This window comes from Psammomys obesus, unplaced genomic scaffold (assembly GCF_907164565.1).
Source record: "Psammomys obesus unplaced genomic scaffold, mPsaObe1.curated_primary_1811, whole genome shotgun sequence".
Lineage (NCBI taxonomy): Eukaryota > Metazoa > Chordata > Mammalia > Rodentia > Muridae > Psammomys > Psammomys obesus.
This window is the reverse complement of record NW_026596069.1, coordinates 25,336,618-25,406,876: the sequence shown is the minus strand read 5'-3', so window position 1 is coordinate 25,406,876 and position 70,259 is coordinate 25,336,618. Positions and strand designations below refer to the sequence as shown.

General features: G+C 51.3%; 1 protein-coding gene across 9 annotated transcripts; it reads right to left on the bottom strand.

Moving 5' to 3' along the window:
• Positions 1 to 29,419: 29,419 nt before the first annotated feature.
• On the bottom strand, positions 29,420 to 56,719 carry Mef2d (myocyte enhancer factor 2D). Of its 9 annotated transcripts, XM_055625671.1 has the most exons (15): positions 56,584 to 56,719; positions 55,972 to 56,275; positions 53,676 to 53,748; positions 45,974 to 46,198; positions 43,277 to 43,456; positions 42,557 to 42,760; positions 40,955 to 41,092; positions 39,825 to 40,035; positions 39,577 to 39,633; positions 37,554 to 37,744; positions 37,070 to 37,090; positions 35,799 to 35,928; positions 31,643 to 31,862; positions 31,020 to 31,326; positions 29,420 to 30,744 (listed from the first exon to the last, which is right to left on the bottom strand). In XM_055625671.1, the coding sequence occupies exons 5-15, from the start codon at positions 43,328 to 43,330 to the stop codon at positions 30,733 to 30,735; spliced, it is 1,545 nt and encodes a 514-aa protein (XP_055481646.1). In that variant the 5' UTR covers positions 43,331 to 43,456; positions 45,974 to 46,198; positions 53,676 to 53,748; positions 55,972 to 56,275; positions 56,584 to 56,719; the 3' UTR covers positions 29,420 to 30,732. The 9 variants fall into 9 exon arrangements, with proteins under 9 accessions (XP_055481646.1, XP_055481648.1, XP_055481653.1 ...); XM_055625673.1 differs by lacking the exon at positions 55,972 to 56,275; XM_055625678.1 differs by lacking the exon at positions 56,584 to 56,719 and having other exon boundaries at positions 43,277 to 43,343; positions 55,972 to 56,313.
• Between the last annotated feature and the right edge of the window lie 13,540 nt (positions 56,720 to 70,259).

Here is a 70,259-nt window from a genome sequence, read left to right as displayed (position 1 = left end):
ATTATGAGAGGAGGAGGCTGAGGTAGTGAAGACGGGGGGTGGGGGGGGAGCAAAAATTGTAAAAAGCCAGCAAGAAGGTTTTGCTCACTTTTTCAGGAAGAGTAGGAAGAGAATCAGAATGGAGATTGAATGAACAAAGGGGATGAGGTTTGAGGGAGAGATGGGGCCTCAAGACAGGGACAGTCTTGAGGCAAAGGTGGAGACAGAGTAGTTCATAGGGAGTGAGGAACCAGGCAGAGAGAATCCTGCCTTGGGGAGAACACAAAGATCTATGAATGTGGGCTCCAGAGCCATCCCTGATCAAAGTTCTCCCCTTCCACACCTGGTAAGTGGCCACCATCCCCAGCCAGCAGCTTCTGAGGGATGTATTCCATTTGTTGTCATTGACACATCATACAAACCGGAATCAAGGCTGATCTTAGAGCCTTTCTTACCAGTGCTGGGGTGGACAGCTCTTTTTGCCTGGACTCTCTGCAATCAGCCCACAGTCCTTCAGTCTCTGAGGAGGTGCTCCCCAACCCCCCCTTCATATTCTATTCCCCTGTTGCTCAGACTTCACACCACCCAGAATGAGAGACTAGAGAGTTCCAGTTTTTATTGGCTTCCTTCTCTGCTGTTTCTAGTCCGGCTAGGCTGGACTAGACTTGTCTCCCTTTGCCTGGTGGGCAGGATGCTGCTGGCCCTGAGAAGCTGTGGGCATCCAGAGTGACACACCCCACTCCCGTGCTGCTCAGAGGCAGCCTCCAGCTCCTAAGGGAGTGTTTCTCTGTGATGGACCCTAAAGCTCTTTAAATGTCCATCTATCATGTTCATTTTTTATTGTGGAATTGCTGCTGTGCACACAGGTTCAGGGGACAGGTGAGGGGAGCAGGTTCTCTGCTTCCTTCCCCTTGGCTCTCAGGGACTGAACTTCGGTTGGTCGATAGGTCATCAGGCTTGAGAAGCAAGTTCTTTAACTACAAGCCCTCTCCACTCTTTTCTTTTGCCCTAGAGGTATCTCTGTCAAGTCCCCCTCCCTCTCCCTCTCCCTGTCCATCCATCTGGCATCTATGAAGCCTTTGCACTCTACAAAGGCAACAGTGGGAAGGGGTCCCTGAAATTAGGGCATGGTCTAAAATGTTCCTGAGAGAAATGCACATAAATATTTGAAGAAGCAGGAGCCAGAAAATAAAATAAAAGAAAGGAAAGAGCCTTAGGGCTTTCCTCAGAGGTTTGTGCGGAAACGAACCTGTGTTTTGTACAGGGTTTACCACTCAAGACTTCACCGCTACCCTGAGTGTCTTTACCGGCCTTCACACCTGCTCCAGCCACTTTCTTTGTGGCCACATTGAGTGAAAGAGCTGAAGAGGCAGAAGCCGGAGGATGGGAAAACAGAATGAGGAGAAACAAACACAAAAATGGGGAGCTCTTCCTGTGGAATGAGGGAAGGGTGCTGGAGGCACTGGAGCCTGGCTGAGGACAGAGCAGCTGCGGAGACTGTCGGCCAGCCCCAGGGGCTGAGCTTTCGGTTCCTACCCCACAGGAAAGAGCTGGGACAGGGCCTTTTCCTCTGCTCTGCCCTTCCGTTCAGTGCAGGAACCGGAAAGCAGTGTCACCAAGCACACTTGGCGCTTTTACCAATCTGGAGTCACTCAGATGGCAGGAGGAGGCTGTCCCGCACAGGCTCCACACACACAGGCGGGACAGCTAGCGTAGGGCGTAGACTCTCTTGCCTCTGTAGTCCTTCCATGTGATGACTAACCCCCGAGCCCCCAGAGCTGTGTACATAGGCTGTGCCCTCGACATCTCTCCCGCTGCACCCCCCAGCAGTTAGACTGGACGCCAGCAACTGTGCACGGCTGGTCTTCTGCAGGGCCTCTGTGGGGCAGGTGCTCCTGTACCTGTGGCCAGATCTGTTTTTTCCACCCGATAGAGTCTGTATACATCAGCCAGGCATGTCTAGCTACCACTTTCACTGATGTTTGGAACCTGAGATCTGGAGGTACAGCTCAGACTACCCTTCACCACCACCCCCAGTCTCTCCCTGAAGCAGCCCTCAGTTATGAGGTATTATTTCTACGTGAAGCAGTGATAAGCCATCATAAGCATCCACACAGCAAGGCAGCAGTCTCCTCCACCCTGTGTGGAGAGGCAAAGCTAGCATGCCAGCTTGGTATCAGTGCCCAGAAGCTGCAGAATGCCCCACTCTGCCTCCCTCCCTGCGTCAGGACCCACACATCTCTACGGATTATTCCTAGAGCCGTATGCAGCTCTGGTTTTCACGTAAGAGTTCTCCACGTGCGGACCCTGGTTAAACGCCAGCTCTGTGTTTGATACGGGCAGGACGGCATTCCTCTCGCAGGCAAATGGAATGGCTCTGTCTTGGTGCAGAATGGGTGGTCGGAATTGTCTAGGTCTGATAGTCACTCTGAGAGTTGGGTAGTCCTCTGGGTTTTGGTCACGCTGCTGAGCAGCTCCTCCAACCTCAATCCCAGGTTTGGCAGAGGAAATGAGTCTGGGTGGGTGTATGTGGTGCTCTGTCCCTTTCCCTACCAAGTTCTGCTCCCAGTGTCACCACTACCACTAAGTCAACGCTGACACGGAAACGCGCCCCCTTCCTGGGTGGGTTCACCTGTCTGCGCCCCACTTACAGTCTCAGTGCGTAGCCTCTGTGTGCTGATTGGTACAGACCCATCATGACCAAGTGTACGGCCAAGTTTGGTGTGTGCACTTTGGGGCTTCATGAAACATTCTGATTTGGGGGATCGGGTGCGCAGAAGTTCGCTTGAGTTGGCCTGGAGCTCCCAGGTAACTAGAGGCTTGTGGGTCCCTGCAGACACCGCACCTCCACCCTGAGGAGCTCTGAGCAGACAGCCCCAGCTGTGGTGCAGCCAAGTGCGTGTAATGGAGCAGTGTGCGGGGCGGCCCAGCCGGGACGGGCCCAGGCGCCCTGCGAGGAAGAGCGAAGTGCGGGAGTGCGAGGAACAGGTCCTGGCGGGAGGTGGTCCCTGCGGCCTGCTCTCCCCTGCCGCTCACAGAGGACGCTGCAGTGCGTGGGTCTCCTGGCCCTGAAGTGGGGAGGAGAGAAAATCAAAACCCCTGAGAAGGAGCAAGGGAATGGGGGGGAGAGGTTTGGGGGAGGGGGCGACACCCGGAAACAGATTTTTTTTAAAAAGAGACCGACCTGGAAAGAAATGAAATATTAAACCAAGAGAGAGAGAGGGGTGCTAAATGGAGCAGGAAGAGAGACTACCACAGACACGGTGCGGTTAGGACTGCGGGACGCCCGGCCGGGAGGGGCGGAGGGGGCGCACCCGCCCTGGAAGGGCCTCGACGGGGCGAGCGCCGAGCGCGGGCGGCGGGAGAGGGAGCCCGGCTGCTCGCCCGCCGCCCCGACCTCGCTGGGACGAAGAGCGCCCTCGCCGCCGGGCCCAGGCGCGGCGGGAGTCCCGAGGCTGCTCCCCCCCCCCCCGGGGCCCCCGGGCTTCGCCCGGGCCTCCCGGCTCAGGACGGGGAGGACGCTGCTCCGCGGTCCTCAGCGGCCCAGGGCTCCCGCCTGCTGCGACCCTGCAGCGGCTGGCTGGGCGCGCGGCTTGTGTGGCTCGGGGACGGCGGACAGGGCCCAGCGCCCGCGGCCCAGCCTCCTCTCACCGGCTCGGCGTCTCCGCTCGGCGCGGGGCCGGGTGGACCGCTGCCCCTCGCAGCCCTCCTCCCTGGGCCCCGCCGCTTCCCTCCGAGATACACACAGAACAGCCCACAGAACACTGCCACGGCCTCCCGAGTGCCGCGCGAGTGCTCGCAGGCCCCGCCCGAGGCGCCCTAACATCACGCTAGAACGCTGGGATCTCGTGGCTGCTGCCCTTCCTCCGGCCAGGCCCGCGCGCCGCACTCGCCACGTGCCCAGCCCGGGCTGGTGCACCTTCCGCGGAGCTGAACTTGGGCCGCCGCGCGCCAGCGGCAGCATTAGCATTTTGACGCGGAGTTTTGTTTATTGCCCTGGCTAGCCTTGAACCCACAACAGTCCCCTTGGCTTAAATAATTTGTATTTCTTAATAATGTGTAGCCCCTTTCATTGTGCGAGTGTGTTCGGCGTGCGTGTGGGCGCTGTGCGAATTGACCCTTAGGCCTTGTGCACTAGGCAAGCACTGTAACACTGGTTACAGTGTTCCCGCCTTCCTTATATGTGAGTTTATTTTGGGGAAAATTGTGAAGATAGTAACATATTTTAATCGTGCTTTGTTGTTTTTTTTTTTCCCCTTTGTAGTTTTTGCTTTTTTGTTTTCGATAGTGCCCATATAGCCCAGGCTGGCCTGGAACTCCTTATGAAGTCACGGAGAGCCTTGAACTCATGCCCCTCCCTCCACCTTCCAAGTGCTGGGATTACAAGGGCAGGGCGCGATGTTTAGCTCTATGCTTCAGCTTTTAATAGTCAAAGTAAAATCTATTGGTGTATTAAATTCGCTCAGATCCCCGACACTGGGGAGTCTGAACCAGGCAACGTTGTGCCTGGGGACACACACGCAGAGAGATGGTTCATAAATTTGAGGACCGTCTCATCTATGTAGCAAGTTCCAGGCTAGAAGTACACAGGGAGACCACATCTTAAACAAACAAAATAAATAAAGTTGGGGAAATAACATGCTGAAATAAATAAATAAGGTGTTGTTCAGTAAAGGAAAAATGTAGACATGTTTGTCAGCATGAATAGACTTTACAGCATCGTGTGGGATGAAAATGCTAAAACTGAATGAGCTAAATAACACTACCTACCTGTGGGATAGACAGATGTGTGGAGAGTGACAGCATGAAAGGGAAGCAAGGTGGGGGGATGACAGGAGGAAGAAGCAGAAAGGCCTCGGTGTGGAGGTTGTTTCCTCTCACTAGCTTGAGTGAGCTCAGGTAAATCACCCACCCTGCTCCAATCCTCCCATTCACTCCGGGCCAGGTCTGTGCAGAATTCTGTAATCCATGAAGCCATTTGAAGGGGGCTGCCACTAAGTTGTGTGGCTCAACATTCGCCAAAACCCACAGCCCCACCATGCCTGGCGCCTGGTAAGCACCACTTAGAGGGGAGCGCTCCCTGTCTCCTCTAGTTTCCCAGGCCCAGGCCCCAGTAGCTGTTGCTCTCCCCTGGGGGTCCGCTGTACACTGTGAAAGAGGACAAGGTAGGCTTGGGCTACAGCTAGATGCGGGAGAGGTCATGGGTGGAGAGCTTGAGGCAGACAGACCTTGAATTCTAAGAGTTTTCTTTTCTTCCAACGTGAGAGAGGCAGTGATATCATCCCCCTCCTGACCCACAGACTGGGCTGATGGGTGGGCTATGAGGACTGTCCAGCACATGCAGAAGAAGAAAACTGAGGCTACAGGGCCAGGGTCCTTATTTCTGTCTCCAAAAAATAGAGTCTAAGGACCTCCCCCCTCCAAATTCTCCAGCGCAGGATTCCACTGCTCTCAGAGGGGTCCATTCTAACAAGGTGCCCCTCAGCCTGCCCCTCCCTCCCCAGGAGCTGAAGCCGCCAAAGGTTCTGGAATATAATGGATCATTTTCCAATTTACCAGGGTCTCGGAGATTACGCCGCTAATCCCATCAAAGACCATCTGCTTACATTGTCCCTCCTGAGCCAAAATAAATAGATCCTTTACTCCCTCCACTTCAGCTCCTCTGGGGTATTTGTACCAAGAGAATGGAAAAGGCCCACCCCATCCTCCGCACCCCTCCCCATCTGAGCCCTGGACAGAAAGGCAGAAAACAAACTTAGCTTGTCTGAGGTGTGAAAGGTCACTTAGGCTCCTGACCTGCCTTCTTCCCAGAGAGCCTTCCCCAGTGGGAATGGGGAGAGGGGCGGGCCAGGGCTCTAGGGGTCTCTCAGGATCAGCCCCCTGTGGAGGTATGGGACAGGGTTTTCAGTACCCTACTGTCCTGCTGTCTTTGCCTTGAGGCCTCGCCCAGGCCAATTCTCCTCTTTCTAGTCGGTTCACATTTTTCCCACCTGAGACTGCTAGGACATAATTACTGAAATCTGCCTTTCATCCATGCCTTGGTAAAATTATGGGAAAGGGGCATGAAAATCCAATAAACACTAATTTGTTGTCTCCGAGCGTTTACTCTATGGGCTAGCCCCACTTGCTCTCTCACTGGTCACTATTCTTTCTAGAACTTGGTAAGCCAGAGGAAAGGTTAGGGGCAGTTTTCAGTCAGTCTCCTGGGGAGCAGAGTTAGAAGGGTAGATGTGCAAACTGGGCTTTGGAAATTAGACCCTAACAGCATACTCGGACAGACAGTGAGTGGGGCTGGGCGATGGGTAGAGCAGGTGTGTGACAGGTTTTATGCCGATTTGACATAAGCTAGAGCCATCAGAGACAGCACGCCTCAACTGAGAAAACGCCTCTATAAGACTTGGCTGTGAGCAAACCTGTAGGGCATTTTCTTAATTAGTGATTAATTGGGAAGGGTTCAGCCTATGGTAAGTGGTACTACAGAGCCCAGGCTGGTGGCTCTGGGTTCTATAAGCAAGCAAGTCCTCCATGGCCTCTGCATCCGCTCCAGGCTTCAGGGTCCCGCCCTGAGCTCCTGCCCTGACTTCTTTCGACGATTGACTATGGTGTGGAAGGGTGAGCCAAATAAACTCTTTCTCCCCCACTTGCTTTTGTCATGGTGCTTCATCACAGCAATAGCAGCCCTAAGACAGTAGATAAAGTGCTTGCTTCAGGAGCCTCAGGAACTGAGCGTGGATCCCCAGCAGTGAGTAAAAGCTAACAAGACTGGTGCTGGGAATCTGTGATCACCGCAATGAGAGGCTGAGACGGAAGGATCCTAGGGGTTTGTGACCAGCCGGTTGAGAGCAAATGGGTGGGCTTGTGGGCTTTAGGTTCACAGACAGACCTTATTTCAAACACAAAAGGAGAAAAGCAATAGAGGAAGACACCTGCGCACGAGCATGCGCACACACACTCACACAGTAACAGAAAGATTAAAAGAAATTATAAAAAGCTAGTGACTGCGTGGAAAAGAAGTATAAAATCGTACGGGATTGAAAAGGTGTGGCCTCACTGAGGAGGTGGCTCATAAGTGGAGACCAGAGATTCTGAGTCAAGCCAGTAGAGCAGCATGTCCTAGGAGCTACAGTCCTTCGGTGAAGGCTGTTTCTTGCTCATTTTATCATTCAGCCGTTGTTGCTAGCTGCTTTCCTCCCTGTTCAGGGAAGGAGACAATCTGCAGAAGCCGGTCTTCCCAGCTCTGCCAAACAACGACTGATCCCACAAAGGGGAACATACTTCATTTAGAAAAACAGCCAAAATCCGGGAATGATGGTGTATGCCTGTAATCCCAGCACTCCCGGTGGCAGAGGCAGGTCACACAGAGAAATCCTGTCATCTCAAAAAACCAAAACTAAATAAATAAGTAAATAAAATAGAAAACAGACGGGGGAGGGGCAGAGAACAAAGCTAATGGTTTTCTCCTTCCAGCTGTGGGATCTTGGGCACAATGCCCTTTGCCTTCTGATTGCCATCTCCTCCTTTTGAAACAGCCACCAAACCTGCCCCCAGGGCTGCTGTGAAGTTGCCTAAGACCTCACACCATTCCTGGTGTGCTGCAGAGGTAGAGCAGGGAGTGGGCCCAGGCAGGGCAGCGATCCACTCAAGAGATTCAATGGGGAAATCCGAGGCTTCGCTTTGGGAGACAAAAGGCGAACCCCACTTCCTAAGGTGATTCCTTTCATTTAACAAATGTTTGGCTGGGCATTTCCATGTATAAGGCAGTAAGGAACAAAAAGTGGGTTGGGAATGTGTAATAACTGAAGAGTGAGAACAGGGCCACCAATTACTGCTCGGAGATTACAGGTAGAAATCCTGTGGTGAAATTCTAGCACATATCTGTTATTCCAGCACATGAGAGAATATGACAGGAAAATGAAGAGTTTAAGGCCAGCCTGGGCTACAAGGGGAAGGGAGATGGAGAGGAAGAGAGAGAGAGAGAGAGAAGGAGAAAGAGAGAGAGGGAGGGAGGGAGGGAGAGAGAGAGAACAAAAGAGAAAAAGAAAGAAAGAGATCAGTTGGAAGAAAGTAGAATCAGGATGGCGTTGCCACAGGTGTCTGAGCTGGGTTGTCTCTGGAGGATGAGTATGTATGAGGGAGCACGCAGGGTGTGACAGGAAGCAGGTCCCCAGATTTCAGATATCTAGGTACCCACTATGAGCCACCTTTGCCATGTGACTGTTTAATGCTAAGGTGACTCTTGGCTTGGTGACTGACCTTATCCAGACAAAGAAGGTGACAAGGGTCGCTGAGGCTAGCCCCATCTGAAGCAGAAGGCTGACTGATGGGGAAGCCGCAGGAAGAGGACTAATGGCAAGCAGGGCCCTTGACATAAGTAAGAGGGCAGCTTCACTTCACTCGCCTACTGTTTGCATCACAGAATAGGATTTATGGTGAGTGTTAAATGAGACAGTGTGACCTTACAAAGTACCTGGCATATGGGAGGAATACTTCAAATTACTCTTGGAACAGGTGAAGATTTATGAGGAAGTTCTAGACATCTGGTGTCTGTCTTTAGCTGTTAGATGGCTGCCCAGGCAGAAGAGGGCAGACTTGTTAACAGTGCAGAAGACTCTGTGACTAGGAGTGGGAAGGAGGTAGGGCAGGGCAGGGTATGCAGAACAACATGCAAGCCTTGTGGTGCACTTCTGGGGTCCCTGCACTGGACAGTGAGAGCAAGAGGGACACAGGTTCAAAGTTATCCTCTGTGCTGGTTGGGAGTTTTCGTTTGTTTGTTTGTCAGTCAGGTCATCTGGGAGGAGGGAACCTCAATTGAGAAAATGCCTTCATCAGATTGGTCCGGAGATAAGTCTGTGGGGCATTACCTTGACGGATGAGCAATGTGGGGGCTTCTAACCCCCTGTGGGCCATGCCACCCCAGGCAGGTGGTCCTGGGGTGTGTAAGACAGCAAGCTGAGCAAGCCACGGGGAGCAAGCCAGTGAGCAGCATTCCTCTGTGGCCTCTGCTTCAGCTCCTGCCTCCAGATTTCTACTCTGCGTTCCTGTTCTGATTTCTTTCAGTGACAGACTGTGATGGGGATGTGTAAGCCAAATAAACCCTTTTCTCCCCAAGCTGCTTTCAGGCATGGTGTTTAGCAAGGCAGTAGAAAGCAGATTAGGATATTATGGTGGTCTGGATAAAAATGGCCCGTACAGGTTCATACAGGTGTGGCCTTGTGGGAGGAAGGGAGTCATTGAGGGTGGGCTTTGGGTTTTCAGAAGCTCATCCTAGGCCCAGTCTTAATATCTCTCTGCTTGTGAATCAGGATGTAGCTCTCAGCTACTTTTCCAACATCATAGCCGCCTGCCACCATACTCCCTGCCATGATGATAATGGACTAAGCCTCAAAAACGGTAAGCCAGCCCCCAGTTAAATGGCTTCTTTTGTAAGAGCTGCCTCGGTCATGATGTCTCTTCATAGCAATAGAACAGTGACTAAGACAGACATCCTCAAAGGCCAGCCTAGGGCTATATGAGACTCTATCTCAAAAAACAACAAACAAACAAAAGCCATGGAAACCACCAGAAAAGACCATAAATGGCCACTTAAGGTATGAAGAAGGAATTTCTGTTTGGGGTCGGTAACCAAAAACATGATTCTGTATGTAGTGTGCAGACCGGCATCATGCTCCCTCGGTTCATTCCTCTGTGGAGTGGCTAATGCAGGGCTGAGCACAGAGCGGGTGCCTTATAAACATGTGTGTATTGGCTGGCTGGCTGGGGCAGGAAGAGGGTGACTTCGCGCGTTTCCCAAAGCTCATAGACAGTGAAATGGTGGACAGCGCTGTGTGGACAGAGAAGGCAAAGGTAGCTGCAAACTAGAGAGGCCTCAAGGTGCCTGCCCTGAGGACACACTCCCCAGGGAGCCACCGTTTGATTTTTAAAACTCCTGCTGCTCATTCTGCTCCATCAGCATAGATTAGGGGTTTGATTTAAACCGCCTTCTAATTCCCATTTTTCCCTTTCGACAACTGAAGGACTCTAATTTCAAGGATTCTGAGAAGAACTCCTAGGTATTTGGCTCCGCTAGGCTTTTCTCACTCCTGCTGGCCATGGTGTCCTGCCACTGGAGAGGAGTAAGAGACCCCTGTGGGAAGGAACTCAAAGTCGGGAGAGCACAAATGAGGCTCCTCCTCGGCTTCCCGGGACCAGCCCAGGAGAGGCCCTGGTTTCCTCTTCTGCTGCTCCCTGCTGCCACCTAGTGTACGAGGACTGAAATCGCGTTCCCCGGGGAGGGACTCGCGTTTCTATATTGCACTCACTCACTCGCTCCCTCACGCTTAACGTACTAATTTTTGAGAGAACTCTCATATAGATCCTAGAGCTTACTTTTTAGTTAGTGACGCCCATGAATCCCCGACTCTCTGCCTCCTCCTGCTAAGTATTGGGGTTATAGGCATATGCTGTCATGCCCACTTCATTATTTTATTTATTAATTCACTCAGTCGTTCAGAAAAATAAAAAAAAGAAAGCAAATTTTTGTTAGGTGGGGTATTTCATGGCTCCAGATGTTTCTGTATATGCCTGCTGTCTGGCAGCTCTTGATAGCTCTGTGCGTAGAGAGGGTCCAGAGAAGGTCCTGATCCCTCCTGCTGTGGTCCCCGCTCATTTCCTCTTGTTTGCAGAAACACAGAGACAAGCTTCTCTGAGATCCCTTCTGGCCCAAGGCTCAGGCTTCTGGACATCAGTGTCCACTGAGAAGAGAGCAAGCGGGAGGGAGGACGCAGGGCAAGGCCCCACGAGTCTAATGTGTTTGGTACTTCATACTTCACAAAGTGCTTTTCTTTAATTTGGTATCTAGCCATTTCTTTATTGTTGTTTGTTTGCCGGTTTGAGACAGGCTCTCATTCCGCAGTCCAGATTGACCTGGAAGTAATGAGAGAGCCAAACTGCCTTAAGCTCTTGGCAATCCCACCTTAGCTTGCTAAGTGCTGCAGTAGAGGTGTGTCGTGCCCAGAGCACCGGGCTTAATCAGGTCTCTCATTTTATACTGCCTAGCGAAGCCTGACATGGAAGGAACCTTTCATAGGCAAAGCAGGGGAGTCACCACCCCTGGCCTTGTGGGCTAAACCCAGAGCTAGAGCTCTCTGTGCTGGTGGGACCGTAGTGTGTGCAGGTGCAGACAGAACAGAAAGATGCCAGTGGTGTCAGCAGAAGCTGTCCTCTCCGGAAGGACAGGAGGCGTCCAGGAAACAGAGGCCGGCTTTTTCTCATCAGACAGTTGAGAAGCCTTCAGTGACACACATGCTCCTCCTGGTGGCAGAGACTACAGTGATGTCCTCTGGGAAAGGGGGGTGTGTTGCGGGGTGTGAGCCTGGTGAGGCAGAGACTGAGAAGCTGTCCTTTGAATCTGTACCACCATGGGCTTCTAGCAAGGCAGACACACCGGGACTGAGGGGTAAGAAAACAGAACTCACTTCCCGCTACTGCACCTCCTAAGGGTTTTTAAACTCCTTGGCTTACTGGGCTTGCTTCCTCTAACAGCTTTATCTGTTCCACATTTCCTTCTTTCCAATCTTTAAACCCTTGTAGACTCAAGGGTCAAGCATGCTGTGAAGAACTACAGGAGGCCATGGGGAGCTAGGGCTTTTATCCAGGGACTCAGAGGGAAGATGACTGGGTTAAGATAGTCAAGAATGAGAGACCGAGTGATGGCTCAGTGGTTGAGAGCACTGGCTGCTCTCCCAGAGGACCCGGCACGGATTTCCAGCACCCACATGGCACTACCCACAACTGCCTCTAACTCTAACTCCAGTGTATCTGACACCCTTTTCAGGGCTTCACAAGCACTAGGCACACAAGGGAAGCACTAACATATGTGCAGATAAAACATGCATAAAATTTTAAGACATAAATTAGTAGTAACATTTTGTAAATTTTACCTGGTAAAATTAAAATTTAAAAACACAGGCAAGGGCTGGAGAGATGGCGTTAAGAGCACTGACTGCTCTTCCAGAGGTCCTGAGTTCAATTCCCAGCAACCACGTGGTGGCTCACAACCATCTATAATGAGATCTGGCGCCCTCTTCTGGCTCGAAGGTGTTCACAAAGACAGAGCATTGTAAACATGATAAAGAAATAAATCTTAAAATATAGAGAGAGAAAGAGGAAGTGGGGAGAGAGAGAGGAGTGATTAACATCAGGGTCCGGGAGGGGGAGGAAGATCACCTCTTTTTTCAGGAGTGTCTCTGAGATATTCCACCCCCTCCATCCGGGTTATTTCCTTTAGAGGCATCGCGCCACAGCTCACCTTCGGGAGCCCAAGTGCAAATGGTGACAGATTAGTGAGAACTGGCCACTCTTTCCATGACTAATCAAAATCTGTCATGCTAAGAGGGAGAGCTCACACATGGACACGTTTTATTCTGTGTTCTGCTGGGTTTGCGTCTAGGACCCTTTGCGCATTAGTCATGGGATGTGCTCCAGATCCCTACCAGCAAGCTGTGGGGACTGAGAATTGTCTTTGTTCAAATATAGCTAAGAAGTAGTCCCTGTCCTCTGAGAAGGTAGGAGACCACAAAGAAGGACAAACATTTAACAAAATAGCCCAGACATTAAAAACAAACAAACAAGATATGGTAAAAGAGGTGGAAGCACTGAGGGGCTTTAACAGGCGAGTTCATGGGGGGGAGGGCATCTGAACTGGACTTTGCAAAAGTAGGATTGCTTTCCTTAACCTTTGTTTGTTTGCTTGCTTTATCTTTGATGATTTATTTATTTATTATGTATAATGTTCTGTCTGAATGTACACCTGCATGCCAGAAGAGGGCACCAGATCTCACTATAGACGGCTGTGAGCCACCGTGTGTTTGCTGAGACTTGAACTCAGGACCTCTGAAAGGGCAGCCAGTGCTCTTAACCTCTGGGCTATCTCTCCAGCCCTCTGTTTGTTTGCTTTAAATAACGGGCCTGGTGAGACAGCTCATCAATTAAGAGCAGTCTTGCAGAGGACCTGGGTTTGGTTCCCAGCACCAACATGTGGCTTACAACCATCTGTAACTCCAGTTCCAGGGAACAGGACATCCTCTTCTTGCTTTGTGGGCATTGCATTTATGCCGTGCACAGATATACATGCAGGCAAACGGCCATACACATAAAAGCAAAGAAAAAAAACTTTTAAATTATAACCTTAGTATCCATGTGTGGTGGTACACACCTTTAATTCTGCCTTTAATCCCAGAATTCAGAAGGCAGAGGCAAGTGGACCTTGTTGAGTTCAAGGTCACCCTGGCCTACATAGTTCTAGGTTAGCCACAGCTACATAGTGAGACCCTGTCTCAGAAACAAAGCAACATGTTTCTTTATTTACTTACTGTGTGTGCACGTACGCCCGCATGCTGCTGTGTCACGCCTGTGAACGTGAACGTGAGGCCGCCAGCTTTCACCATGTGAGCTCCAGGGACGGAACTTAGGTTGCCAGGCGTGGTGGTGTCTTCGCCAACTAAACCTTCTCCTCATCTGTCTTTGCAGGTAGGATTCAACAGATCGTCTGACAGTGGGAGACGGGCAGAGAAGTGCCTTAGAGAGGAAGCAGTGTCAAGAACAGAGAAGGACAGGGCTAGTAAAGACAAACATTTTCAGCTAAATGGACTCAAGATTCATAAAGACGATGTAGGATGTACGGCTGAATGTTTTCTCTTTGGGACTGGAACTGACCTCAGGGCTTTGGGCATGCCACTCACCACTGAGCTACACCGAAGCCAGGGGCTGACATTAGAAGGTGGTAAATGCTGTCAGGACGTAAGACTGGAGCACTCTGGGTGTTAGAACCACTTTCCTCAACAAGGGCCATTTAATGCTTTGAATGTTGCGAGGCTTTGAATGAGGGTGGCCCCAGTTGGTTCATACGTTTGATCCCCAGTTTGTGGAACTGGTTAGGAAGAATTAGGAGGCGTGGCCTTCTTGGAGCAGGTGTGTCAGTGAGGGCGGGCTTTGAGATTTCATAGGCCCACAATAGCCTCAGTCGGTGTGGCTTTGTCTTTATGTCTCTCTTTTACTGTCTCCTGTCTGAAGATCAGGATATAAGTTCTCAGCTGCTGCTCCAGTGCCTGTCTTCCAGCATGCTTCCACCGTGATGGTCATAGACTAGCCCTCTGAAACGGTAAGCCAGTCCTCAATTAAATGCTTTCTCTTTCTTCTTTATTTTTATTATATGTGTATTGGTGTTTTGCCTGCTTGTATGTCTGTGTGTGAGAGTGTCAGTTCTTGGAGTTTCAAATAGTTGTAAGCTGCCATGTGGAAATTGGGACTTGAACTCAGGTCTGCTGGAAGAGCAGTCAGTGTTCTTAATCACTGGACCATCTCTCCAGCCCCCTAAATGCTTTCTTTTATGAACTACCTTGGTCATGGTGTCTCTTCAGAGCAATAGAAGAGTAACTAAGACAGACTTTTATTAACAAGGAGTGATGTTCATTTAGTGTTCTTTCTTTCCTGTGTGTGTGTGTGTACACAAGTACACACTCATGTGAGTTCAGTGCCTAGAGAGGCCACAAAAGGATGTTAAATGTCCCAGAACTAGAGTTACAGGAGGTTGTGAACTGTCCAACATGGGTGCTGGGAACTGAATTTGGGTCCTCTGCAAGAACAGTAAGTACTAAGTTATCTCTCCAAAACCTTGTTTTGTTTTTAGAGATTATCTCACTCTTAGGCCTGGACTTGCCTTAAACTCACAACTCTGCTTCAGTTTCCCAAGCATTGGGTTTGTAGGTACGATCTACCACATGAAGAAAGAATGATGCTTAAAACCACACTTTAACATCTTTTCAGTTTCAGCATGGCTGTCTCAACAGCGGGGGTGCTATGAGTGCATCTGAGTAGCAGCTGGTTATTGCTTTTATCAGAAAAATCCCTTGGACTCTTGTATATTCAATAAATATAACTGAACACACACCTTTAATCCCAGCACTCAGGGAGGCAGAAACAGAGTCGAACTCTGAGTCCGAAGCCAATCTCATCTACTTAGCAAGGGCTACATAGAGAGACCATAGCTCAAAAAAGATGAAAAAGGAAAAGAAAGAAAGAAAAAAAAAAAAAAGCAAAAGTCACATAACTGAGAAAAAAAAACAACAACTATGCTTTAAGTGGAAATCTTATTGATAATTAAGTTTAGTAATTTTCATGCAAAATGACAGTGAAGCTGACCTAAGGAGCTACAGTAGATGGGTAGGGGAGGGACAGATTTATAGAGAACATTCCAAATAAAAAGAGGGTTGTGGAGAGAAGGTTCAGTGGTTAGGAACACTAGCTGCTTTTGCAGAGGACCTGGGTTCAATTCCTAGCACTTCCGTGGCTAACTCAGAGTCCGAGGGGATCCAATGCTCTCCTCTGGCTTCTGTGGGCATAAGACACTCATGTAGTCTACAAGCACCGTGAAGACAAAACACTCATACCTATACAATTAAACATTTTTAAAGGATATGTAGAAAAGTGCTTATTGTGACAAAATAAACGACTTTAGGAAGTGAAAAGGAATGCACAAAAGATGTTTGCTACTGCTGTTTCAAACTTACTGTCACATGTGCCTGACTGCACATCATGAATTCAGTGCCCGAGGAGATCATTTAGATTCTGTGACACTGAGCTGGCGTTTAGCGGCTGTTGTCAATTGCCTGATGTATGTGCTTGGAACCAAACCTGGATCCCTGGGTCCTCTGCAAAAGCAGCTAGTGTTCTTAACCACTGAAATATCTGCTATTCGTGTGTGTGTGTGTGTGTGTGTGTGTGTGTGTGTGTGTGTGTGTGAGAGAGAGAGAGAGAGAGAGAGAGAGAGAGCGCTTGCATGTGTGTAGGTCTGGACTGAGTTTTCTCCGTTCCACCTTTACATGGGTTCCAGGAATCAAGACTGGATCATCAGGCTTGCACAGCAAATGTCTTCAACTGCTTCTGTCTCGCTGCTTCTGTTCCTGGTCTTTGAAATGCCTGCCTACAGACATGCACACTTCTGTGCACACTCACTTTTGGAAAGAGAGACAGACATAATTTGAGCATCTAAGAAAGTAGTGTGACCATTAGCTATAACAAAAAAGTTAGTAGGAATTGATGTATTCAATGCTAAAGCTACTGTGCTCCTGTTAACTATAAGCTGTGAAACAGCTTGGACACAATCCTACAGTGGCTAGACACACAGGTGTTAAGCTCTGGAAGGGGATTCAGGTTGTAGACGATGGACAGTGAGCCACTGGAATTTAAGGATTGCTTCACTCCGAGGAGCTGACGACACTACCCTGAAAAGGAGTAAAGAGAAAGCAGCCAGAGTACAGACCTGTTTCCAAAAGAGTAGTACTTCCTGTGGGCCAGTGTGTGCCAGGTACACAGTGTACGAGAGAAGACACCGGAAAGCAAAGTGTTTGTACCGTCACCCACAAGGGCAAAGAGAGCTTTTGGTCCAACAACCTCTCCTGTGCCCCTCCCCCAGCACTTTTCTGTGAGTAGCCTGGCTGTCCTGAAACTTGCTCTGTAGAACACATTGACCTTGAATTCAGAGATCCACCTGCCTCTGCCTTGTGAGTGCTGGGATTAAAGTATTTTGCCACTACACCTGGCTCTGCTTCCTTTTTTGGAAGGTAAACCCTACCTCCAGGTCCATGTACCATTCTTTTTGTTTTGTTTTTGTTTTTAGACAGGGTTTTTCTGTGTAGCCCTGGCTGTCCTGGACTTTGTAGACCAGGCTGTTCTTGAACTCACATAGATCCACCTGCCTCTGTCTCCCTGAGTGCTGGGATTACAGGTGTGCACCACGGCACCCAGCTCATCTGAGCAACTCTTCAGCTGAGATTCTCTCTGCCCAGATCAAGTTGAGTGCTGAAGCTACCCAGGACAGTGGCCATTTTAGTTCTGCCCTAGTTTCCAGCATTGTGTTTGTTTGATTGGTTGTTTTCTTGTTTGGATTTTTTGAGGCACGGTTTTCTGTGCAGCCTTGGTTGGCCTGGAACTCACAGTGATCTGCCTGCCTCTGCCTCGAGTGCTGGGATTAAAGATGTGAACCACCAGGCTCATTTTTCATTTTTAAAAGAAGACTCTGTAAATCCATATTATTTGAAATATTTTACTCATTTTTAGTTATGTGTATGTGAGTTTGTACGCGTGGTTTCAGATGTTGCAGAGGTCAGAGGCATTGTGCCACCTACCTGGAGCTGAAGTTCTGTAACTTGGAGCTGCCTGGGTGCTGGAACCAAACTCAGGTCCTGTGAAATATTTTACTCATTTTTAGTTATGTGTATATGAGTTTGTGCGCGTGGTTTCAGATGTTGCAGAGGTCAGAGGCATTGCGCCACCTACCTGGAGCTGAAGTTACAGGTGCCTGGGAGCTGCCTGGGTGCTGGAACCAAACCCAGGTCCTGTGCAAGAGCACCATGCTCTCTTAACTGCTGAGCCATCTCTCCAGCCCTTACTTTTAAGTGTCAGCAACCAAATTAGATAGGCTTCTTTTCAGACAGGGTCTCACTGTGTGGTCCTGGGTGTCCTAGAACTCACTTTGTAGAACAGGCTAGCTTCAAAATCTGCCTGCCTCTGCCTCCTGGGTGCTCGGATTAAGAGTGTGCACCACCCTGCCCCACTAATTTAAGTAATTCAGATTACTTTAAAACTCTGTGCCAAACCTACCCCAGCTCTCAGCCAGTGCCCACCCTCTCTGGCACAGAAGGCAAAAGAGTAGGTCCTGGGGAATGAGTGGGGTGGGACAGCTTCCTCTGTGGTCACCAGTTCCAAGCTCAGCCTCTTAGAGTCTTCCAGCAATCAGCATCCCAGCCCGTCAATGACCTCCTCACTGTTATCATGTCATTGTACTTGCACCTTCCCTCCAGTCAAGAACTCACTAAGCAGCAGACCGTGGGGGTGCACGCTTTTAATCACCAGACATGGGAGGCGGGGGCAGTAGAATCTCTGAGTTCAAGGACAACCTGGTTTACACGGTAAGTTCCAGGACAGCCAGGACTACATAGAGAGACCTGCCTCAAAACACAAACAAAAAAGAGCTTGCTACGGCATTCTACTTCCTAAAACCACTGCTCCATTGTTCTATGTGCCCTACAGGCACATTCTAGAAAGTTCTTTTTACTCTGTCTCCCACAAAAATAAAGTGAATTGCATTTGCCATCTTCTTTCCCTCTTTTCTCATTATTAATTGCCACCACTTGTCAGCTTGCTGCCATACAAGGTCAGCTTCCACCTCTCAGAGAGAAAAGGGTCTGTTGCCAAGTTCATTTCTATTGTCTCTATAAACCCCTTACCCAGAGACCAATACTGTGGCTTCTGTATTTTAGCATCTTGCTAAACTGGAAGATGGGGCAGAATGGGAGTGGAAGGATGAGCCACTGATCCTCAAAGGCTGTTTTTTTTTTTTTATTTTTATTTTTAATTAAATTTTTATTTTTTATATTAATTAGTTTATTTGCATTGTATCCCAGCTGTAGCTCCTCCCTCATTCCCTCCCATTCTCACCCTCTCTCCCTCATCTCCTCTCTGCCCCTCTCTAAGTCCACTGGTAGAGGAGGACCTCCTCCCCTTCCATCTGATCTTAGCTTATCAGGTCTCTTCAGGACTTGCTTCATTGTCCTGCTCTGTGGTCTAGCAAGGCTGCTCCGGGGGTGGAGGGGTGTCAAAGAGCCAGCCACTGAGTTCGTGTCAGAGACAGTCCCTTACTAGGGAACCCACTTGGATACTGAGCTGCCATGGGCTACATCTGAGCAGGGGTTCTAGGTTATATCCATACATGATCCTTGGTTGGAGAAACAGTCTCAGAAAAGACCCCTGTGCCCAGATACTCAAAGGCTGTTTTGAGGACACCCTCAATGATGCGTTTCAGCCTGACTCCCTGACACCTGTGAAGAGGGTGTTCTTGTGGCGTCCAGCCCTGAGCACCATGTGCCGGGAGGGCTGTGGCCTGTGCCAGCGTCTACCTGCGCCCCTGCTGGCGCCAGCGCATAGCCCCATCTTCTGCTTTTTAAAGATTTGTGTACTGACTGAAGAGATGGCTCAGTTTAGAGTGTTGTTGCTCTTGCAGAGGACCTGGGTTTCAAACCCAGCACCCACACAGTGGCTCACAATCATCCCAACTCCAGTTCCAGGGGATCCAACACTCTCTTAGGACCTCCATGGACACCAGGCACACACATGGTGCATATATACATATACACACACACGTTCAGGAAAAACATTCATACACATAGTAAAATAAATCTAATTGGGGCTGGAGAGATGGTTCAGTGGTTAAGAGCACCATCTGCTCTTTCAAAGGACCTGGGTTCAATTTCCAGCACCCACACGGCAGCTCACAACTGTTTGTAACTTCAGTTCCAAGGGATCTGACACCTTCACACTAATGCACATAAAATAAAATTTAAATAAAATTCAAAACTAAATCTAAAAACATCTTTGTCTGTGAGGACCTCCTGACACAATGTCTGGCTTTATAAGCCAAGTGCAGTATATGCAAGGGGCTTCTCACCTTTAATTAAACACTCATGCTCCTGCCACTGCCTCCTTTCTTCCCCTCCTGGGGAGGAACTCCAGAACTATGCATGCTTGACAACCTCTCTACCACTTGACCACACCAGCAGAGTCCTGAGAACTTTTACAAACATCGTACACCGTGAGGTTTCAAGGGTGGAGAGATCAGCACCTGATTTTACCCTGAACATTTTGCACTATTTGTTTCACCAATTATTTACTTTAAAATTTCTCTGGCTAACTTGTTGTATATTGAAACAGTAGACAACTGAATATGGGGCTGACACCTGCTGGGCATTCTACCATCCCTCCCCTTCTTCTTTTTTTCTAATTTTATGTGCATGGATGTTCTGTCTATGCACCATGTGCATGCCCAGTGCCTAAGAGGTCAGAAAAAGGTGTCAAGCCTCTGGGACTGGAGTTACAGATGGCTTCGAACCACCATGTGTGTGCTGGGAATTGAACCTGATACTCCAGAACAGCCAGTGCTCTTAACCTCTAAGACATCTCTTCAGCTCTCTTCTTCCTCTAAAGGAAGACTTGCGATGTGGCCCTTACTGGCCTTGGACTGTTTCCTGCTGATAGCACAGGTGTGTACCACCTTGTCTAGCTCGCTGTGTGCCTCTGAGATAGGGTCTTGATAAAGTCTCGGTCTGGCTGTGATGGCTAACCTTTGTTGCCAACTCCACACACCTGGGAAGAGGGATCCTCCACTGAAGAATTGCCTCCATCAGACCCGCCTGTGGCATATGGGGTATTTTCTTCTTTGCTAATTGATACCGGAGGGCTCAGGTCACTGTAGGTGATATCACCACTAGGCAGGTTGGCCTGGGCTATATGAAAAAGGTAGCTGGGGGCTGGGGATGTAGCTAAATAATAGAATCCTTATCTAGCATGGATGAGGCTATGAGTTCTAATTCCCAGCACCAAAATAAACAGACACATTAATTAGGTAAGTTATAATTTTTAAATTAAAGAAAAGTAGTTAGGGCTGGAGAAATGACTCAGTTAAAGCACTTATGCTCTCTTAGAGGACCCCTGGGGGAGAACCCTAGCACTCATATCCGGCGGCTCACAAGTGCCTATACCATCAGATCCCGGGAGTCCAGTGCCATCTTCTGGCCTCCATGGACACCTGTACGTAAGTGGTACACACAAGCTAAATAAATCTCTTTTGATTTATCTATTTTGTGTGTTTGAGTTTCTGCCTGCATTATATGTCTGTGTGCTAATCCTGTGCCTGCTGCCCACAGAGGTCAAAAAAGGGTGTCAGGTCTCCTAGAACTGGAGTTGGGTTAGTTGTGAACCACCATGCAGATGCTGGGAACTGAACCCAGGTCCCCTGAGAGAACAATGCTCCTAACCGCTAAGCCATCTCTCCAGCCTTCAAGTCTTTAGAACTATTATGTGTAACAGCGGCTGACGGTGAGTCAGGGATCAAGCTGCTAAGCAGTGTTTCTCCATGGTCTTCACTTTAGTTCTTGTGTGGGTTCCTGCCTTTAATTCCTATCCCAGCTTCTTTTGATGATGGAGTTAACTTGTAAGCTGAAATAAACCCATTCCTTCCCAAGCTGCTTTGGTTAGAAAGTTTTACCACAACTGTAGAAAGCAAACTAGAACACTGGCCTTGAACTTACCTTGCAGTCCAAGCCAGCCTTGAATTTACAGCCCTTAGTTACCCAAGCAGTTTTGGTCACTAAGCCCACTGCACCACCACCCTTTAAATTATACTTCATACATACAGAATGAGTTAGCCAGAAACCCAGCATTTAGCCCGGTAAACAGGACATTGCCAATAGCATCCACTCCACTCGTGTCCTTTTCCATTAAACCCTCCATGTCTCTCCAGGTTGACTGTCAACACATGCCATGTTTGTCTTTCCTGTGCTCCTCCAATGCTTCCCTTAGACCTTCAAGGGCTGGTTCCCGACGTTTGCAGTGCTCTGGGCTTTCCCAGCTCACTGAGCTTGACCTTCCAGTTACAGCGTGTGCATTCTCTGTCCTCAGTTCCTTCAAGTATGCTTCTAAGACCATGTGCACACTCATCTTCCTAGTGTTTTCACTGCCACTGTGCCTGCGCTCTTCCTTCAAGAGTCACAGGTGTCTGTGAGCTGGGAGTCCTAACAGTAACGCTAGGAGGGAGCCGGGGCTCTAGGCTGCTTTACCTTGACAATGTTTTGGGGGCTCCAACATCCTAATCCTAAACGTGTGACCTGGTTATCCACCTCTACAGGGTTTTGTTGGTCACTGTAATCTGGGAATAGAACTCCCACTAGGCAAGCGCTCCGCCGCTAAGCTAAACTACCCCTCCACTCCAGTGGAGGGTGAGGACCTCTTGAGAGAAAGGACAGAAGACAGGCCGTGAAACGTTCTCTCCAGATCAATATTCTTACACTGTAACGGGGTTTCCGCATGGATTCAGGCCAGTAGCTGTCCGGCTATGCGCACTATAATCTTACTGCCAGAAGACAGGAAAATATAGCCAGGTGTGTCCAACTTGTGGCCCATTAAGATGGAGGACACCTGTGAATACTGCCCAACACAAAATCGCCTGTGGCTTTTTTATTTTTGTTTTTTTGAGACAGGATTTCTCTGTGTAACCTTGGCTGTCCTGGACTCTGTAGAGCAGGCCGACCTCGAACTCACAGAGGTACCCCTGCCTGTCTTCCAGTGCTGGGATTACAAGCGTGCGCCACTGCGCCTGGGTTTGTTTGGTTTTTGTTTTTTGTTTTGTTTTTTTTTTTTAAGATAAGAGTCTCATATATTGCGGAATAGCCTAGAATTGACTATGTTGTCTGGTCTTGACCTCCTCACTCCACCTCCCAAGTGCCGGGATTACAGGTATGAGCCACTATTATCTGATATATATATATATAATATCTGGTTTATGCAATCCCAGATCGAACCTCAAGCTCTGTGTATGTTAGAGGAGTAGGATACCATTACAGCCCCAGCCCCTCAATTTTTTTTTTTTTTAATAACTCAATCGAGCAGTTCTTCGGCGTGAACTCTGCCTTGCATTCGCCTGTCGGATGCTCCTTCTGAAACGCCCGGGCAGTGACAGATTTTACGCGGTGCTGTCAATCTCAGGAAAACTGCCAAGAGAACCGAGGGCGCCAATTCTCGCTTGGAGCAGGAAGGCGACGGTGGCGATTTACGCATGCGCACCGCCCCAAAGCCCTAGCGAGCCTGCCGAAGGCGACTGGCTGGTCTTCCGAGCGCGCACGCGTGCTGGGCGGCAGAGGCTGGCCGGTGGGCGGGGCCGGGCGCCCGGTGGGCGGAGCCGGATGCCCACTGGCCAGTGAACGGCAGGCGGCGCAGGGCGTGACCGGGGCCTTTGTTTCGCGCGCGGCGGGACGCTGCGAGCCGCCGGGCGGCGCGTTCTGCCCCGGGAGGCCCGGCGGCGGCGGCCGGGCGCTCAGCGACGCTCCTGGGGGCCGAGCGTGCGGAGACGGGTGCCAGGCGACCGGCCTGCGTCCCCCGCCTCCCTTTCCGCCTTCGGATGGAGGCTGGATTAGGGACCCGGAAGTGCTTCTCCGTCCGCCCCGGGGCGGGGCCGTCCCGGCGGGCGCGTAGCAGCCCATGTCCTTACTAGGAATGGTGTCGGGCGGCCCTCCTGTGAGGGCGGAGACGCTGCCCGAGACCCGACCGAGCGTGGGCTGCGCTAGCACGGGGCTACGGGTTAAGTCTGGCCCACTGGAGCCGACTGCTGCACGCCTACCGACACGGTGGGCTACGCCGCGGGCCCTCCTCCGTGAAATAGGACAGGAGAATGGATTTGCTCTCGTTCAGGCTGCAAACATTCCAGTCCGGACGGAGCCTGAGGTGGGATCGTCTGCGTCCCTTCCACATCTGTTCCTTAAACAAGTTCTCACACAGCCTTAAGGCTGGAGAAGTTAGTCCTCGGGACTTAAGGGAGAGTCAGAACATAACTGTGCTAGCTGCTTCCAAGGCAGGAACAATCAGACCTCACCGACCGCTCCCCGCCTCCTAAGAATCACTGACCTTGATGGCTGCATCCAAGAAACCCAGACCCTAGTCCCATTTTATATGGCAGTACTTAGGGAGGAGCTTGTCCTTCAGCTGAAAAGGAGAGAAGTGGCAAAAAGCACAACTTGGTGTTTGGTTTCGGACATCCCGTAGTCCCTGCCGAAGGGAGTGGCTGGCATGCCCCACCCTCTACCCTGAAATCCCCTTCCTCACTATATAGTCCACTATATAGCCAAGTCCATTTTGGCTCCACTCCCCGGCCTGCCCCCTGAGCGCCTCGCTCTCATCTCTGTCTTTCTGCATCTCTCTTTTTTTTTTTTTCTCTGCATCCGCTTTTCTCCCTCCCTCCCTCCCCGGCTGCCACAAGAAACCTGTATTTATATACTTTTAACTTCTCTTGTAATTAGCTCATATCACCAGTTCAGAAGGTTCAATCACTTGGGAGTATTAAAAATAATCCTGTTGTGTATGTACACACTCATGGCCTGAGGAGGCCAGGAGGTGTCGGATTAAGAATGTTTGCTGCTCTCTCTGAAGACCAGTGTCCAGCATCTATGCCAGACAACACACAATTGCCTGTAACCAGGCTACATCTGCCATTTTGTACTATAGATTTATGTGAAGCAGCAGCTCAGCAAATATTAATTCTGAAAAATACTGTAGAGGTTCTGCACTGTAAATATCAAATATTCAGCCAAGTCCTTCTCCACCCCCACTCCCCATCAAACAGGGTTTCTCTGTGTATCTCTGGCTGTCCTGGTACTCATTCTGTCAACCAGGCTGCCCTTGAACTCACAGAGATCTTCCGCCTCTGGGAGTAAAGGTTTATTTAAAATTACCTGGGTGTAGAGCTGACCCAGCACGTGCTCAGCTCCCCCGTGGCAAGGCTGGGTGCAGTTGTGAGTGCCTATAATGCCACACTGGGGAGGCAGAGGCAGGACCACTGGGACTTGTTGGCCAGTCTGGTTGAAATGGCAAACTCCAGGTTCTGTGGAGAGCACAAGGAAGACACCCACTATCAAACTTGCCTTCACAAGCACCTGAACACACATACATACACAAACATAAATTTGTGATTTCCAGTAAATGTTCAGTTTGCAGATTTCATGTTCTATACATCCAGGACATGAATTCATCTGAAGAGGGTTTGTAGAAAGGAAAGTTCAATCCATGTGAGCCTGTCGTGGTGGTACATGCTTTTAAGCCCAGTAGAGGCAGGTGGATCTCTGTAAATTTGAGGCCATCCTGCTCTACATAGTGAGTTCCAGGACAGACAGGGCTAAGCAGAGAGACTCTGTCTCAAATAGCCTTAAAAAAAAAAGACAGAGAGAGAGAGAGAAAGCTGTGACAGACTCGGAGTAGACTGGCCTCATCTCTGATTCGGTAATCCTTCCAAAATGCATTAGTCAGTTTTTTGCTAACAAAAGTGTTCCTCTTTTATCTTAGTTTTATGTAAATCAGACTGCCCTCCAGTTTACTCTGCAGTCTAGGATGTCCTTGAACTCCTGATCCTCCTGCCTCTGCACCCTCTACAATGCCAGGATTGTAAGCATGCATCTCCAGCCTGCTTTAGTTTTGTTTGTTCACTTTGAGACAGGGTCCTACTGTGAAAGCCAGGCTTCCCTTGAATTCTCATCCTTCCGTCTATGTCACTCCAGCTCCTGGCTTAACTGCCTCATTTCTTAAACTCTTGATGACCTAAAATGTGCAAAGTAAAGCATATCTTGTTAAGGCAGGCCCTTTGAATGGCCTCTGCCACCCCTTCAGCTTCACATACTGTTCTTTTTGGCTTTTACCAAAAGTTCAGTTCAAATACTTCCTGGAAGATGCCTCCCAGGACACAGTTTGGAGTAGATGTGCCTAGCCTCTCATCTCAAAAGCCCACTTTCTGCTGGTTCTTTGACTCATATTCCTGCTACAAGTAGGAACCAACTGATTTATTAGTTTTTTTTTTCTAGTGTATAAAACACCTAGTGTCCCATGTACAGCATGGACTGAGCCTGGAAGGGGGCTTGCAAAGGCTCTTGAGAACCAGCCAAGGCCTCTGCACTTTATGTGGAGAACCATGAAGGAGTCGGATTATCAAGAGCCAAGATGGGGGGGGGGGGGATACTGTAGAGAAGGACAGGTGAAAAGTTAAAGGAAACAGGCAGCTGTTAACACTGTTGTATAGGACATCTAGCAAGTGTCAGAGCTAGACCACAACTCTGGACCATGCTGAGTCCAGAGACCTCTGTGTGTTATACAAGCATTTTAAACAATCAGAGCTTCAAGACTGAGTGACAAAGGTACCACCTGGCCAGTATAGGATAGTTACAGTGCAGGTCTCATTTCTGTTCACGAACTTCCCCAGAGGTGGCTTAGCAAGCCAGACTGCTTTAAATTCATGTGTATGGGTGTTTTGCCTGCGGAGGCCAGAAGAGGGCATCAGACCTCTCTCCACCCTCCCACCCCCACCCACGCCGCTTCAATCCATCCCACTTCATCCTGACATGCTCAAGATAGGGAGAGGCAGGGCCTACCCAATATCCAGAAGGGACATAGGTTACAGCAGCTCATTCGTCCATTGGCCAGAACCAGCTCCAAGACCCCACTGAACTGCACAGGGCCTGGGAAAACACCAGAGAGAGGGAACAGAAAGGCTTTGTGAGCAGCAGGAAGGCTAACCCAGCCTAGGAAGAGGTGGCAGACAGCTGGAAGCAGAGGGGCGATGCACCGAGCAGAGAGGTTTTGCTAAGGATTTGGGTTGTGAGGTCACTGTGGAGAAGAGTCCTTCCCACAGGCATGGATCTTACCTGTAGGTTCTCCCTGGAGCAATGTCTGGAGAAGTTAGGGAATTATACTGCTGGAGATGACCTCATTCAAATGGCAGCTAGCAGGCCACTGGTCCCTGGCGTGTGGGCTTTCCACAGGGCTGGTATACAGCATTCAAGAGAAGCAGAAGCCACCCTTCCCATTTGAAAGCACATAGCATTACTTGCCTTTTTTTATTGGTCACTCTGTGGGAATAAGGCAGAGACAGTGGGAAGCCACTGTGGAAGGACAGTGATATCTTTTTCTTTCAGAGGTCCCTAGGACCTTGACTTCTGATCTTCCTACCTATACCCAGAATGTGTGCTACCATGCCTGCTTTTACGTGTTACTGGAGACTGAACTAGGCAAAGCACTCTGTCAACTGAGCTACAGCCCCAGCCTAGAGAACAATATCCTATTAACCCTTTCTTGATCAGGACATCAATTCTTTGCCACTGTTGAGGGAGAAGTGAGGTGAAATCCAGTGACCTTGTGAGAAAGGCAAGCCGACACAGATGCTAAGTATTTTGCAATATGGAAATCTGAGGCTGGAGGACATTCTGTGCCTTGCCTGACCTGACTTCTGTCCTCTCACAACAGCCCTATCAAGAGACTGCATCATTGGAAGCATTTGTAGGGCAGCCTTTGCCACTGAGCAAAGACCCCCCCTCACTCATTCTGCTGCTTCAGCACATGACAGACGAGGTGTAGAGCAGTGTTGTCAGGCTTCCACAGTTGCTGCATCTGCCAGGAAGAGCATGGTCCTGAGCCAGAGGGACACTGGTGCATTGTGAAAGTGGGCTCCATCTGTTTAACTGTGCCGACGGAAGTCTGGACCTGACCCTAGAAACATTTGTTTCTCCTGTGTTGCGGGATTGATCTCTCAAGGCTTCAGCCACAGTGCTGGGGCTGCCTCTGGCCTTAAGATGCCTTAGAAGCCTGGCATCATGGCCTCTTCCAGATCCTCACTCACTTTGTCAGGGACACCAGGTCTGCCTTCCCCTACTCGCCGCACCAAAGAAATGAAAACCCAAACTGAGGTATCAGAAACATGTTCTGTTTTTTTTCTTTTAATAGTAAACCTCTTTACAACAAATATAGTGAAAGAGTTTTCAAACCAAACTCGTAAGAATCTCGAGGACTTTGTCTCTTCTTAATGTGCAGAATACTAGAAAGCATCACCGTACAGCACGGAAAGAAATAATGAAAACAAATCAACAGCCACACCCTTGGACTCACCCTGCCCCAAGACCCAGGAGCCAGGAGTGTGGGTGATTGTCAAGTTTGGAAATAGGTCACCTCTTGGCTGGCCCCACCCCTCCCTTCTTCCCTCTCTGGGACTTGAATGGGGTAGAGAATTCAGATTCTCCTTGGGAATCTCAGCCCTCCTGCCCCATTAAACGTCATCCCTTCTGTTTAAGCAGGAGGCAGAAAGGGGTAGAATATGGAGCCCCCAGCCTCCAGATGAGCCTACATTCCCCCACAGGGGGTTCCAGAGTCAGTTAAAAATATAGAGAGATTTTTAGATACTTTTACATCATTTCTCTCTCTCCAAACAAATAAATAATCAGCAAGAGAAGGTGCATTTCTTTCTTCCTGTCCAAGTTCAGGGGAGGAACGGGTGGGTTCACTGCCAAGGGGTAGAGGGGATGTGTTCCACTGAGGCATGTGGAGGTGGCCCTCAGTCACACTATCCCTGAAAGCTGAGGGAAACCTGGGTGGGAAGGGCACTGGATGACGCCAGAGGCTACTTTGGCAAATACCCAGTTTTTCAGAGGGAGTGGATAGGAGGCAAATTTGGCTTGTGAGAGAAAGAAAATAAGTCCCCATTTGAGGTCTGGGTTCCCAGGGATCCATTTACCTGGCCAGCCAGAAGCCCCTACATAGCCCCAGGAGAAACCTGGAGATACTGAACTGCAGAAGAGAAAAGTCACACATTCATTCACAGACTGGCCCTACTGTCAGGGACAGAGATGGACACACACACACACACACACACACACACACACACGTATGCGCACACTTGTCCATGGCAATCAGAAGCCAGGTTTGCTTTCGGGAAGCAGATGGCAAACTGTAGAGTGTTCTATAGGGGCCTCACCCCCAGCTGTGTGTAATGGTGGCCAATGAGCCTAGAAGGATGGGCCTGAGAGGCCAGTGATTCCACATTTATTGAGCACCTGTCATTCACCCATTCAACATTTATTGAGGGCCTACAATGCGCCAGCTACTTCAAGGGGAGCTTATGTGCACACGGCTAAGGCTTCTTTCAAGGCCTTAAGCAGGTCTCAAAACTCCCTCTAGGAACTGTGAGGAGGAATGGGAAGGTGGGGGCACTGGGTGGCACCCTTGCCTGGTTTAGCTTCTGGGGTAAAACTGTGGGTAAGGAAGAGCTACCAGGAGGAAGAGGAACTTGAGTTTGCTCCACAAACAAGTCAGAACTTCAGGGATGGAACTGTGACTGGGTGGGACCAGTGGACAGCCATCTGGAGGCAGAGCTCTGAAAGTGAAGCTCTGGCAGAGGTAGGCTGTGGGGAGAAGCAGGAAGGCCAACTAGCAACCCCCTAAAACTTTTAGTACAAATGTTGCAGGGCTGAGAGCAGCCCAGGGAAAAGGGGAGTGAGGCCACAGAGTTGGAAGCTGCCTATCCCTTGTAAACACAGCCAGCCGCACAGACACAGAGGCCCCTGGAGCTTGAGTCACTCAAAGGTACATCCACGCAGCTGCACACCAACACATAAATATAGGGTGCGCCCAGATACGCCCCCACGAGCATGCTCACACCCCTCTGCTTCTGGTTCCCTCCCTGCATCAAGTGTCAAAATACTACAAAAGGCTGGCTCACAGGTGGGCAAAGACCATCTCACTAAAACACTGAGCCTTGTCTAACTCTCCCCTCCAGCTGGGAGGAAGCCCCAAGGGAGAATGTGCTGTCCCCCATCCCCCTTCCCTGGGTGGGGAGGCAAGGAATGGGGAGGGGTGGTGATAGAGAACAGGCTGGGGATGGGGAGAGCAGTCTATCCCTCCAGTTTGATCTCAGATCCAGCAAGAGGTCCAAGGACCCAGTGCTTCCATTCCCCCAGGGTGCTTACTGCAGCCACAGAGGAGGCAACAAAGCATGAGTCTGGGAGAGGAAGGCAAGAACACAGCAGAAGAATCTCATCTGTACAGTACGGGCCATTTGAGTCATTATTATTACAATATACTTTGACAAAAATAGAATCTCATTTCATATCAATACAACAACAACAACAAACACAACAGTTTCCTGGACTGTTACACCACTAACATTTTGAAAGGTCTCTATTTACAATTACAGTAGCAAGAGGGCAGGTTTGGGATGTGGCCTGGAGGTGGAGGGACAGGAGGTAGCGAGACAAGGAGCACGCAAAGAGCTGGGAGGTGGGTCAGGGGCAGGAACTAGGAGGCAAGGGAAAGGCCTCAGCGGCCTCGTCTATAGGAACCTCTAGCTCCACAGGCCATGCCATGTGCCCAGTGTGCACTCTTCTGGGTATGGGTGTGCAAAGCGAGAGGTGCCCTCCCCATGCCTGCCCCTGACAGGACTCCTGCCCTCAGCACCCCAGGGAAGCAAAGGCTGACTCTGGGCCCACCCTGGAGCCACTTCACAGAAGGTCTCTCCCAACTTTCCCAGTACATGGCCAGCTTTCTAGAATTGGGGTGAAGGGATGGGGAGCTATTGCACTGTACATCTTAAAGGAAAAGCTGGGGGTAGGGTCCCAATTCACCAAACCCAGACCTTCTGCCCTCATCAGCCCTCTTCCTACAGCTGTCTCTCTTCCATGTTACCTCTAGAGCTTCCAACCTCAAGCTCCTGCCCTGGCCCGGAGTCCTAGGCAGCCTTCATAGCACCCAGATCTTGGGGTGCGGCACACAGATCAGTGAGTGTGGTGTGTATGCAGGAAGCTGGAGGGACCAGGATGGGTATTAGCCACGAACAGCCCAGAAGCAGAAACTCTGCCTCCTCCTATCCCCTGAGACACAAGCCCATCATCAAACCAGCTTTGGGGTTTCAGTCCACTGTCTGGGTTCTGCTGTTGGGTAGTTTTTGGTTCTTTACGTCTATCTGGAAATGGGATGGGAGGGCTTCACATGCAGGGCTCGGCACCTGTCCTTCTCCAAGGCCTACCGCGCCCCCCCCTTCCTGCAGCATATGTGTACAACGTGCAAAGTGTCCCCCCCTTCCCGCAATAAAGAGAGTCCCCCACCAGTGAAAATGGCGGGGGCAAGAAAGGGGCAAGAGCATCCCTCTCTCTAAAGCGAGATTTCAAATTTAAAAATATAATAATAATAATAATAATAATAATAATAATAATAATAATATAATTATACACAAATGTAACCATCAACAGGACATGGAGCAGAAGAAAGGAAGTAGGGGTCGAGCGGGAGGAGCCCAGGACAGGGAGGGGTGGGCGGTGAGATTGTCAACTCTTCATCAGTGAGGCTGAGAGGAGGGAGAGGGAACCGTCACTTTAATGTCTGTGAAGAGAGGAGATGGAGAAGGTGGTGTGAGGGGCAGCTCGGCCTACGGGATGCACCCCAACCCTCTCCCAAGGGGTAAAACTCTAGGGCAAGGCCAGCTGGAGGTCACTGAGCAGGGTCAATGCTGCAAGGAGGGGTTCAAGGGCTGTGAGTACTGACTCAAAGGAATGCCAGCCACAAGACGTCTCAGGTGGGAAAAAACAAGGCTGAGTGCATGTGGGGCATTCCTGGGCGAGGCAGACACCGGCAGACAGAGGGCAGTATTACAGTACCCAGGCATCCAGCCGCATCCTCTTCACAGCTGAGCCCTCAGCCTCAGGCTCTGGGGCCGGGCGCAGCAGGCCTAGTGTGGGCCCAAAGTCCCCCCGTCCATCATCCCGGTCCCCGGTCTCATAGGATCCTCCAGCTGGGCTGCTGAGACCTTCGCCAGGCTCAGGGCGGGCAGCTGGGAACACAGCTGGTGCAGGAGGTGCAGGGCTGCGTTCACGGCTTGGGGATACTGGTTCTGACTTGATGCTGATGTGGGGGTGGGTGGTGACAGTGAGAGCAGCACCCACATGGGGCAAGGGGCTGCCTGGGCTGGAGTTCAGACACAAGAGGCAGTAACAGAAAGAGTGGGAAGAAGTCACCAGACAAAGGGCAAAAACAGAACAGAATGAGAGTTGGGAGTTGGGAGAAGAGGGAGACACGTGTCAAAGGGAAAGAAGAGAAATGAGTGTTAGCTCTAGTCTGTCCACACCATTCTGTTCACACCATCTTCCAAAGCCCACACCCTCAGCCCTGCTGGGTGGGAGGAGGGGCTCATGACTGTCACTGAACACACACACACAACTCCAAAGAAACCTTCTGTCCCTTACTCCCCTCCATCCCCATGGAAAGCCTCCCAAAGACTCACATGAGGTTGCTGAGAGATACGGGGACCAAGTGGGGCTGTTGCTGAGGTGGTTGCTGTGGCTGTGGCTGTGGCGGCTGTGGCTGTGACTGTGGCGGCTGTGGCGGCTGTGGCGGCTGTGGCTGCTGGGGCTGCTGCCAGGCAGTGACATTGCCTAGTGCCAGCCCTGCAGGTGAGCTGAAGGCTGGTAAGGAGGACAGCTCTGCACTGGGCAGCTGGTAATCTGCAGCAAGAGAAAATGAGGGGAGCCTGAGTGGGGAGCACTCACCCACCCCTTTGGGGAGGGCAGGTGGTGTCTAGCCACAGATGTGAAGAATGAAGAAATTCCTGAAAATGACACTCAGAGATGTATGAACCTAATAATCACAAGATACTGTTTTTTCTAACAAAGTGAAAGGACAAGTGATTTTTAAAATAGCATCAGTTTTAAAAATCAATCATGTATAAGTATTGCTTTTATAAGGACAGTTACAAAAAAGAAATGAGGATGGGAAGTGGGGAAGGCCCAGTTTTGATCTGACTGCCATCTCTTCACTTGCCCAGCTTCCGGCAGTGGAGAGGCAGCAGGGAGCGCCGGCAACTCCAGGCTGATGGGAAGCACGTGGCCACTCTACCTTCTGCCCTGGCCCCACATGTCTAGACTCTCCCTAAACAGGGCTCAAGCAGCTGCTCCCACAGACACTCGGAAGAAATGGGTCTGACATCCAGTCTTCACGTCCCTGAAGCAGAAAGGGGCTTCAGGGCCTAAGCTAGGGACACCAGTGGGAGACTGCATTATGGGGGTACTTGTTCTGTCCAAGCACTAATCTTAAGGAAGATACTGTTAACAAGTGTCCTGCTAAGCACCTCACTATTCATACAGCTCTAGTATGCATGCCTCATGCTGTACCCTGTTTGAGGGAGAAATGCCTTCCCCAAGAGCCACAGGGCTGTGTGCACAGTGGGAGGACATGCTAGAAAGAGGTGCACTGTCCAGTCAACCAGCCTATGCTCAATAGTGAATGCACAGCCACTTGTTGTAGCCCTGTTTGTGTATGAAGATGTTCTCGGCAAGCTCCACCACAGACTTCGACCCTGGGCAAGTGCTGACTGTCTATAGCAGGGGCAGCAGTCCTTCCTACAGCAGTCACTAAGGTCAAGAAAGTGTGCAAAAGGCAGGTAGGATACAATAGCATCAGGCTCCAAGTGAACACTCCAAGACTTACCAAGCCCCACTGCTCACATGAGACAGATGCAGCCTCAGGTTTGAGGAGCTGCACTCACAGGAAAAGCTGGGCTAATGGCAGCACTCATGAGAGCCCTGGATGCGTCATTACTTTTATTTATTGTTTTTCTGCAGTGCAGGGGATACAAGGCAGGTCTTGCACATGCCAGGCAAACACTCACCACTGCACCCAGCCCTCTCCACTATTTTTTTTTTTTTTTTTTTTTTTTTGAGAGAGGGTCTCACGATGTAGACTTGCCTGACCTGGAATGAAATATGCAGGCCAGACTGGCCTTAAACTCACAGAGATCTGCCTGCCTCTGCCTCCTGAGTACTGGGATTAAAGGTGTGCACCACAATGCCAGCTTTCCCCATTACCTTTAAACCTCGCTCTAGGCTTGTCAACACCAGTTACCAGTTTTATTTATTTGTTTGTTTACATTTGTTTCTGTTTACTTATTTTTAAAGGTCTTTTCCCCCTACAATTGAAAACAAGTATTTATTTTTATATGCATTGGGGTTTTGCCTGCATGTATGTCTATGTAAGGGTGTCAGATCTCCTGGAACTGGATATGAGTGCTAGGAGCTGAACCCTGGTTCTCTGGAAGCGCAGCCAGTGCTCTTAACCGCTCAGCCATTTCTCCAGCTCCCTGGTTACTGGTTTTAATAAGTAGTACAAGAGCAGAATGTGGGCTCTAGGACTAACTATATCCAATGCTTATTAAACAAACAAACAAAAACAAAACAAAAAAAAAAAACAGGCCCAGAACAGGGCAGTGCTTTGCCAGAGAACCTCAGGGAGAGATCAGAACCCAGCTCTTAGTCTTGCCCCAACCCAGCACACTAGCTCTATACTGGGAGGCCTATTTCCTGAGGGCCAAGAGGTCAACCCCTGAGGCCACCTTGCCACCTCCTCAAGCTGTTCTCGTAGTGACCGCAGACAGACTTCTAGAGCTATCGTCCACAAGGGTAGGTCCATCTCTTAACAGGATACTACCACATAGACCACCCAACAGCTGTTGGGGTTTGGCTCACAGACGGGCTCTCCATAAACATCTGCTGTTGACAGAAGTCTGCTTGGTTATTCCTGTGGCAGTAGGAACTGGGGCAAAGCTGCTTTTACACACTCGTGACACAAGGAGTCCATGGCCATCTCTGCTGAGAGCCTGTTTCAGGTTCACTGACCCAAACTAACTTCTCTCCTGCTTCATAAGCCTGAGTGGGAAAAGTGCAGAGAGCTTGGTAGGATTCCCAAACAAGCAAAGCTTCTGAGGAGATCCAAGCTGTGTCCAGACCATTCTCCCATCATAAGTTGGTTTTTCTCGTTGGCCTTCGGAGTAGGGATAGGCTGGAAGAACCTCATGGTCCTCCTATCCACCTGTTTCCTGACATAGGCTGCCTCATCTAAGCAGTCCTTTCTCAGCCTCAGGATGCAATTACTTGGGAGTAGGTCTGTATGTGAGGTACTCAAGGAACAGGGACCAGAGACACTGAAGCAGGAAAATCTGCCCAGACTCCTCAATAGCCTGCCCCTGCAGAAGCATGGAATAGGCTGTTGCCTGCCACTCAGGATTTCTCAGAGTCTGACTGTAACATTAGCTTTAGGTGGACTTGGGGAGGTGAAGGAGTTTGGGGTCTTCTAGTCTAGTTTACTTTCACCGTAGGAACAGCCTGAACATAGGTCACTCAGGTGTCAGGGCTGAGGTGGGAAATAGATGACAAAGGTCTCCTCATTGGGAAAGAGCTTACTGTCACAAAAAGCTCTGAATCTCCCCACCAGTAAGTCCTTCCTGACAGACACAGCAGTCTAAATGCAGGCAAGGATGGCTGAAGGAATCACACACTGTTCTGGGGAGGGCGTGAGAGGCTGGCACAGCTATGCCAGCTTGCACTGTATGTCTGACTTCAGTTCTACTACCTAAGGGCTTCCCCATGTCCCCAGGTAACTGTTCACCTTTAGTCCCATCCAGCCTTCGCCAGGCTTCTCCCAGCTCCCACGCATTGCTGCAGTGGCCATCCCTGCTCAGGAGAGTAGCAAATCCACTGCACCCCAGCCTCTTTCCTTACTCCATCTTCCCCTCCAGGAATGCTGCACTGGCCATGTTCCCTCCCCAGTCCCCGAACCATAAGCCTATTAGCCTGGTGCTCAGCCCACCTCTATCCTGCACCCTCAAGCTGGACAGGGTTACTCTTCCACAAGGACCTATGTTAAAAATAATTTTTTCATATAAACAATGAATTAGAAAAAGCCTAAGTATGTCTTTGGGATATACTTTAGCACAAAGAATGCCTTTGGGATATACTGAAGACTGAAAAAGTACTTGCTTTATCTGAAGTTCAAATTTACCTAAGAATTTTGTTATTTTTCTGTTTATAAATTTTTAAAAAACATTTAATTTGTGTTTGTGTATATGTGTTTACGCCACATGTGTGTAGGTGCCTTTAAGAAGCCAAAATAGAGTATTGGATTCCTTGGAGCTGGTATTACAAGTAGCTGTGAGTAACCCAATGTGGGCACTAGGAATTGAACCTGGGCTTTCTGGAGGAGCAGCAAGTATGCCTAATTACTGAGCACTCTCTTTAGTGCTTGTTTGTGTTTGAGAGGAGGTCTCATGTCTCTGAGCTGTGTAGCTGGGGGTGACACTGGGCTCTTCCTCTGTTCTCCACCTCCTGGGTGCCTGGATCACAGACAAGTGCTTCCACATCTGGCTTATATAAACAGTGATAGAAACAGAGCCCAGGGCTTCAAGCCTGCAAGGTGAACCTTTACCAACCGAGCTACACCTCAGGCCCAACATTCTGTTTTTATTTGTTTGATCTACTAATTACGACACTAATTAGTGAAGGACCGTCCTCAGATCGTCTGGGGCCTAGCTATCACTCTAATTCTCCCTCTCTGGTCACTCATCTGCCCTCAGCACAGTGCACAATACACCAAGTTACGTGAATACTCACCTGTGTTGTAGGCAGTGGGCATGGAGGAGAAGGGGAGGCCCTGGCTGAGTAAACTTGGTGTTGCCACGGAAACCACTGGGGTTGTGAGCGAGTGGGTAGACTGGGAGACCCCAAGGCGCTGGGCATTGTTCTGTAGGAGAAAACTCTCTGTCAAGAGATGGCAAATGGGTGGGCTGCCTCAAAGTGGTCATCCATACTACCTCTGAGCTAGGTCCCTGAATTCCAAGGAAAGCGCCACAGCAGGGAGTACCCAATGCACACACACAAACACTAGTAGGTGTTCGGAGGCCTGAAGACTCAGAGAGAAACATGCACACACATATTCACTTGTATCTGCATGCATGGAGACAGCTCAGAGCTCAGTGTGAACACTGCTCTGGCACCTAGGTGGAGGGACAGGGGAGGAGCTGTCATCTCTCTTGGGCTAAGACCACTGAAGTCTCCTCTACACGTTAGGGCAGGAGCGGCCCCAGGAGGTGCATCCAGCACCTGGGAATGAAATGTGGGATCTGGGGTGGCATGTGACGGCATGCATGCACACACGTGTGTAGGGCTGTCGGCTCCATCTGCTGCTGAGTCATTTGTTTATTCCAACGCCACACTGGGGCCGAAACTGCCGCTGTGTTGGCCGCCAAAGCCTGCTTGCCTCTTCCAGCCTTTCTGGCCTTTTGTCAGCAAGCTGGGAAGGAAGCACCCTCCTCTTTCCTGGCTGATGGTGAGTATGTAAGCATGGCGGTGGGGGCTGTGCATGTCTCTAAGTGCCTGTGGAATGGGCTCAGGGTAGGAGTTAGTCAACAGGCAGGCAGGGAAGGCCTTGCTAAGGACAACTCCAGTCATGCCTCAGGCCTCAGCTTCCCCTGGAAAACTGACCTTCCTAGATTTTTCTCGTAAGGATGAGGTTCATGTCTTGGGTTCCAATGGTGTGTGGGCCTGTATGGCACCAGGAAGCCAGTGGAAACCAAGGACTTCTTAACTTAGGCATCTGACTCTTCTCCAGATGCACACACATACACGTCTGAATAAATGTGGCAACACATAGACACCCATGCACACGCAGTTACACATGCATGCCATGTCAGCCCTTCCCCCTGCCCCATTCACCTTAGTATCCCACTAGGCTCTAAACACAGCTCCTGACAAACAACCAATAACTAAACTCCACACATTAAACACACAAGGAGAAGACTGGCACACATAGTCATGCTGCAGACTGAGTAACATGGGGCAAAGCTGGAACTCAAAGGCACTGCTAACATCTGCGCCGCACTTACCAGATCTAAATGGTCCTCAGTCTGGGAGCAGAAATAAAACCAAGAGGATGGTTCAGGCTTTGGTTCCTGCCCTTCCCACATGGCCACCCATCCACCTGTCTGCTTGAGAGCAAAGTAATCTCTCTGGCCCAAAAGGAAATCCAGATATTCTGACCATATGATAGAGAATGCTGTATCCTGGCCTCCATCAGCCAGACATCATCAGCCAGTCCTTATTCTTATGGTGCAGTATTAATTCCTTTATTATCTTCTCCATCACAAAACCTTTTCTCCTGTCCCCTGTTCATTTCTACTGCCTTCTGGCCAGCACTGCTGCTGTCCAAAGGCCCTCGGGGAAGAAACAGTTCACAAAAAGCCATGTTCTCTCTCTCTCTCTCTCTCTCTTGCTCTCAAGAAGTCCTACCTGCTACTAACCTTCATTTCTCTTGCTACAGGCCATTCTTCCCACCTCCCAGCCCCTGCTATGAGCCAGAAACCCACTCACCAAATGATGCATTAACCCTTTGCCTCCCTGGGAAGTGATGACCCGCAGATCAGGCTTGCGGCTGGGGGCTCCAAGCTGTGTGTTGTGGGTGGGTGGGGGTGGAGACTTGGCAGGGATGACTTTGTTTAGGCTGTTGCCATTGGCCACAGGGAGGAGGCCAGGGGAAGCTCGGGCACTGACGTAGCCATTCCCTAGAGAAGTGATATGAGAAAGGAAAATTGCTGGCCTGCCTTTTGACCCTACCAACTGCCCAGATAAGCGTACCTGTCACCTAGGGCTCTCAGAGGCATACCAGGGTTCCACATGGACAATGAGCTGCCTGATAGCCTTGGTTCCCAATCACTTGGCCAAAAGTCAGGCTCTAAGCCACAGTAACAGGGCCAGGGGTAGAACCACTGTCACTGCCAGCCCTGCGCACCCCATGCCTGGCACTCGACCCCTCCCCCACTGCTTCATACAGGATGTACAATGACTGGAGGGGAAAAGGTAGCAGGCTGTGATCTGGGCCTCATTTAGGAGTCTGATCACCACAGTCAGCCAAACATTTAGATTGTTCCCTTGTCAGGATCTGGAACTCTGTGCTTTTGATCAGCACAGACAAGCTGCTTGCTACCATGAGGGGGACAGGCCACTGACTGCTGGTAGTGTTGCCGGCACCGGGGCTAAGGATATGGTCACTTTTGTTACTAGACTGTAGATAAAAGCATCACAACTATCTTTTACACTGAGTGTCATGTTATCTCATACATGTTCATGCCAGCCCTGAGAGGTACATGGGATGGGCGTTATCCCCTGAGCACAGAAGAGGAAACATGGCACTAGGTAAGAGAGGATGATGGCTTGTCCGTGGCCACGTAGGCCATCTTACTGAGTCTCCAATGCTGGGCTACAGGGCCCACAATAAAGCCTGGAAAAAAAGGGTATACCTCTAGTCCAAAATGCCACGACTCTAATGCTAAGGTGCGCTCACACCCACCCACCTTACAAGGACTGATGGTGACAGGACAGGAAAGGCTGAAACAGAGCTGGAGAGCCTGAGATTCAGGAATGTAGGTGATGACTGTAGTTAGAAATTCTACCTTACTGTCTCCTAAGAGTACATGGTTACCCTCAAAATGTGCTGCTGTCTCTACCCAACTCCAAGAACACTCTGGGAGTGGCAAGAATGACAGGACGATGTCAAGGGTGACATTAGAAAGCCAGACACCAGCACAGATCAAGAGTGGCTAGCTTCTTGTGGACACAGGGGCAGTGGTAGTTTATGACTACGGCGTACATACCTACAGGTACACGTCTGTACGGTGACTCCATGGGAGCACAGAAGTCTGTGTGCACGGGTGGTGTACGAATGCCTATGCTTTTCTAGGTGAGCCCTGATCCAAACAAGATACACTATTTTAAGCTAAAAATGTCGGACCATGGCCAGGCGTGGTGGCACATGCCTTTAATCCCAACACTCAGAAAAGGCGGGTGAATTCTGAGTTTGAGGTCATTTTAGTGTACATAGCAAGTTCCACGCCAGCCAGGGTTACCCAGTGAGAACTGTCTCAAAAAGAGAAAGAGAAAGAAAGGAAAGAAAGGAAGGAAGGAAAGAAAGAGAGAGAGAAAGAAGGAAAACACCACCAGACCTTCCCGAAAGAAAGAAAGAAAGAAAGAAAGAAAGAAAGAAAGAAGGAAGGAAAATGCCACCAGACCTTCCCGAAAGAAAAAGAAAGAAAGAAAGAAAGAAGGAAGGAAAATGCCACCAGACCTTCCCGAAAGAAAAAGAAAGAAAGAAAGAAAGAAAGAAAGAAAGAAGGAAAACGCCACTAGACCTTCCCTGAATTCAGTAGCACTATGGGTCCATCTTTATTATGCCTGACATTCTTTAGAGCCAAACTTCTGCTGACTAGTCGCTGCTATAGCACCAAAGTCCAGGAGCCTAAAAATCCTCTGATGTACCCTGCTTTTGGCCCTGCCATTTCCCTCCCCTTTCCTTTAGGTCGCTCTCCTGAGCCACCCTGTGGAAGGCAGCGACACTCACCAACAGGGCTGGGGCAGGCTCCATTAGCACTGTTGAGGTCTCCACCCAGCATGGCCCCTGGGAGAAAAGCAGAGCTTTATCTTGGGGACTGGACAAGAAGGGGCTCTAAGGAGTCCTAGGCCTTTCCCCTCAAGAGTCACACACATGCAGGAGTGCTGCAAAGGGAAGACCCACCATTGGAAATGGAAGCCCAGAGCTCCTTCCACACCTCACTCCCACCTCATCGATTCACCCTCTAGCCTACTTACCTGCACTAGCAGGCCGCTGGGGCAGGCCTGGAGAAACACTGTTTCTCTGTAGTGCTGGCTGCTGAGGGGACAGGAGCCTCGGGTCCGTAAGGGATGATGTCACCAGGGAAGGAGTGACCAGAGAGCCACTAGGATTGCTGAACTGCATGGAGTTCTGGTTGGACACGGGCACTGTGACAGGCATGGCAAAGTTGGGGGCCGGAACAGATGACTAGACAGAGAGACGGAGGGTAGCGTCACACCAGGTGACTGTCTCCCCCTGGACCCACTTTGCCTGAGAGGGTAGGCACAAGGGTTCTCTGGTTCCCAGACTGTATCTCCAAAGCCAACAGCTTACGCTCCCTGCCTTCAGCCCTTCTGCAGCCCTGCCTACCTCCCATCAGAAAGGTGAGAGCACCTTGCAATACAGCTCTAACCCAAAGCAGAAGGGCAAGGCTCTACCTACTGCAGAGGAACTGGGTACCCCCAGCGGAGGTGGGTTAGTCCTCAGCCAGGCGGGACACACCGGGAGCAAGTTAGTGCCCTGGGTACAAACCCAAACTCACACCCTGCTGAGGACACTTCGCTAAGTGGCCACCCACCTTCTACCTGCTTCAAGCCCACCTGTCTGCCTTCCTATTAGTGGTTCTGCTTCCTTTACATGAGCCCACGGGAGCCTCCTCCCAAAATAAGGAGACAAAGAACACATTCCTCTCCCTTGCCCTCTAGAGACTCATGGCATCTATATTTTCTGCTGGTGAGGGGACGTTACAGGTCTCTCTAGCTTATGCAAGAAGGACTTTACAAGAGGGTTATCAAGACCAAGGTCAGGAGTTCCTCAGTGGTCAGTACCAGCTCACGGATGGCTCAGCTTAGTCCATCCATCAGAGGCAGCCGAGGGCCGGGCAAGGCTGGGTGAAGCCACACCATGCAGCACAGGAGGCTCTCCTCCATGCGACTACTCACGGCCAGTCTATAACTCTGCATCATCTTATCAAACTCCTCGTCTATCTTTTTATACTTCTCCTCCGTCTGGGGGGTCAGGGCAAACGCCTCGTCCACCTCGGGGCTCTCACACTCCCTGTGTTTCTTGTGCAGCGCCTGGGGGAGGGGCCGGAAGGGGGGCCAGAGAAAAAGTGAGGAGGGCTCACCCCATAGCGCCTGAAGAGCCCATCCAGCTCCTCACTGGCCCGCCGGTACTTGTCCTCCAGCAGGGGGCTCTGCTCCAGTGAGTCCTCCCCATCCGGCTCTGGGCTGTCACAGCCGTTGAAACCCTTCTTCCTCAGGGTCTGCAACCGCACCACTCAGTCAACCAGCCAGCAAAGGTCCTCCTGCCTCCTCCAAGCTCCTCCCAAGGATCCCCTGCTATTCTCCAACCTTCTCTCCCATGGTTCCCAGAATCTCAGGTTCCCCCCCCTCAGCCATCCGCCCCCTCTGTAATATGTTCCCTTGGGACCCTGAGTGAAGCAGAACCTAAGCTACCAGGCCTAGGGCAGGTATGCTCCACAGCTCAGTCTAAAGAGAAGGTGTGCTTGAGAGTGGGGGCTCTGCCCATTCAAACGCTAGGTTCCACTTAGTGGAGAAATTGAATAGAGACAGGAGAGGATAATACAGGGAAGCACAAAGGACCTGTACCTACTGAGCTTTTGAACCTTGCTCATGACCTTCAGGTGTACTTGTGGTCACTCAAAAGTTTAAAGATACTTGCTTCATGTTTTTAATCAAATCACATGTTTATTTCCACGTGTGTCAGGGCACGCACACATGTACATACCATAGCACGTGAGTGCATGTCAAAGAACAACCTACAGGAGTTGGTTCTCTTCCGTCCACCCGGGACCCTGCGAATTAAACTCGGGTCGTCAGGCTTGGCATGAAGTGCTTTTACCTGGTAAGCCATTTCGCCTGCTTTTGCTTCATTTTATTTTCATTTTATTTACTTGTTTTTTTTCCTAGACAGGGTTTCATTGTGTAGCCCAGGCTATCCGGGAACTCCGTAGACCAGGCTGGCCTTGAACTAAGAGATACTGGGTTTAAAAGTGTGTGCCACCACCGTCCAGCTTATTTTTATTTTTTAAACTTTATCTCATGTGTATGTGTGTTTTGCCTGTACATATGTGCGCTACATGAGTGCCTGGTGCCCGTGGGGTCAGAAAAGGGTAGAGCCTTGGAACTGGAGTTACAGGCAGCCATGAGCTGCCATGTAGGTGCTGGGACTCGAACCCAGGTCCATTCCAAGAGCAGCCAGTGTTCTATTCTGTTCCCCAAGTTGGCACCCTAGAGTGAGAAGCATAAGCTGGGCAGTCTTACTGCTCACAGAACAACCCTTTAAGCCACCATCACTCCATGTGTGGAGGAACTACATCCCAGAGAAGCCAGACTACCTGCCTAAGGTCATGGCCAGAAAAGGCCAGAGAGGAATCCCAAAGCTCATGTCCTTCAACATTTCACATTTTGACTCTGAAACAGAAGACAAGAGCCACACAGACTCACAAAGAACAGGACAGAAAGGAGAAATAGGAATAAAGAGGGAGACACAAAAAGGAATATGTCGGAGAACGAATAAAGGAGGAACTAAAAAAGAGAGCAAAGATAGCAGGATGTTCCTCAGACCCAGCAGAACAAAGACTGCTCAAGGGGAGCTGAGCCCTCATGCTCCTGTCTCGTGCCTTTGCTGCCATGCCCCTCCTCCCTTGGGGCCTGGGTTCAGAAGAGACTGGTTTACACAGTGGCAGAGGCGGGCGCAGGCGCACCTCAATGATGTCAGCATTGGTGCGGCTCTCATGAGGCTCGTTGTACTCTGTGTACTTGAGCAGCACCTTGTCCATGTCGGTGCTGGCATACTGAAACAGCTTGTTGGAGTGGTTGAAGATGATGAGCGCAATCTCACAGTCGCACAGCACACTCAGCTCATAAGCCTTCTTCATCAGCCCAAACTTCCGCTTGGTGAATGTCACCTGCAGGAGAGTAGTGGGTGGCCAGGTATGACAAGAGTGTCCCTCCCATAGACACCTGGACATAGCCCTACCCTAGAGTTCTATTCTCAGGGTGACTCAGCCACAGCCCATGGAAATCCATGCTCTAGAAAAGTACAAAACAGTACCCCTTGGTCAGACCACAGCCAAGATACACCAGAGCCAGCCTCGGACAGAAAGGACTTGAAGTGGCCAGGAGGTCACAGCTCTGTGCAGTGGGCTGAAAAAGAGCAGCCTAACTCCCAGCTGAGGAGAAGGCCTGCTGGGAGGAGGGGGCTGGGGGAATAGCAATGGTGTCGGGCCCTGGCCTGTCTCAGGCCAGCAGAGCAAAAGAGGCCCACAAAGTGCTCCTCTCTCCACTCAGACCCACCCTCTGTTGCAACTTCCAGTGAGTCCCCGGCCTTCCAAGAAAGCTCTCCTCCAGAACTGGTCATGGGTGACAGAAGCTGGCTCCCTGCCCTTGCTCACCTACCACGTGGGGCTCTGGGACCTCCTCACCTGGCGGTTCCGCTCATCAGTGATTCGCTGGATCTGAATCTTTTTCCTTCCCATCTTCTCCGGGGTCCTTAGTGCCAGAGAGAAAGGGGCTGCTGGGTGGTCAGGAGCCTCACACTGTGCTCATGAATGTCTGGGACTAGGGTTCAGTTCATGGTCTGCAGAACACCTATGCACAGCCTCCTGGGAGGGGAGGGTCATAAGAGGACTGTTAGACTCCCCCCACCCTGCCTTGTTGCTTGGTATGTGGGCCAGGCTCATTAGAGCCTGTGTGAGAGACTGGGAGCATCTCTGCCCCATCCCCAAATTGAGGCAACATTGCCTATAAAGGAAATGCCCACCCCAACCCCAGACTAGGTGCAAGTTGGGCTCCCACAGGACCAGGACTTGTCTAGGCCGATTCCCAAGTCACTGCTGTCCTTGGGCTTTAGGTCACACAGAAGATATAGGGCACTTGGCTTCTGAGGGTCTGCTTCTCAGAAAGCACCCACACCCTATTCTCTGTAGTCTGTGTCTGTACTATGTGTTGTATTCCACCACCACCCCTGCCCACCACCCCCACCTGGACCAGTGGCGCCTACTATGCTGGAAACATGGTGAGAGCATGCGTGCACAGACTGCAGCAGAAGGCAGAAAGAGGATGCCCAGTGCTAATAAGGGTGCTGACATCCCTTCAGGTTGGCAGCAGGGTCCTTACATGGACTCACAGAACCTGGGGATGGTGGAGGCTGGAGTTGGAGAACACCCACCCCAATCAGAGCTTGCGCACACCAGGGTGCCCCATTCACCCGGCCCCAGCAGTTTTATTTGAAGGGTGTTCTGCTGCTTCGACACTAACAGTTAGTTTAGGCCAGAGGGCAACAAATCTATTTTCCCAAACCCCTCAGCTCACATGGGGTCTGAACCCAGTGGTCCTGCACATGCCTAGAAGGAGCTCTGCCTAGCTGCAACCTCAACCCCCATTTTTATTTCATAAGCTAAAGTCTTGTTAAGTTTTCCAGGCTGGCCTTAAATTTGTGATCCTCCTGCTTCAACCTCCTGAGAAGTTATAATGACAGGCATATACCACAAAGTCTGGCTTTTTTTCTCTGGTAACTGTAATGCCAGGTATGAAACCTAGAGTTTCACACTCCTTAGGTAAATTCCATCACAGAACTTATCCTGATCCAGGCCAGTATCTCTGTAAAGGGCTAGAGAGCCAGCATTGCAGGCTCCATAACCTGTAGCACTGCTTAGCTCTGCTGTGGCAGGCAGTCTAGTTGACAAAGACTACGGGGATGTGGTGTGTAGTAGCTCATGCCTTTAATCCCAGCTCCCGGGAGGCAGAGGCAAGCATCAGTAAGTTGAGGACAGCCTGGTCTATATATAGTGAGACACCTTCCTTGAAAAACAATAACAGAAAAACTCCATAAAAATAATGAATGAATGAATGAATGAATGAATGAATGAATGAATGAATGAGGCAGGAGATACGCAAAGAGGGTGTACTAGAGGACCAAAGAGATGGCTCAGCCTTTAATTAAGAGCCCTTGCTGGTCTTGTAGAGGACCTGGGTTGTTCCCAGCAGCCATTTGGAGAATTACAAATGTCTGTTAGCTCCAGGTCCAGGGGTCATTTTCTGGTTTCCACAGGCTGTGCACATACTTGGTGAACAGACACAAGGCAAGGAGGCAAGAGGTTCCTCAGCAACAGCTGGGTGCCAATGGCTGCTGAGCGAAACTGTGCCTTTCTAGTCCATTCCACAAGACCTGAAGGTTACAGAGTAGATGAAGTACATCACTGGGCACCTATGATGGAGCTGGGGAGGGAAGGTCAGGACCTGCTTAGGACCATCACAGATCATAGGACTGTCTCTCAAGCTTCTAACTTCCACTCGGCCTCTACAGAGACTATCCCAGCTTCTCTGGGTGCATGTAGGTAAGGGTATCAAAAGAGGGAACCAGCATCCTCTTCCCTTAGCCTGATTCTTGAGAGATCCACAGTGCCTGGCCTTCTACTGTCTCCGCCCCACATCCCAGACCAGCAGCAACAGAGAGCCCTGTGTGGCCCAACACACATTTGCGCAAACCAGCACTGGTCATCTCTCTTAGCCTATGACCCTAACCCTGCCCAACTCTATACAGAGGCTCCAGCCACAACTTCTAGGCTTTAACCCTAACTCTCAGAGCCATCCACAAACCGCCTCGTTGATGGGCTAGGGAGATGGAAAGGACACTGGGACCAGGACTATGATAAACTGGCTTTTGTTTTTGTTTGTTTTTCGAGATAGGGTTTCTCTGTGTAGCCTTGGCTCTTCTGGACTCACTTTGTAGACCAGGCTGGCTTCATAGAGATCCGCCTGCCTCTGCCTCCCGGAGTTCTGGGATCACAGGGGTGCACCACCTCGTCCAGCTGTGGGTTGGCTTTTTTAGGTGGGTTTTTCTGGCTCAGCCTCAGGAACTCCAATCTAGATTCACAGTGCAGGGTCTCCTGCCCCACCCCTACCAGCCATGTGGCGGATTCCTTCTTGTCCTTTCTTGTCTCCTGCTCACCACCTTCAATCCATGAGCAGATTCTTTTGTTTCTTTTTGAGACAGGGCTCTCTGTGCAGCCCTGGCTGTCCTCGAACTCACAGAGCTCTGCCTGCCTCTGCCTTTGAGTGCTGGGATCACAGGGATGCACTCTCACCACCCAGACCATGAACATGTAAGGACCTCTCACCTGCTATGGCCAGTGCCGTCTCCTCAGGCAGGTTGAAGTGAACTGTCTCAGTGTTTTCAGTTTTCCAAAAATGCTAATCCAACACTCTTTCTAGCAGTACCATCTCTAAACAATTGTGCTTCTCTTCTGTGCCTGGTTCCCCCAACGCTGGAGCTTCATGAAGGCAGGAACCAGATCTGTCTTTTTACTACGTTATTACCCACAGGAAAAGAGCCCAGGAAATACCTATGCGAAGAAAATATTATGAGCCTGTGAGAAGTCCTTCCTGTAGTCTAATCTCTATCTGTACTGCTGTTCTCACTGTCCTCTGTGAAGCTAGAACCTCCTACCAGCTACCCTCAGAGGCCTATCAGTTCAGATACCACCAACTCTCCAACCAACTCTACCGCCCTCACCCTCAGCCCTCCCTACACTCAGCTTTGGCTGGTGCAGAGGGTGAGGCTCTAAGTCTTCTAAGGAGCAGCCCTGAGCACATGGAGATGGAGGATGGGGTTGCTTAGGCAACTGTCGCCTGGCAACCAGCTCCCTGGCTGATCTCCTACACTGCCCCCCCCATCCCTGCTGCTGGGGGAGCTAGGATATGAGAGAGATCATGGCTGAGAAGGGAGGGAAGCCAGAGAGACCCAGTGAGTATCCTTTAACAGAGGGAACCTGTCTAGGAGGTCAGGCCCCAGCAACCCTGACTCCCTCTATACCAGCTCAGCCATTTATAACCCCATGCTTCCCAGGGTCTTGCTCACTGCTGCTCTTCCTCTGCCAGAATTGCCCTGCCAGCCTACAGCAGACAGACCCTGCCTTTGGAGGTCCTTCCTCCTAGCTAACCACAGCTCTCTTACAAAGCAGGCTCTGTCCCCTCTCCTGTCCATCCCACACTGCTTCAGATTCTTTGGAAGCCCTGGGGTCAAGAATATGAACTCAAAAGAGAGAAAGAGAGAGAGAATATGAACTCAAAATTGATTCTGGAAGAATGGTGTCTGGGCAGAGATGGTCGCAAAGGACCTTCGACTGACCCAGTCAAGGTGTGGAGCCTGTCCTGACCAAACTTCCCTACTCTAGTGGGGTTTTAATGAGCACCTGACCCTGCTTAATTAGTCCTCTATTCAACAACCTTAACTGCCAGGAGCCAGGCCCAGGCATCACGCTCCAAATGCAGATTCTGCTCTCCTGACCCAGGCAGCACTCCTTTCTCCTGCCCTGGCCTTTCAGCTGTTCCTCTTCTTTTTTAGTTTGTTTGTTTTGTTTTTTCAAGACAGGATTTTTCTGTGTATCCCTGGCTGTCCTGGACTTTGTAGACCAGGCTGGCCTCAAACTCAAGAGACCCACCTGCCTCTGCCTCCTCAGTACCAGGATTAACAGTGTGTACCAGCTGGGCTACTGCTGCTCTAAGCCTAGTCTTCATGAAGCCTTGGGCAGTCATGCTGAGGTGCCAGGCCCCAGGGACCTTCTCATGCAGACCTCATACCACATCTGTATCACAGCAATGCCCCTCAGTAGGCTCTAGCTGGGCAGGGTGGTGTTCCCAGCAGGCTGTGACAACAGTGGCAGAAAGAAGCAAGCACTGACTGGTGGGTCTTTGGGGAAGCCAACAGCAGGGTGGTAGTGGGGCCAGAAAAGCCTAGGATCTAGGATCCCACGGTAACTGTGCACTGTTTATACATAAGAGGGACAAGTGAAAAGCAAGGGTGTGCTGCTTTGGAGGATCTTGGGAGAGTATGGCCTTGTCTCCCTAATGTCACACCTGAACCATAGTCAAACCACTCGGGTTTCAGAATTAGGCTTAGTTCCTGTGTGAAGGGTCTGAGTGGGGATGGGAGTGAGGTCAAGCCTGGTTCCCGTAACACTGCTGAAGGGCCAGGCAGGAATATCCTTTCCCAGCAGTCTCCTTCCTCCATCTGCTCTTCAGCAATGCACCCCCACTTTCTGCTCCCTGAGTAACGTGTCCTGATAACCTGAGGCTCTAAAAAGCTGCATGCATCTGACTCTGGAGTCCTATACCAGCAGGCTCCAACAGAGCACAGGCCAGAAAAGCCAAGCACTGGGCCTTGAAGGGAGCAGGAGACAAGAAGGAAACTGCTCTCATTAGGCGCTTCTCCTCCCTTCCAGGCCGCTGGGGGGCCTCAGGCTGGAAGTCAGGCTACACTGAAGACAGCTGTCACCTCCTCCACCCTCTCCCCGGTAGGGCTGCAGGGCATGAAATAAGCAGCAGGCGCTGGGGGAGGGGGGCGACAATCCAATCCACCTGTCACCCCCACAGTCGGGCAGACTACTTGCTAGTGGGAGGAGGCGTGGGCAAGGTGGGGACAGATGCACAGACACAGGAAGGAGACAGAAAGGGGCCAGTGAGTAGAAGGCATGAGGCTAGAAAAGCGGCTGGGCTGGGTAGCCCAGGGGCGCCCCAGCAGCCTGCCTTGGGGGCACATTTCAGACCCTCTTCTCTCTTCCCCATCCCAAGATGCCTCTATTCTCCAAAGGGTTCCATTAGCATCCAAAAGCACAGAGACAAGCCGTCTAAATTCTGTCAGGCCGACTACCTAAAACCCTCGTTCCCACCAGGTCCCACCATCCCCTCCCCCCCAGCCAGCAGCCTGGGGCTAGGCTGGGGCTATTTTTAGCCTGGGCAGTGAGCTAATTTTAACTCACCAACAGGGGACCTGAGGGCGGGCTAGGGGCAGTCCAGGAAAGCAGGCTAGCGCAGGGTGGTCTTAGGCACAGTGGCCGGTAAAAGCAGAAACTGGCATGAAGGGTACCCAGGAGGGCTGGGAGCCCTCCCCTAGCTTCCACTGGGCAATTCCCTCATAGTCCACCCTCGGCTTCCTCCCTCTCCAGTGTAGCAAACCTCCTGGGGAAGTGCCATACTGTTTTCTCCATGAGGGGCTGTCACCTGCCCCATTCCCAGGCCTTCCTGAAGGGCACCTCTCCTTCCTCCTGCAGCAGCGGAATCCTGGATGCTCCCATGTCTCCTCTCACCAAGCCACTCCCACCCACAAGAAAGGCTCTAGAGCCACCCGCTGGGCCTTAGGAACTAGGGGCTACAGGAGACTACATCCTGGTAAGGACCGAGGTCAGGCAGTGAAGGAGGAAAGAGCTTGCAGGGTCTGGGTTGGGCCTGTACTGAGCTCATGCTGTGTGCCCACATCAAGAAACTAGCTTCACCACTGGCATAACAAAAGGGTAGAATGGTAAGGTCCCCTCCCCTGTCTCTGAGGGCCCTTCAACCCCACTATTCTGCTCCTGGACTCCCTTGGGGGAAAGGTCAGCCATGTAGTTCCAGGGAGAGTGCCAGTCTAGTCTAGAAGTACTGAGGAGAGGTGCTGTGAAGGCCAGAGGGGAGCAGACATGGAGCCTGCCTGGGATGTGTTTTTCTGAACTGTCACCTCTAGCAGATAAGGGAGAGTTGGCTTTGGGCCACCCTGTTGGGGCCAGTGCCAGGTAGAGCACGGGAGGGTCCTGGTGACATCTGTAGCTATCAAGGTCCCCTCAAACACTTATGAGACCCAGTTTGGGGCCTCCAAGAGTCCTGGCCCAAGGTCACTGTCAGCAGTGTGGCCCAATTTTGAAGCCCAAGCTTGTGCTTTACTTTAGCTCTGCCTAAAAGGCCAAGTAGCTATGACTCACTGCTGCTCATTTGCATGGTGATTTGCATAGTGTCTCCACCCTTATTCCTCCAAATCCAACTTCCCACTGCAGAGCATGGGCCACCCCTATCCAGCACCCTGAGGCATTCAGGGCCTCAGAACTAGTTCCATCTTCTCTGCCAGAAAGCAACCCTCAGATGCACAAACAGCCCAGAGATGTAGCTCAAAGCTCCCATCCCTCGGGACCTTCACTCCTGTCCAGGAAAAGGGACAGAGAGGCTCAGTCCAGCTAAAGTCTCAGGTTGGGACAGCAGCAGCAGGCTGCTTCTGTCTTTCCACCACTGTGCAAGAGAACAGTACAGTGGTCATGAGCTGCATGCTGCGTTACAGAGAGGACTTTGAAGACTGGGTCCTACACTCAGAGCAGACTTTGGGGCTCAAGCTCAACTTGTCAGAAGCTAACCAACCAAGATGGACAGCTGGGGACACATAGGAGTCACTAAGGTGCTTCCTCCTACCAAGGATGCTGGCCGACAACCAGCCCCTTGAATACCTTAACCTCCATCTGTCCAGTTACAGCACCTACACATTAGTCACACCCTCTCAACTGAGGCCCAGTGGACTACTCTGGGAAGTCCTTTCTGGTATCTAACTACCACCCTTTTCTCATAGCTAATCAAGCCGTGGCAATCTAAGCCCAATTCAGTTATCTACACAAGAATAGTGTATGGAACCTTGGCCATTAGAAGCCTTAGTTGAGAAGAGGTGGGGACAGTTGGGACCGTTAGTGTGTCACCTTCCACCTCCCTACCCTACTTCCCCCTGGGGTCTCAGGAGACAGAAGTGAAAGTTGCAGCTGGGGCCCTGAGGACAGATCTTGATAGCCTTGTTGGAATGGTGGTGCTGGTGCTGGTTTGGGGCTGCCTGCTATTGAAACAACTGGATGCTAGCTAGATGAGTGGAGGGACCTCCCATGGAAATGAGAACAGTAGAGAGCCACAGAGCAGGCTGCAGAATCTCGAAAAAGCTCTCCTCCAGGGCACCACTCTTTGTCCAGGAACAGACCAAGCACTAAGATCTAAATGCTGGGCTTCTGGCATGGGGGAAAATGTGAGGCAGTGCACAGACTGAAGGGCCACACACACTCAGCCAGGACAGGCCAAAAAGAGGCCAATCCAATCAGGGAAGGCAAATCCTCCTGGTCTTGTGACCTCAAGGAGCACCAAGGGTTTAAAGGGGCCTTGGGCTGTGGCTGGGTCTCTAAGCCACAGGCAGAAGGTGGCAAGGTGGCTCTTACAGGGATTATCTTACTGCTTTCAGGGAAGATACCGATGAGGATCGGTGCCTAGCCTGATGGGTCCTGAGCACCCTTGGGAAAACACACTCAAATCAAATTCACTGTTTCATCAGAACACAGTGGAGACTCCTCTGACAGTCAAGACTGCTGTCTGTCTGTGCCATGGCCTAGACGGTTCCTTCCTCTGAGGGGAAGATCTCAGGGGCTTTTACAGGCAAGGCCCACCCCTGGGAACAGGTGAAGACTTTCGACTTAGCTTCCCACTCCCAATTGCAGGCTGACAGGTGGGGGAGAAGAGCCGTAACAGCTGGGCCAGGACACCTGTTCCCACCCCATGCCTGGCCCAGGGCCTGCCACGGGGACCATACAAGGAGAGTCTGCCAAGAGGCAGGCAGGTGTGGGGGAAAGAGAGGGGTCCAGATGTCAAGGGGAGAGACAGAGCAAGAAGCACTCTCTTCAGGATGCACCACCCTCACCCATGGTACATGCCAGAGAAGGGAAACCACCAGGCCCAAGGTCAGCCCTCTAGCCCCTTGCTCACAGGCCCTGCTTCACATTTCATCTATAGGAACACAAAGAACTCTAAAAAGAGGCTCTTCCTCTTGCCATATGCCCCTACCCCCACCCCATTGAACCTCTTGTCTTAGTTTTTATTCTCCCCAACTTCAAACCCAGTCTAGGGGAGGAGGTACACTAGGAATAGCAAAGGACAGGTTTTGAGGACAGGAGGCAGCTGGCTTGGCATGGGAAGGAGATCAGCTCTGTTTCCCATGCCACCCCAGGGTCTGGTGGTTCCTTCAAAGCCTTGTCAAGTCCTTATGGCCACACCCTAGGTCCTGGCTGAAGGTCCTGAGGGAGGGTGCAGCTGTGACTTTCTACTGAACCCACTTCCTCTAGGAAAGGCAGGGGTCTGGGAGGAAGATAAGGTTGCCCTGACCCTGTGCTGCCTTCAATTCCTTTCCTGTCTCCTCACACAGCAGTTCCAGGGGCTTTTGTGTATTGCTGACTCCAGCTGCAGATCTTTGCTTTGGGGCCTCTTCCACTGATGGGGAAATCTGAATTACTGTCTCAGAAGTCAGAACAATGGACCCTCAAACTTGCACCATGGTCAAGAGGCCTAGAGCCTCCCTCTTGCTCCTGCAAACAGATGCCTTCTTTTTCTCCCCTCCCTCTATGTAGCCCTGGCTATCCTGGAACTCACTCGGAGGACCAGGCCAGCCTCGAACTCAGAGACCCATCTGTGTCTGCCTCCCAAATACTGGGATCAAAGGCATGTGCCACCACCGCCTCCTAGACAAGAGCCCTCAACCCCTTACAATGAACTTTCCGGAATAAACCTTAGTCTTTCAGCCTCAGTTTCCCCAATACGGAAGACCAGTAGCAGACAGAACTGTGCCCAGCGTAGGATTTTTACAGACAACAAATGCCACCCCCACTCCCTTCATCCAGTTCTGAGGATCTCAAAAATTCTCATTTTTGTCTCTGAACCATGTACCCTGTTAAACTGGGTGTGCATGGGTGATGCCAGAGGGACAGGCAGCACACGCCTTCCCTGTGGCATGTTGTCTGCCCAATGCTGGGGGAGTGGCCCCAGAACAGCCAGGGGCACCACGCCAAGGTCAGTGACCAAGCCTAGAGCTCAGGGCCTCCTGGGAGGGTAAGTTTAAATGAGTAAATATGGTCCCGCCTGGGTGTGGCTTGCCACAGGCCAGAGCTTAAGGCAGGTCACTCCCTCCAGTAGCTTCCACAGAAGGGGCGGTCAGCCAGGCAACCCCCTCAACCCATGCCATACTCTGTCATTGGCAACGGGAGTAGGTGTGGCATGTGTCCTTGGCCTGGACAAAAGAAAGGTAGATACAAAGTGTTTTGGGGACCTCCTAAACCAAGAATTTGCCTCTGAAAGCAGTGAAGTGGCCTCACTATGGAAGACGAGGGGGGAGGCAGAGATCAGCAAGGACCATCAAATACACAGATGCCTATGCCACCCAAAGGGAAACTACTGAAAAGCTGGCTGAGCTGGGGGAAGAACAACTTACCCAGGGACTCCGAGCAGGGTGGAGGAGCAGTGGCTGGCCAGGGGACAGAGCAGCAAGGGAGGGTGGAAGTCAGCCAGAGCTCCCTGACTCACAAAGCATGCTCTCCACAGACAGGCCCTGCCTGCCCATCTGTGTGTGCTCTGACCTCAGTCTTGCTCCAGCCCAGGCTCTCCGGGTTCTGTGCGCCTTTAGCCTTTCTGCCTCTGCTCCCTCACCACCCCCGACTCTCCAATCCTTTAATCATCTTTACCACTGCGGCCCCCACCCCCCTCTGTGCAACAGCTGCTCTGTGGGTGTCACACCCCCAAGGGTGCACTGCACACCTTCCCATGTCCCATGACCTGCTGCAGCTTGCCAGGTGCAGCTGGGCCTGCTGGAGACCCTCACCCTGCTTTCTGGAGAAAGGGGCTCAGAGGCCAGCCTTCCCACAGCTCCAGCTCCCACAACTCCTCAGAATATGTTTTGTCCTAGGCAGGGAGAGACAAGAAAATATTCCAGGAGCCAAACAGGCTCTACTAGGCCAAAGGTCAAAGCCTTTTTAGCAGAGTCTCTGGAGAATGCCTGAGATTCCCCTCTTTTTCCTGGCCACGTTAAAAGCTATCTTTTTCCTAACCTAGCTTCAGTGGGAAGTTCTGCTGCCCAAGCTCCATCCAGCCTTCTCTTGACTGTGTAGAGGGGAATGTCAGATGTCTGCTTCTAGAACACAGCTCCTAGCACCCTCTCCCCAATGAGTAAGTCACCAAACTGGGACAGAAGGACAGAGAGGGTAGGCTGGACTCTGGCCCCATTACTACCTCATAAAAGCCACCAGTGATTACAGCGATGCGGAGGCTGTGCAGCATGCGACCATTCCTCCTTCCCGCTTCCCTGTAAAGGGAGATAATTTTCTTAGGCCAATTGGCTTCAAAGAACCTACAAAGGCCAGCCATGGTCCCAAGGGTTAGGGAGAGCCCACAGACCCACAGCCCTAGTTGTGACACTTGCCAATGGGCTCTGGGCCTGCTCCAGATCATCAGCCCCCTTAGGGAGCCTGAACAATACCAACTGTACTTGTGATCCACAGCGTCCCCCTTGCCTGCAGCTCTTCTCCTGTAGGCCACACTGTCTAAGCAGTAGGCAGAGAAGTGGAGGCAACAGAGAAAAGCCTGCCTACCCACTCAACCCCAGTGTAGGCGGCAAAATGTCCAACAAGGACCTGTGCCAGGCCAGGGCCAACCATCAAAGATAGGGGACTCAGTTGGCACGAAGACAAAGCTGGGAAGGTGGACAGAGGTCCAGGCCAAGGACATAAGGACCAAGGATGCTGCAGCAGAGGCCCCTTTCCAGAGCAGGGTCAGAGTGGGGCCTCAGTGAACCTAACCCCATCCCCTGGCCCAGCTCCCAACCTGGACGGTCTCCTTCTACCTTTCCCTTCATACCAGAAAAAGGAAAAAAAAAAAAAAAACCTGCTGGAGAGAGATTATATAACGGCAGCCAGCCAGCCTGTCACATCGCCCAGCCGATGAGGAGCACTAGAAGCCAAAGGGCCAGAGCAGGGAGCAGGCCCTCCAGGCACATAGCTCCACAAGGACGGGGGATGGGCAGCCCACACCTGCATTCTGTCCAAGTCCCCCACACCCTGTTCCAGGCTTAGCAGAGGCAGCACAAGCCCCGTCCCATCCCCCAGCAGAAGGCTTCCCATACTTTCTGGCTGGGTCCTGTTTCTTCTCTAGGCTCATGCCTGCAAGAGCAAGGCTTGTATGTCTTCATTTTTAACCTTAAGGGTCTCTTCCTGCATGAAATCTGTGTCAGAAAGAGGGGAAGACTAAACTCTGATACAAATTTGCTGTGTGATCGAAGGTAAAATGCCCTACCATTCTGGTAGGTATGGGAATCAATGAAAGCTCCTGCCTCCCTAGCAAGCCTTTTTACAAAAGTACATGTAGCAAGCACACACAGGGTATGTGTGAGGGGCACAGGAGTCACAACAAAGAACATGACCACTGAGACCCTAAAGCCCCAGCGTCCATTTCTGGGATAAAGAGGAAAAGTGCTCTATAGAAGCTCCAGAACTCCCCAACCACCCCACTAACAAGGTTCTCAACCACTCCCACAATCATCGCACCCCACCCCCATCCTGGAAGACGCAGGAAGGAAATTCATTCACAGGCAAGGCCATGGGAGCTGGGACAGCCAGGCTGAACACTGGGGCTTGGTGGCCAGAGGCCAGAAGCTGGGTGTCTGGGTATACACTGACAGATAGCTCGCCAATGCTCCCCTCCGCGGATACCTCCGCTAGGACTGTGAGGGGAACAGAAGGTGGACAGCTCCCAAGGCCGAGTGCACTCAATAGGCTCCCCTCCGAGAATGGGCCAGAGCAGCCCAAGGTCATCTTCCCAGACGGCAAACTTCCCACAGTCAGGCAGCTCAGACCCACTGAGGGCTAGGGGGAGGGGGAAGATCCGCCGCTCACTCAGCCAAGCAGCTAGGCCTCCGAGGGAAACTCACTCGCCGGAGAGCAGGGTACCGGATCTACCCACTGCACTCCCCTAGCCTGGCCCCACTGCGCCCGTCAGTCACGGGCAGAGCTGGCACTCGGGACAAGCTGCGTGGTCCAGGGCCACTGGGAAGCCCGAGGGCTCAGTGGAGTCTTTAGAAGGCCTCCCTGCCCCATCTATGCTGTGGGAGACCGGGAGCACCGTAGTCCCTCGGGCCAGCCTCACCACTGGAACCCCACTGGCGCCGGCTCGGCCCGCACCGACCCACGGAGGCCTGGAGAGGTCCTGCCAGATGTTAAGAGCTGCAAACTCCTGGCCAGGGGTTCTCCAGCTGGCGTCGCTGACACACCCGACCCGGGGCCCCACGGGCGCAAGATCGCGGCCGTAGCCACGTGCGTTGCGCTCGCCAAGACCCGAAGCGGCGGGGGCTCTAGTGCCAGGAGCGGCTGTCACAGCAGATGCCCCGGCACCGCCGCCGCCGCTGTCGCCCCGCCGGGCCCGGGACGCTCGTGCCAGGGCGCCCGAGCACCCCTCGCGCTCCAGACCACCCTGCGCCCGGCCGTGCGGCGTGGGGGAGGGGTTCTTAAAGGGGCCGGCGCGCGTCGCGACTCACCAGCCCGCGGGGGAACGGGGTGTCACGGCGCCGAGAGCCTCGGCCCGGCCCGCGGGATCCTCGGTTGCGCGAAGCCGCAGCTCCGGCGGGGAACAGCGAAGGCGCCGCGTTCTCGCGGCCTGGGCGGCGCCGCAGGGCCCGGAACCCCCGGCGCGCGTGGGGGCGGCGGCAGCGGGCGGCGGGGACGCGGCCGAGCGCCCAAGCCGCCTCGACGGTTGTTGATATTTTGCTTCCTTCCTCCTTTCGAGCTCCAAAGGCAACTCCTCCAGCCCCAGACTCGAGGTCGACGTAGGCACCGCGCAGCCTAGCTTGCGGGATGGGAGGAGGGGGAGGCGAGCGTGACGGACAGGCGGGGGGGCCAATGGGAGGGCCCTGCAGGGCAGGGGCGGGCCCGTCAGGGCGGCCTGGAACGCGGCCCCGCCCCCTGCCCTCGGCCCGCGCCCCACCCCGCCGGGGCGCGCGACCGCGGCGCGTGGAGCCCGGATCCCTCCGCCTGCGGGACGGAGCGGTGCCGTGGGGACCTCAGCGCCCCGGCCCCAGAGTTGTCAAGGGTCTAACCAGATAAGTTCTGGGGAGAAGACGGCGCTGGGAGGCCCCAGCTCCTACACTTACTGTGTGACAAAGCTCCGACGCCAGATCGCGTTCTCTCCTCGGGGTTACCTGGGGAGCTCCGCGGCTCCCTCTACCTGTGACAGGTCCCCTCCTTTCCCTTGACCCGGCTCGGTTGACGCCCAGACACTTAAAGCGACAGCGCATAATTCTCGGGTGACCTAATCTTCAGCGCCTGCGGCTGCAGCGCACTTAACTACCGAGGGGACAATTTAAAGGGGCGGGACCCCAACCCTGGATGTTTCTTCACGGGAAACATCCAGAAGCCTCATCTTGAAGATAAAGTAACTCTCCTAAAAAAAAATCCCTGGAGGCCTCTGGGCGTGGTGAATTTTTAAGTGCTTCACAACAGGATTGTACGTACTATTGCTTCTGGACACTGACCCATCAGACTTCCTGTCCAGCGTCCTGTCACTTCCAAGTCCTCCACTGGCTCTACCTGGAGCTTGAGGAAATGATAGAGTGTGGCGTGGACTTAAAAGCCTTGCAGAACAGAGGCAAGAGGCTCTTCACCAGCTAGGGTCTGGTTTAGCCAACAAATCTCTGTTCTGACTTCGTGTGGGAAAGACTAGGAGAAGGGGACAAGGGACGGGTTAAATTCGATGCCGGAGTCAGACTGTTTTGATTAAAATCCTTCTACTATTTATGAAGCGGGCAAAGCACGATTTTAACTCTCCATCTTCTTGGGTAAGATGAAGGTGCTGAGGACAGTACCTAACTTGTGAATTTGGCGTGAGCTTGGTTCCCAGTAGACTAGTACAGCTTCTCATGTTTCACTGTATAATCCATGGGCCGCTCAGCTGAAAATGAGCCCTTTCAGGCCCCAGGTGAGTCCAAACAAGGCTCATAAGGGACAAGTTCAATAGGACTGTTCTGCAAAGAGCTTGGAGGCATATATGTACCTTCTTAAACAGGAAGCTAGCAGGCTCCTATTCCTTTGGCCTCCCTTTTGAACCCTTCCACTTGGTCCCTCCTTCCAGAAGCCTGGCTTATACGGAATCACACATGGTCCCCAAATGTTGCAGCTTTAGTCTCCCTAGTAGTATGGGGTGGGGGTGGAGCGCCCAGCAAGAGATGCCAGTACTCCTGAGCAGGCTGGATTGCCCCCAAGACTTGAAGGAGGGCATCTGTCCTTGCCCAAGCACTTGGAGAACACAGCCTTGTTCGGGCTTGAGGCTATGGTGGGAGCAGGATGGGAAAGTGCCCTCCCAGTGAGGCACCTCCCCTCACTTGTGGCCTCTATTTTTAGTGCTTCCCCAGGCTCTAGTTGGAGAAACCGTTTAGTCATCAGGGTGTTTATTTTCCGGCTGTTTCCGATGTCGGGAAAAGCAGAATGTTGAGACTGGAGAGATCCAGGGCTGCTGTAAAAGACTTCTTAGGCACAGGCCTGGGAATATAGCCTTCAGACCATTGGGTCCCAGCTCAGAAAAACAAAACAGGATGGGCCGGGACAGCTAAGCCCTCAAGGAGTTTTCAACCTGCCTCAACCTTGGAAGCTATCCAAACTGGAGAACCCTCTGGCCCAACTCTATTCGAAGATTGTTTCTCAAAACACAACCAAGCCCAGAAGAAATTCTTTCCCAGAATCCCTCTCCCCAATCTCTCCTAGATCAGCTCGGTGAGCCTCCCGCCAACCACAAGCCTAGCCAATCTCAAACCTGAGGCGGGCCTTCCAGAGCTATGATTGGCTGGCTGGGCCTTCTAGACCTGGAATGTTGAATCCTTAACAAAGGAATGAGGAAGGAAGGTGAGTCACCTGGGGAAGGCATTAAAGGATTAGCTCTTCCTTCTGGAAGAGCTCCAGGGAGGTAGGGGCCCTGGATGCTTACGTGATAACTTGACAAGAGAAAGAGAGAGAAAAAACATTTACAAGAGGAATAGAATTCAGACTCTGAAAACAGCACACTGGGAGAGGAGAAAAAAAGGTAACAATCTTGAGGTCTTGATTTCTATGGACGACTGAAAAGGGCCAGACAAAGTTGGAAGTTGGATGAAAATTAGACTTCCTCAAAGTAACTCTGAGCTCTTTTCTTCTGGCCCCTGGATTTCTCATCCCAGAATCCTCTGGAGTGGCAAATGGCTGATTCTCACAGTTCCCCTCCTACTTCTGAGTGTACACCCATCTCTTACTAATCAATGTGTTGTGTCAGTGAGCGTTCCATGCTGCATGTTTAGAGGTCAAACGACAATTCTGTGGAGTCTGTCTTCCGTCGTTCCATGGCTTTTGGGCTCAGTTGCCAGGCTTGCTTGGCAAGCACTTTACTGGCTGAGCCGTCTCGCCATCTCCCAGCCATCTGTTCTAAAGACAAGTCACCTTTTCAGTCCTGCTGTAAAATCCCCCGTGGCCTCTCGAAACGCTTAGATGCCCACCGACGTCTAAAAAGAATACCCTGTGAACTCATCTGCAGCGTCATCTTCACAAGCCTCTCTGGCAAACAAAACTGAACTCTCGTTTATCCGCCCCTTCTCGGGCTTCTCCAGTTCACCTGTGCTTGGAAAGGTCTTTCCCGCAGACCCGCACCCCTCTTCTACCTGGCGGTCCCACCTCAACCTAGGGAAAGTGCCCCTGCGGTCCTCTCTACTGTGGAGAGCGCCTGGCAGGCCCTCCACATCTCACCTTCCCTTCCCCTGCGCCATCTGGACAGTTCTCAATCCCCACCTCCACCCGCAGCTCAGCCACCGAGCTCTTTCTTCCTCCTGCAGTTTTTGGAGGATCACAGCATAAGCCCCCCGGTCGCTCCCGAATCTGCCACCATGCCGGCGAACCGAACCGGACCCTCAGCCGGTGGGCGCCTATATCCTCAGCGCGACGGTGGGACGCTTCAACTCTGCCCGTCTCCTCAAGATGCACTAGCTTTCCTAAAGTACTCTCCTCACCAGCTCCCGAGTTCCTGCGAGGATGCAGAGCTGGCGTGGAACGCGCTTAGCAAACGTATTCGCGCAGCCGTGTGAGTCAGAATTGAGCACACTGTGCTCAACCTCATTTCTGCATAGAGAACCACGGCAGCCAAGGACAGGGGTCGAGTCTGGGATCCTACAACTCCACTTCAGGCCAGAGTTGGGGTGAGGGATAGCAGAGTCGAACAGAAACCTGTCAAGGTCCGTGTGGCACAGTGGTGTCCTACGCTTAGAACCAGGGTGCCTGGGACCAGACGTGGGGGAGACAGCTGAGGTCCCCGGAGCTGAGGGGCAGGGAGAGGTGCCAGAGCGGGTCCCGGGTCCGTGTGCCCCCACAGGAGCTCCCTGCCCCCGGTTGGGCAGGATGTGGTGGCAGCTGCAGTTGGGTGGGCAGGATGTGGGGGTGGGGCAGACGAGCGCAGCCCGACTGTAGTCTCCCCCGTGCTCCCGCCTCCACCCCCTCCGGGTCACATGCTCTCCGCTTGGGCACCGACGGACTATTTCCCATTTTCCGCGGAAGGACATCGCAAGCCCGTCGCCACGGAATGAAGTTGTATCACGCCATTTTCTGGATCCCAGACCCAGCCTAGGGCAGAAAGTTTCCCCAGGACACACTTCGGTGAAGCGCGCATTAACTCGGGAGAGGCCCCTTTAAATGCAAATGAACCGCCTTCTTGCTCCGCTCCCTCCCCCCAACCCCCCATACCAACTTCTCTCCTCGTGCCCAAACTCCACCAGCTGCTATTGACGTCAAGCGTGCGTTAGCATCGCCAGCCCAACCAGACAGCACGTGGGGGGAAGAAGGCACTCTTAAAGGGCCAGCAGCTCCGGGCCTGTCGGCTACCCGGAGAGGAAAAGCGAAGTGGGAGGCTGGAAACTGTTGCAGCAGGAGGAATTGCAGGGGAGACCTTCAGAAGGACCGCGTCAGGCCGGCCAAGTGGCTCAGCGGATAAAGTTGCTTCTGTGCAAGCCCGAGAATCCACTCCCCAGAGTTATCCTCTGACCTTCGTACACGTCATTTCTCCCGCCCCCCCCCGCCTCGCACACGTACAATACTGATATTAAAAAGGCAAAAACTTCGCAGAGTAGGAGAAAATATTCCCTTCCTTCCACCCCCCACCCCCCCAAGACAGGGTTTTTCTGTGCAGCCCTGGGTGTCCTGGAACTCACTTTGTAGAGCAGGCTGGGATTAAAGGCGTGCACCGCCACCACTGTGCATTTTTTATTCTTTTTTTTAAATTTTACTTTCTATTGTGAGTATGGAGATCAGAGGACAACTTTAAGTAGTCTGCTCTCTCTTTCCACTTTGTGAGTTCTAGGATTTGAACTCAGATCATTGGGGGATTTGGGGCCACAAGGATCTTTACAGGGAGGAGGACTGTGGAGACAGGATTTCTCTGTGTAGCCTTGGCTGTCCTGGAACTCACTCTGTAGACTAGGCTGGCCTCGAACTCAGATCCACCTGTGTCTGCCTTCCAAGTGCCAATGGCCCCTCTTTAATCCCCTTTCTCCCCCCTCCCCATTCCTTCTTTCCCTCCAGGGCTTGAACCTAGGGCCTCACACATGCTAAGCCCACACTCTACCACTGAGCTACATGCCCCAGCTCAAAAGGCTGAATCCTAAACCAGGCTTTCCCTTTAGATTCCCCAGACTTTGGGGTTTGTTATCTGGTAAAGAAACCCAGGAGCTGAAGCAGGCTGAGCCTAAAAACAAAGGAAGCCTGAGTTCTAGCCTGGGGAAGTATTAGCAGAGGCAGGTGGATCTCTGACTTCCAGGCCAGCTAGGTCTACGTAGTGAGTTCCAGAACAGACAAATGAACAAACAAAAAGGTCCACTGAAATTGCCCTGACTGGTCTGGGGACTCATGGAAACCCCCCTGCCTCTGCCTCAGAGTGCTGGCTTTAAAGTGTATGCCACCACACCCAGCTGAGCTCTTTTTTTTTTTTTTTAATTACATTATTTACTGTGTGTGTGTGTGTGTGTGTGTGTGTGTGTCAGAGGACACAACCTGTGAGGGTGCAAACTCAGGTCATGAGACCTGATTGCAAATGCTTGTTACCCAGGAAGCCATCTCACACAACCACCTTTAAAAAGTATTACTGTTAGTGTGTGTGCATATACACTACAGTGCAGGTCTGAAAACCGGAGTTCAGGTCACCAAGCTTGCCAGCCCTTTGTGAATGCTTGGAGCAAACAGGTGCAGAGAATGGAGGAATTTTCAGTCTTTCTCTGGACAGAACCTCACAGGGCAATACAGCCTGGCCTTAGAGTGTTGATCCTCTCTCTGCCTCTTGAGCACTGGGATTGAAGCCTGGCTGCGATGGGTTCTAAAGTGACCTTCTCCCCCACTAAACTGTGGAATATGGCCATAAAATTTATTTTCAGCACCAAATGCAACATATGCTCCATGTTTGTTGAGAGTGGGCTAGGTGGCTCAGTGGGCACAGCGACTTCCTGTTAAGCCTACAGCCAGGTTCCATCCCTAGGTCCCACACAGTGGAAGGAAAGCACTGATCCCTGAAAGTTGTCCTCTGACACAAATAACTGTAATAGGAAGTTATTGTAATGTTTGTTGAGGGCTGGTTAAGCGGGCTCAGAGTGCTCTTGAAGAAGACTCCAGTTGAGCTTTTAGCACCATGTCACATCAGCCTGTAACTTCAGCTCCAGGGGACCTTGTGCCCACTCCTCAGGCACCCCATACACACATGGCATATAACAAACGCACACGTGTATGTCGTGGGAGTACAGAGAGATGTTAAAAGATGCGTGCTATGGTGCTGAATCCTGACGGAGTGCTGAGATTAAAAGCTGAGGTGTGCGCTTTTAATACCACCACCATCTCCTGCCGCCCCCTCCACCCCCCTCAGGAGGCTGAGGCAGGTAGATCTCTGAGGAGTGGAAGCCAGCCTGGTTCCAGGACAGGCAGGGCTATTTAGAGAAACCCTGCCTCAAAATAAATAAGTAAATAAAGGTGGAGTGAGCTGAAGAAATGGCTCAGAGGTTAAGAGGACTGGCTGCTTTTCTAAAGGTCCTGAGTTCAATTTCCAGCAACCACATGGTGGCTCTCAACCATTTATAATGAGATCTGGTGCCCTCTTCTGGAGTGCAGGCATATGTGTAAGCAGAACATTGTATACATAATAAGTAAATCTTTAAAAAAAATTTTAAGAAAAAGAAACCTGGTGTGGTAGCACACACCTTTAATCCCAGCACTTTGGAGGCGGAGGCAGGCAGATCCCTGTGAGTCTGAAGCCAGCATAATAAACAAAGGGAGGCCAGGACAACCAGGGCTCTGTTACACAGAGAAATCCTGTCTTAAAAAATAACCAGGAAGGAAAAAGAAAATACTTGCTGTCTTGCAGAGAACCGGAGTTCATTTCCAAGCACCCATATCAAGTGACTCATGTACATATTGTCCACACACGCGCACATAGATCCACATAACTAAAATTTATTTTTAAAAAATCCATCTAGGTATGGTGCTCACCTGTAATACTGGCACCCAGTAGAATCAAGCATTTGTCAATGTGGCTTCCAAATGGAGGGACCCTGGCATCGGGGTTCTGTTTCTCTCAGGTAAGGCTAGAACACTTTAGGGAGAGGCCTGTGTGCTAGGCCAGGAAAGAGTGTTAAGATTAGTTAGCTCTTTTAAAAAGAGGTGGCAGTGGAAACTCAGACGTTCCAAAGCCTATGGCAATACCAAAGCGTTAACAGCTTTTCAGTTAAGCTGCTGTGCTGAGCATGGCAGAGGCCCAAAACTAGCCACAAGGCAGGTCTGGGTGAGACACAGGTCAACTGCTGGCTGCCAAGGTGAACAGTGGAAGCTCGCTGAAGCTGAGGGTGTGTGGCTGTCTGAAGGGGGATGAGGCGTGCATGTGGGGAGGTGGACGTGTTCCAGACACTCATGGCGATTAGGCAGGCTCCAGCCAGCCTAGCTGGCAGCCAGGCCCTGGAAGTTCAGTGGTGACTCTCCAGCAAGGAGGGGCATCCTCCCTCCTCCAAAATAAATGACCACCCTCACTTGGTCATGGTGGAAGGCTGATAGTATCACCCAGCCCACACACCCAGTACGATGCTCATTTGAAATCAGGGACTTATAAACCTTGGCCAGTGGGAAGGGTTCCAAGGGTGAATGTGTTTGATTCACCAGGGTCAGGGGTGCCAGGGATACTCAATTTACATATAGTGGTACAGCACCTCATTTACACTCAGTAGCACAGTGTCCTAAAAAGGAGAGAATAGTAATTATCTTCTAGGTGGGGGAAGAGCTCCAGGTAAAGTCAAGACACCAAGGCATCTTATCAGCATAGGGTAGGTTTCTCCAGGTATCCCCTGGTGCTTGCTTATCAGGAGAGGGTAGGGCCCATAAACTTCCCTGAGGGCTATGCAACAACTCCTTACAAAATCTGGGGTTGCCAGATCAGGTGAAGAGAGGACCCCCCTGAGAAAAGGGAGTCCACCATCTTAGACTGAGTGCAAGGCTATTTGGAAATGTCAGACTTCAACCTCATCCAGAAGAGTTCGCAGGGTATGGCCTTGTTGAAGTAGGTGTGGCCTTGTTGGAGGAGGCATGTCAGAGGGATAGGGGGAGCTTTGAGGTTCCAAAAGCCCACCCTAGGCCCAGGCTCACATGCCCCCCCCTTCCTGTGGATGTGGGTGTAAGCTCTCACCTACTTTTCCTACACCATAGCTGCCTGCTGCAACACTCATCACCATAATGATAATGAATTCTCCCTCTGAAGCTGTAGGCAAGTCCCCAACTAAAGGCTTTCTCCAATAAGTTCCCTTGGACATGGTGTTTCATCACAGCAATAGAACAGTGACTAAGACAGTCATAAGAGGTCCAAGCCAGCCTGGGCTACATGAGACACCACCTAAAACAAAAGAACACACACATAAACACCTTGTTAAATGAATAAAGATTAAAAAGTTAATGGTTTTAGCATCTCCTAAATCTGAAATTATCCGAGGGCAAGAGTGAGTGGTGTGGTCTTGCCTTTCCTATGCTTCCGTATCCTGGTTTTAACCCTTAAGAGCTGAGGTTCAGCTCTATAGCTAAACACAGGAGGCCCTACCTGTTTCCTGGTAGGGTACTCACAGCCCTCAGTCTCATTCTGTAGTCCAGGATGGCTCGTACCTTCACTCTGCTTCGGCACAGAGTGTAATTACAGATGTATAACACAATGTTTAGGGCAGGAGTTTCTTGGACAGACACTAACTCAACTTGGGTGCTCTCTTCTTTGTAGCCTCCCCCTCTCCCCAGCTGCCATTCTCCTCTCCCTCTTTCTGCCTCTACTTCTCACCTAACCTTCATTGCCACTGGTGAGGGAGCAGGGCCTCCTGTCCCCTGGTTCCAGCTTCTTGTGGTCGGAGATCACCTAGTCCTTATTCAGCCTGCCTTGCAGCTGCTTATCGATCTGCTTGTCAATTTCTGTCACCCTCTCCGAGGCTGAAGGCCTGACAGACACCAGATGGCACTTCCTGCCTGGGAATAACAGATCAGACGACAGTCAACTCATCCTGGAAGAAGAGGTCTGAGGAGAGCTGAGACTCTCCTCGGGCTTGAAGCAACCCTAGAAAATCATGGAGCCCAGAGAGTGAGGTGGGTTTCCCCACAGGAATAGCCAGCAGCCTCAGTGCTGGCTCCACCCTCAACAGAGGTTGGGTGATACCAGGAGCACTGTGTTCCAGAAAACCCAGAAATAAGCCATCTTCACTGACCGGCTGCTATTTCTGTCCACTCTGTTTAATTATTCAAACCCAAGTCGGGGAGGGAGCTATATAAAGCCCTTCCACTTGGGGACCCAGGAGAGCTGGGAGGCTTGCCAGGTTGCAACAGCATCAGGCAATGGGGTTTTGTGAGATCACTTGGCCCAGGACTGAAAACACCTTCTGCTGTCTACTGTCTACTGGCCTCCTCATCTAGAAAGCAGCTTGCAGGCTACCCACTCCAGTGCGCCCTCCCGGCCTGCTGGGAGCTTGCTGCCCCGCCCTGCCAGCCCGTTCGGTCTGCCACTGTCTTGTCTCAGCTGGCTTTGTGCTAACCTCTCTGTCCAGCTGCTGCTCCTCCTCCTCTTCCTCCTCTTCCTCCTCCTTCTCCTTCTTCTTCAAGATTTATTTATTTACTATGTATACAATCTTCTGCCTGCATGTGGGTGTCAGAAGAGGGCACCAGATCTCATTATACATGGTTGGGAGCCACCATGTGGCTGCTGGGAATTGAACTCAGGACCTCTGGAAGAGCAGCCAATGCTCTTAATCACTGAGCCATTTCTCCAGGCCCTTCTTTCCAGCTTCCTAACCCATAAAAAACATTGTCAAAGCTAGTATCAGCAATCCAGGAAGGCTGGGTGAGGACAGCCAGGTGGATCCAGATCAGCACCCTGCCCTTGGAGGGTACTTGCTGTTGGCCAGTGGTGGACCGATGGTCTGGGCGGAGTGGTTTTGGCTGGCACAGACACTGAGCCTCCCAGGACCGCCTCTTGGGAACTCTGCCCACATAAGGGAAGGGAAGTGAGGGTACAAGGTTTTCTATTTTGAGCCCAGCCCTTGACTGCCTGGCCCTTTATAAGAGGCCAGTGCAGTTTCTCTGGGATCCCAGAGCAGAGAACAACAATACTCCTGAGGCTGCCTCCTGTGACCCTCCCAACATGCGCTATGTGGAAAGATGGCCCAGAGGTTGTAGCCTTCATTTTGAGGCATCATGGAGTGGCTACATTGATAGGTTGTTGGTGGTATGAGCTAGAAAGGAGAGGCCATGGAGACGTGTGTATTGAAAAGAGCCAGCAGCCTGAGCAATTGAAGAGTCAACAGGCACAGACAGAGATATGCAGTGCAAGAGGGATTGACGTGAGAGTGCCAGAGGTGACCTACGAGCATAGGCTAAACATCCGAAGTAGGTATGGGGCCTGAATGTGACTCACTACAGTTCACACCTAGGCCCTTCTTGGATCATGTTTCCACCTACTGACGACTAGTTGCTTGGCAGGTCCTGCAGAGTCCAGCAAGGCTCTTCCTACGGCGTCACCCCTGGAGCTTCCAGGGTGCTGCTGCAGGATGAGGAGGAGGCTTGGTTACCAAGCGACAGAAGGCACATAGGAGGGGTCCTGGCACTGATGGTGAGTGAAGAGACAGGAAAGAGCTGGGCAGGCCAAGTTTACAGTTCTCTGCTGCTTCCTCATAGCAAAGATGAGCACAGCTCAGCTAGCATTGAGGAAGAAGTATGTGAGCCGTCTCTAAGGGGGCGACAGGACTGAGAGCTTACACAGTGCAGGGCTGTGGCAGGAACTATATAGGGTTAAGCAGTCCCTGGAGCAGCCTTGTTGAAGACTGCCTGGGCTTCAGTGTGGAGCAGGATGAGTGCTTTCCTGTTCAAACTGAGGACCTCTCTTCAAAGGCCCAAGGACCACTGCTGTAGAAAAGGGGGAGTGGGAGCCAGTGGGAGCTGGACATGGCCTTAGGGTACAGACACCCTGGGCTTCTAGAACTTTTCAAACCTAACTTCTCCATCAGACCACTACCTTTTCTGGTTTATTTATTATGTATTTTGAGATAGAGTCTCACTCTGTAGCTTAGACTTGCCTTGAACTCCTAGTCATCCTCCTGCCTCAGGCTTTTGATTACTGGAATTACAGATGTAGGTCACTATGGCCAGCTTTGTTGCTGTTCTAGGGGACAGGGTCTGGCCAGGGTAACCCAGGCTGGCCTGAAATTTTTGATCTTTCTACCTCAGCCTTTGCAGTCTGAGATCAAAGGCTGTACCTCTATGCCAACTCCTATATTCAGGTTGGCTGCCCTGTGCCAGACACTGGCATGGCCCATCAGCTGAAGAGCCTGTGGAGTCAGCATAGACAGATTGTTCTTCCTCCTCTGGCCTTCACTCAGGTGACTGTGTCTTTAGCAGGATTTATGCCACAAAATCTCTGCCTGTGGATAGAGGGCAAGTACACTCTCCTGCTGTCCTTTACAGGCTCAGTCTCTCTCCTGATGAGAGAGCTTTTATTCAACAGGCCTTTTTCGAGCAGCTAGAACCTGCTGGTCGAGGTATGGGAGACGCTCAAGGGTACTTGGTACTCGTCCCCAACTGGCTGGCATGTCAGCAGATTGTTGTGGCAGTGAGCTCCCGCACGTGGTGCCCGCTGGCTGCCAGTCTTGTGCCGCCTGTCCTCGTGTGCCCCTCCACCTCCTGCAGCCCACTCCTCTAAGAGGAGTTAACACGTGGGCTTGAGCTAAGTGTAATGATTCAGAAAACTTGAGGAAAAGACCATAGCAACTGTAGAAAGTTCCTAAATGTTTGGCCAATCCTAAATCCTCCCTACCTCCTGAGTCATTACTAACCAACCAAATGAAAGATTACCTCACTCCTTCTGGAACTCCCCCTATTGCCTTTGAACTGAGCCTGCTTGCTCACTTCATGATCCCATTCTAAGGAATGGAGGCCCTGGCATGCTGGACATTTCCCGCAGAAGAAACGGTCCTTGCTTTTGTAGACTACTTGAGTCTGGGGTCCTCCTTCAGTGATTCTTGGACCCTAACAGTTACCATGTGGATGCTGGGAATCAAACCTAGGTCCTCTGAAAGAGCAGCGAGTTCTAATTGTCAGCTTTAATTGTCTTGGAGGTTTACTGTCTTCAGTCCACTATTCTAGGCCAAGTCCTGGAAGCTTCTAGCCTCTGCACAATCTAATCTGGGCCTAGAATGTTTTTAGCCTCTAAAACTCACTGCTTAATAAGCTCACCTTTCTAGCTCTTTCTGAACTCTGGCTAGCTGGTTCAACTCAGCTGTTCTGACTCAAATTCCTTTCCAAGCTGACTGATTCAAACTGGGTTTGAATTGCTTTGTTTGGCCTCAAACTAACTCTAACAGTCTGTTCTAATCTAGTTTTTTTTCTCGCAGTCTGTTCTAATCTTCTAGTTTCTTCTCAGTCTCTGGCTCATTCTGTCTTCGTGTCGTTTGTTCTCTCTTCAACCTCGCTCTGTAAATCTCTCTCAGTACAAACTGCTTCTGAATGCCATAAACTCCAGTGGCACACACTCAACTCCACTGCGCTCTCTCTCAGCTCACTGACTCAAGTGAACAATATTAATCAGAACTCAGAGATCTGCATGCCTCTGTCTCCTGAGTGCTGGGATTAAAGGCGTGTACCACAACCCCTGGACCTGAGCTTTTTTTTTTTTTTTTTTTTTTTTTTAACCTAAAACTTGTTCTATATCAGGCTGGCCTTGAACTCAGAGATCTGCTTGCCTCTGTCTCTTGGGATTAAAGACATGTTTGTATTCCAGTCAGATCACACAGACTTAGAAAGTCTTTGGATGTGATCTCTTGCCAGAGCAGCCATGTTCTGAATTAAAATTTCTCTATACATCTCTTTGGCCCCTAAATAATAAATCTTTAAAAAGGAAATAAAGAATGTACACGTGCACACAAAATCCAGTCTGGTCACAAGGGGATCTTAGAATTGCTCATATTTAGAAGTGAAAAGCCTGGGTCATTCTCTTCTGGGATCCAATCCCAGCTCCATCATTTCTAGTTGTGTGACCACGGGTGAATCATTGACCCTCTCTGAGCCATCGCTTCTTTAGTGCTATGATAATGTGAGACTTACTCATAAAGGGCTGTAAAAATGCCAACAAATCGTGTAAACAAAGTACAACAGCCACGGTTGCCTGGAAATGATGGATGATGCTTCTGCTTGCAGCCCCTGAGGAAGACATGTCACTAAGGTCAGCCTCGAGTCTCACGCCAACCCTGCTGGCGGAGTGCCAGGACAGTAGCAAAAGACCCCTCCTCAGCGCTAGGTAAGGAGTCAGAATATGGAGTGCCCAGGAGGGCTGGAAACTAGCCTCATCCTTCAAGAGCAGATGGACCCTGGTGACAGAGGACGAGAACAAACACCCAGCTCTTTCTGCTTCTCTACAGCCGATGTTGAGAAAACTCAGAGAAACCAAAAGTCCTAGAAGGATGAGGATGGAGCCTCCAGCCCCTATCAGGTCCATGACTTCCTGGCCCCACCCTGTGCAGTCTACCAGGACAATGATAGAGAGGCACGGTGGTGCCTCTCCTCTCCCCTGCCTCCCCCTTTTCCTTCCCGACCTTCCTTTCCTCTACTTTCTTTTTGTCTATCTCTTTTATTTTCACCTCCCCCTCCTTCTTTTTCTCTCCCTCTCTCCCTTTCTCCCCCACCCCCCACTCCCTTGAGGTTTTCTTTCCTTTGTGTGTGTGTGTGGTGCTGGGAACGGAAATTTGATTGATTTCCGATGGATTGATTTTGTAGTCCTGGCTGTCCTGAAACTCATTCTGTAAACCAGACTGGCCTAGAACTGAGTGCCACCTGCCTCTGCCTGCTGGGTGCTGGGATTAAAGGCATGAGTCACAGCATTTTGTTTTGTTTTGTTTAATTAAGTTCTCTCTTTAAAAATTTATTTAGTGCTGGGCATAGTGGCACACGCCTTTAATCCCAACACCCAGGAGACAGAGGCAGGTGGGTTTCTGTGAATTTGAGGCCAGCTTGGTCTACATAGTGAATTCCAGGAAACCCAGGGCTGCATAGAGAGATCCTCTCAAGAATTTTTTACAAAATTTATTTGTATGTGTGTGGGTGTTTTGTCCTAATGTACATCTGTGCACCACAGGAGATGGCGCGCATCTGATGGAGATGGCGTCAGATTCCCTGAGGCGGGAGCTACAGGAGCTGTCAGCGCTGGGCCTCAAACCTGGGGCCTTTTGTGTGTATTTAGGTGTATCACACACACATGCCCAGGGAGGCCAGTAGAGGCCAGTGG

Coding starts and splice junctions, on each gene's coding strand:
- Mef2d (XM_055625671.1), bottom strand. CDS start 43,330: ATGGGAAGGAAAAAGATTCAGATCCAGCGAATCACTGATGAGCGGAAC. Junction 42,761..43,276: donor CTGATGAGCGGAACCGCCAG/GTGAGGAGGTCC, acceptor ACTCTCCTGCAG/GTGACATTCACCAAGCGGAA. Junction 35,929..37,069: donor CTGAGGACCATTTAGATCTG/GTAAGTGCGGCG, acceptor TTTCTCCTACAG/AACAATGCCCAGCGCCTTGG.